Source organism: Pongo pygmaeus, chromosome 9 (assembly GCF_028885625.2).
Source record: "Pongo pygmaeus isolate AG05252 chromosome 9, NHGRI_mPonPyg2-v2.0_pri, whole genome shotgun sequence".
NCBI classification, from domain to species: Eukaryota; Metazoa; Chordata; class Mammalia; order Primates; family Hominidae; genus Pongo; species Pongo pygmaeus.
In genome coordinates, this window is record NC_072382.2 from 60,388,083 (window position 1) to 60,460,171 (window position 72,089).

Consider the following 72,089-nt stretch of genomic DNA (forward strand, 5'->3'; position numbering starts at 1 on the left):
TATGGAAGATCGCTACTTCTTAGCACAATGTTACCTCTAACCCCAGCCAACCTGGCATAGTGGACACACCATGGGAAAAGGACGTGCATGCATGAAAAAAATGATCCTAACTGGTTTCATGGGTAAAACAACTGGAAAAGGATGATATAGTTGTCAGAGCCGTAATCAACTGTGTTGGATTCAGGCTGGAGCTTCAGACAACAGGGAACAGAAGGCCAAGCAGGAACTGAGAGAAGTAAACCTGTGACATGGGCCTTTGCGGTGGGATTAGATGGGCAGGAGCTTCCACCATGTCCTCGGTTGCAAGATTAATTACACCTAATGGGAGAGATGGGAGCCTGATGTTCTACCACATGGGTCCTTATTGACTTAGTGGTATGTCGAAGAATTTCATTCTCTGCAGCTTGGCTGGTTGAGTTGGACAGTGCTGGTAATGTTTATCATATACTCTCCTCTACATGTCTTTATATACCGTCTTCCTATTCTCATGTATATACACAAATGAAAACACACAATTTTGAGAGGTTGACATAAGTTGAATTTTTCTGTTCATCACTTCATTTTGTGTAATTATAGGCGCCATTTATGTTTCACTTATTTTATGTCAGTTTCTACACTAAATACTTTGTATACACTATCAATATGTCTGTTAAGAGTCTTTATGTAGTCTTTATGTAGTATATAGGAAGTACCAGAAAAGTCAACTCAAATTAGCTTAGCAACAAAGCAGTACTTTGGCTCCTGTAAAGGAAGAGTCCTAAGGTAGGTTTGTTCAAGAAATCACCAATATTCAACTTCTTTCTACCTCTTTGTTCTACCATCCACAGTTCAGCTTCATCTTAAGGTTGACTCCGTGGTCACGAGATGTCTATCAATTGCACTTGGGTCTATGTTCTTCCTTCCTTAATGTCCAGAGACTCACTTCCCCGACTAACAAACAATTGGGGTTACAGATTAGACCAAGTTAAGCCAAGTGCCCATTTCTGAACAATCACAACAGCAAGGAGGTGGAACTGTGCTGATTGGCCGAGACCTACAGCAGTGACCCACTCAATAACTGACATTGGCATCCTTCCCTTCTCTGTCTTACCTGCCCATTCCTCCTCTCCATTTCTCAAGATCTAATTCTTGGGCTATCCAATCTAAAGCAGCACCTTGCCCTCCCTAGTCAGCTACGAGAACCTCCAGCCATCCTTACTGCAACTAAGAAAGTGCCATGGACATAACAGGTGCTGATAGGTGTTGATTGAATGCATGAATACCAACCCAGGAATGTGGTGACCACATGGAAAAGGGTTTTGTCCCCATAGGCACAGGGAGTATGACTATGACCCTCTTCCCCTGTCATTATTTCCTCACTGGGTCCCAGAGTAATTTAAGGAAAACAGAGACTGGTCTATCTTTCTAAACCTTAGGAAAGTGTTTGCCTTGAAGTTTTGCTGATATCATGAGAGTAAACTATAACTGGCACATGGTTATAAAACAATCCCAGAGAAAGAACATTCACAGAGATTTTATAGATGAGATCCCACAAAATAGTCCAGTAGCTTCTCTAATGCCTTTCCAATTATATCCCATTCCCAATTCCATGACTACTCCCATAAAAATTAGAAGGTAAGTGGAATGACTTCTGATATTTTCTTCTGACATTTAAGGTACTACCCTACCAATTAAGCCATTTTGATTCAAAATATTTCTAATCTTTCCAGACTACCTATTGGAGAATGTAAAACAAGTTCCTTAGGGGGTGATAAAATATTACTCATGAGAAAAACAGAGGCTATCTTAGAAGCATTCTAAAGCAATTAGCAGGAGAAACAGCATTTAAGGAAATAAAGCCATATCCCTCATTGGTAGAGTAAGAAAGAAGGGGAGTAAATAGATTTTATCCTTTGCTGTTCAGAACAATATAATTCTCTTTGAATTTTGGGTTTCCACGTGGCTGATATTAAAGATATAATATTCACAGAAATTAAAGACTAAAGAAATGTGTATGTGTGCACATTCATTTGTCTACAGAGATTCCATATTATAATCAAGGTTAAGCTCTAGGCAATACAAGTGAAAATATGGTGAAAAGACTTAAGGGAAATTAAGACTTTCCAGAACTTTACTATCTATATTTTTTATCCACTGACCTGAAAGACCTCAAACAATACTTAGTATGTACTACAAAAAATATGTGGATAGTTATTTCTACCCACACTTAATGGAAATATCACAGAAGCCCACACAAGAAACAATGATTTAGGCAAAAAGATGAAAGGAAAGGAATTCCACGTGTGTCACAATGAACAAGCTAAGTTCATGGAGTAATTTAGAATGCAACTAATTATTTTTTACTGCAACTTTCCTGGGGGTACAATTGACATACAATAAACTTCACATACTTGAAGTGTCCAATTATGCCTTTCATAATTCCCTCCCTCCTTTGCAAAGTTATGCTTCAAGATATAACAAAAAAATATGTGATGACTTTTAGTGAAATGTGCCTGATATAACTGAGTAAAGCAAGTGTTATACAAGTCAGGGTCATCAAAGAAAATATGTTTCAAGAATAAAAGAATGTTATTAAGTCCATGATTCATTCATCTTTGTACCTTCCTAAGCCCCTGACAAAGGTCTTGGCACATAACAAGGATTTATAGATGTAGCTGATTTTGTACCAATTCATTTTTAGGTGTTGACTTCCAGGTTATGAACAAGACCAGCTAGATTCATGGTCCACATGCCTGTTGGCTATTTATTGGCTGAGGCCAAACAATCTAAGAGCATCCACTCTGAGGTCCATGTTGTCTACTTAGAGTGCTCACCTACTGACTTCCAGAATCTTCCTTTCTGTTACTGAGGACTTGGGATGTGAATCCTAATTCCTGTTTTAAATCCCATATTCCCATAACATCCCAGAGGCTCTATTTTCCTGACTAAACCTAAGCTAATAGAGGAGCTTAATATTCCGGGCAATGAAGAGCTTCTGAAAGTTCTTGACTAGAAAAGTCACATCATAAAAGGAATATAAAAAGAAAACTGCATATCGGGAAGCCAGGAGCCTATCCAGCTGGTGTTGTTGATATCTACTTCATTTTCTGTGTGATCCTGCTCTGAAGATGTCCCTGGGGTGGTCTGATCATCTGAAGCAGAGGCTGGCTTTGGTGTCATGATCCTCCCCCAGCTCTAGCTGAGTTTGTCTCAGTATGCGCGTTATGTGGACATGGGGTGCATGACAAGAAGGCAGCACAGCATTCTTCGTTCACACTTGGCCTTGGTCTGTCACAAGCCCAGGAAAGAGCCAGCATGAGATTCGGAACACCTGGCTTTGGCTCTTGGCAACCATGTGAACCTGAGCAAGTCACTCTCCCCAGCTGTGCTTCCATCTACTCATCTGTTAATTGGTTCAACAACATAATTGTTCCAGAGGTGCCTTTGGCCCTAACATTCTGCAAGTTCACTGACAGCAAGCTGATTTCCTTGGCTCGAAATGTCCCTTTAGGCTGGGCCTAGGACAAGATCAGCAAGGACTAAGCCAGGCCTGGAAACTGTAAGCTCTCTCCCGGGCCTATGACAGCTGATTAATGGATGTGACCTTGTTCTGGGATGGAACTTGAAGGCAGCCAGGGAGGTGATAATCCACAGGCACTAGAGAAGCAAACAGTTGTCCACAAAATCAGGGCCCAGGAGGGGTGTGGCCACCTTGGCTGCTGACAAACAGACAAACACAGGGACATAAATCAACCTTTCCTCTTGGACCTTCCCTTGAGGGAGCTACTGCCACCTCTGACAGTGTGAAGATTAGGTTTAGAATAAGCTATAGTGTAAATTTATGGTGTCTGCAAGCTCTCTATATTTTCCTGAAGAAGATTCCTTCACCAAACAGTCTCGCCTGTCCTGAGGCCCCATGCTTAAGCCACACACAAATCTTGATTTCATCAGGAGCTCTTTGCTCCCTCAGCTGCTCCTCTTTTCCCTCTGAATACACACACCCTTCCCTGGAAATTTTATTGTTCCCCCACTGTGTTGTTTTCTCATGAGTTCCTTCCTAGGGAGCTGGGGCTTAGCCAGCCTCTTCTTATGGGAAATAGACCCTGGCACCCACAAGAAAGCCCCCTTCACTCTTCATGATGTCTCTTTTTTGTCATTAAAAAAAGAAAGACAATAAAAATCTCTCTTCCTCCTGGTGCTCTTTATAGATTTTCTCGTTAAGAGAATTAAGAGCAATCAAAGCCAAATCCATGGCTGCTTCTCTTTAAACAAATCATCTTGAAACTCTTTGCTCCTCAAGTGAAATATGATGATTGTTTGCTGCCAACACTAAACTCCCAGTGTAGGTTCCCATCGTCTTCTCTGCAGTGCAGTCAGAGGAAAGGAGAAAAGCAGGCGGTGGTGTTTGAAGCTGCACATTTCCACCCAACAGCCATATTCCTCTGATGTGTAAGGGGAAGGAGCTCCACACTTGGTTTCTGACTGGGCTCTGTACAGGGCTTATACAGTTGTTCCTTCTGGAAGCCATCCAGACCCAGAATGAGTAGAGGTAATGAACTCCCCATTCCTGGAAATATTTACAAAGAGGATGGCTGCTCCTCTGTTATCTGAGGAATTAGACTAAATGACTACTAAGTCCACTTCTATTTGGAGTATCCTGAATCCAGAGCCCATTTGTCACTAGTCTTACAATGGTGTCTGAACAGCAGGTCCATCAAGGAAAGATCTGATGGGATATAGAGCCTAAGTACAGCCATCAGGAGTGGGTAGGAAGAAGCCCTCATGGCAAAGGATAGCTGTAATCCAGGTAGACATGTCTAATCAAATTCTCTGCAGCCAGAAGAGAATTTCTCAGGGCAGTGGTGAACATTTCACAATATGACACCTAAAATGCAATAGGCACATTGTAGGCTTCCAGTACATGCCGAAAACCAGCTTATACTGACATTAATTTGATGACTGTGAGACTTTATATTGGAGCATCCAAGGATCTGAGAGTCAGGAGAACTTGGTTGCCATTCTTTTTCTCTGTGTCCTTTTGGAGAAGTTATTTTCCCATTCTAGGTTTCAGTTGCCTCATTTGTAAAAATCTAGGATTGGTCTATATCTGCAGTCCCCAAAGAAAGTTCAAGGGAAACTAAGTCCCATTAGATGCTTAATATGAAATTATATTATGGTATAATATGTTTAGAAACCCTGCATGTAACAATGCCCCTTAAAGAATGACAACGCTGATGTGCCTGTGAAAAGTTCCAAAAACTTCTGCGGTGAATACATCTATTTGTCTTCATTTAACCTTGTTTTTCTGGAATACATTTGAACACAGAAGTCTTTTATCCCAGTACATGCTTTTATCACCCAAGTAACCAATGCTCCTCAGCATGCACTCTGGGAAATAGCGATCTAGATCATCTCTAGATAGTTTTTCTAACCCCTATGGCTCCGTAGTCTTAGGACATTATTTGCTGCTCTAATTAGCCAGAGAATCACCAATGAAAAGCTTTATCAAAATGTGCATGTGCAAGACCCACGCTGCCTGCATCCCTGGATTGCATCTCTGATTATCCTCTCTATCCATGGGCTCTGCAAGCACTCTTTCCTCTGCCTAAAACACCTACCACATTTTTTAACTAGCTAACTCAACCTTCTCATCTCAGCTTCAGTGGTATTTTCTCTGGACTTCCTTCTTCATCACTCAGGTCTGGGATAGGTATCCGTTGTATGTGTCTTTTACTTTCCAAACCAAGTCTACACAGGAATCAAAGCTCTGTGAAGGCTGGGGCCATGCATCTTGTGTTCTCCATTCTATCTCTAGTGCCTAGGAAAGTGTAAGACATATAGGAGGCCCTCGATTAATATGTATTGAATGATTAGATACAAATCAAGTGACTTTCGGGACTGCTCTCTTAAAGGGAATACCCTTAACGAACTATAGATGTCTTCCCCTTCTATTACCCCACTGCCTCAATCCTTTAAGAGTGATGATCTCTTATGGGAAACTTATTTTTTCTTGTCCCAGTGAGGAAGTTACAGATAGGAAGACATCAGAGTTGTTCAAGACAGAACTGGCTGCCTCTGTAGGAAAGAGTATCTCATAATTGAGCACTTTTACCGTAAACACAAAAGAGAACATCATCAATTGAAATTTTGACTTAAATGACTTTGACATCCTCTTCTAACACAAGTAATCTATAATTTAATTCTTCTTTAATCAGCATTCTGTATAATTTACAGATCACTATAAAATAAGACCTATTTGGTTAAAAGTCTGGTTTTTAAGAACAACTATATAAGCAATAACTAGTTTGCCAGCAATCTATTACATTAACAATAGCAATCTAATGCATTAATAAAATGCAGCTTAAATGCTAGAGTCAAGAAGCAAACTATATTATACAGCTATCAATTATGATAGAGATTGTAACTTTTTATTATTATACTTTAAGTTTTAGGGTACATGTGCACAATGTGCAGGTTAGTTACATACGTATACATGTGCCATGCTGGTGTGCTGCACCCATTAACTTTTTAAAAGTTTAAGATATAATGTTCATTGAAAATATATAGACTCAAACTAGTATTATATAGATAGAATGATCACAACCTGGTTACATGCAGAAGAAGAAAGATGGGAAGGAAATAAACACAAAGACAGAGTATCTGAGTAAGGAAGATGGGATCAGAAGTAGTTTGTCTATTCTGTTTTTTAATTTGCTCCTGCAAAATTTGTCTCTTTTTAATGTGCTTGTCTTAACTGTAAATTTTTCATAGATAAAAATAAGACTGGAAACAAGAGAAGATATGTTCTTTGGCTTTGCAAACATTATCTTGATTTTTTTCCAGCTGAGGTTTTGGGACCTTGTTCAAAGATGACTGAACTACAAAAAAAGAATAATTCTGGCCTCCCTCTTATTTCCAAGCTGTTTTGAAATGTCCTTCATAACAAGATAGAATGATAACAATCACTCCCAAATTTAAATACTTCATTAAGTCATTGACAACCCCTGAAGAACCCAAGGTGGAAACTAAGCTGAGATTGAAAAGTTGACATGTTTGGCCTTTGTCTGCCCTCATTTTGGGGTTAAGCTGATTTTTTATTTATTTTTTGAGAGGATGAGGGGTAGGAGGGTGGCAGTTAGCCCAGGTCAGGAACCTTTATTCTTTGTCCTAAGATAAATCCCAAAAGCTATTACCAGGAAAAAGAAAAAAAGTTTCTGTTTGGCTTTTTGCTGTTCTGTCCATAAACAGCAGTCTGAGATCACGGGGGCTGTGGGTGCACAGGATTTAATCTCCGCCAGGTTTTCTTCCCATAAACATCCTTTCAGCTGTCCTGGCCCAAGACATCTTTCCCTTTCTGAGGCTGACACCTGGTTCTCAATGGAGTGGCCTGCTGCAGTGCTCTCAATGGACCCAGCTACCTGGTCTGACCCTTCATGCCTGGAAAATTTCAGCTCATTCATGCTTGAGATATTTGGACCCAAGACAGTCTCTCACTTGGAAGTTAAATATAATTTGATGGAACAGTGAAGGCTGGCATAGTAGAAAGACCATGGCTTTGGGGAGTCAGACAATCTAAGTTTGAATCCCAGTCCCTCTGCTTACAAACAATGTGACTTTGGTTAGACAAGTTACTTAACTTCCAGAAGCCTTCATTTCTTCTTGAGGAAATGTTATAATGATTTCTACCTGAGGGTTTTTTCATAGATTGAAGAAAGTATCAGATGCCTAACAGAGTAAACCTGAGTTCCCATTCCTTTGGTAACTAGAGTCACAGACTGAAGTGTTGAGCCACATTTTTGAAATACCACTGAGGAACTAGACTGCGTCCTGAAGAAACTAGCCAGGATGGTAAGACGTCTGGAACCCGGGCCCTATGAAGAATAAGTAAAAGAGCTGGGCACATTTGGTATAGAGAAGACCAGGGTGCTATAATAACTGCCTTCAAATCTGTGATTCACTCAAATCTGAAAAGGGGGATGACTTGTTCTGTGTTTATTTTTTCTTAGTTACTGAATAAATATTTGTTGGATGCCTTTGCTGTGCCAGATGCTGTGTTTATTACTGAGGATGAACTAGGGAACCGGAGATTTCCTACCTGCCTTGAGCTTGTGATCTAATTAGAAAGATGAACTTTGAATGAGCAATTTGAAGTGTAATTGGTAATAAAAAGGGGAGAGGCAAGGGCACTGTGTGGTTTTATAATCTGTCAGAATTAGGACCAATAGATAGGAACTATAGGGATGTTGGTTTCAACATCATAACCCAAAGAGAATCATATTATTGGACAGTTTATGTGCTTCACAAAGTTCCAATTGAGGGATGATTGAGGATTAAAATCTCAGCCTTATTTTGTTCCTGAAACCATGCATCTGCTTAGAGGTGACACCTTTTTTTTTAGATTTGCACAGAAGTACCATATAGTCTAAAAATTGTTCTGAATTGAAGTCTCCAAATGATGACCCATGAAAATATCTGGGCTCTAGATATTCTTTGTTGGTCTATTTTTTTTTATCATTGTTGTTTTTGTTTTTAGTTTAAACTAGTCAGATTTCATAAAGTTCAGGATATTTCACATTAGAACCTAGATTTCTGGGTCCTTTGGATAAATTGGGTAGTCTGATTACAGGGCCACATGTTTCTTCATGGAGAATATTAGCTAGAGATGAGTGATCCCTGCTACCCTTAAAGAACAATAGATGTCTTCCCCTTCTATTACCCTACTGCCTCAATCCTTTTACTCAAGTAATTTTTCTTCCCTGAGTCCTGGGCATTTACGTTTGCTATCCCTTCTCTTTTTGTACCCAGAGCTGGAGGGAATGGGCTCCCAATTGAGGTGATGGACTTCATCCCCGGTGCTATTCAAGCAATGGCTGTGGGCTTCCAGTCAGGGATGCAGTGAATGAGCCTCTTATACCAGGTAAGAATTTTTGACTGAGCTTGAAGTTTTGTAGGTACCTGAAACTCTTTGGATGAAAGTCTATCCTTGGTCTCAGGACACAGTCATTATGCATACAGCACCAAAGTATATGGATCAAAAGGAGCTTTCCTTTACATGTTTTTATATGGCTATGCCAAACACCTGAATCTATTCAACAAACCTTTAGTGAGTTCCTGATGTGTGCCTAACACTGCACCACACAATGTGGAAGTGATCATTCCAGTCAGAGCCTGAAGTGATCATTCCAGTCAGAGCCTGACACCAGCCAATATTCACAAACTTAGTTTATTTTAGCTTTGTTATTCAGTCTACTAAATGACTGAGTAATCAACTAACTAACTCAGTAATTGTTATGGGCTGGATTATATGACCCCCAAAATTCACATGTTTAAGTCCTAACGTCTATGACCTCAGAATGTGACTGTATTTGGAAATAGGGCCTTTAAAATGGTAATTAAGTTAAAATGGAGTCCTCGGGGTGGGCCCTAATTCAATATAACTGGTGTCCTTATAGGAAGAGGATGTTAGGACAGAGGGATGACCATGTGAGGATATAGCAAGAAGGTGGCTATCTCCAAGTCAAGGAGAGGGGTTTCAGAAGAAACCAAACCTGCCGACACCTTGATCTTGAATTTCTAGTCTCTAGAATTATGAGAAAATAGATTTCTATTACTTAAGCTACCCAGCCTAGGGTATTTTAGTACAGCATTTCTTGAAAACTAACATGCTAACAAACTATCTAAGAAAAAAAAGTTAAAATCCTATTTCCTGCCCTGGAAGAGCTGATATAATAGGAAGGGAGGCTTGACTTGTAAACATTTCCACCATTAGTCAGAATGATCTTATAGCGACAGCTGGATCGCATGGCTTCCCTGTTCTCAAACCTGTCAGTGGCTTCTCCTTATACTTAAAATAAAAACTGAGCTGTGTCCTACAAATATCCTAGTGTGACCCAGCATCTGCCTAATGGCTAACTAGGTTTGTATTCCCCATCTCTCCTCATACCACACGCCCTCTTCTCCCTTTTCTGCTCCTCTCACAAGCCTAACAAACACGCCAAGGTCTGAGAATATTCTGCTCTTTCTACCTAGTTCAAGCCATCTTCTCATCACTCCCTGCTAGGGCTGCAGGAAGGGGTGGCAGAGGAAGAAGGGGGAGGAACTTCCATTTTCTAAGCTACAGATGCATAGAAGGCAATGTGCTCGGTGCTTCGCATACATTATCTGGAATATTAACCTCACTTAACAGATGAGAAAACTGAGGTTCAGAGAAGTCACAAAGCTTAAGTAGGAAGAGTGGATTGTATTTGAACCTAAGTCTCCCTGGACTGGAATGCCCAGCCTGACCCTGCCTAGTCGTGCTGCCTGGTCACTTGCTTCAGGGGATGTGGAGGGGGCTTGTTGGCCTTTTTCTTACAATTGTGAAGTCTTTGTGTTAAACAAGCCCCTCTATAGGCTTTCTTGTCAAATGCACATGACCATTGACATCCTTCCCCTCCACTCCTCTTTGCTGAACTTAATAAATAAAGCTGCTCTTTTATTTAACCTGGCATCTTCAGAAGAGTTTCTGCCTGCAGCTAGACCAGGAAGAAAGGAGACTGAGCAGAGGAAATGAAAGAGTAAACGAGAGGAGAGAGTGGGTAGGACACAAAGCTGAGGTGACTGAAGCAGCAGGAAGTAGGCAGGGCATGAAGAGTTGGGATTCAAAGCCCTTGAATTTAGTCCCCAACTTCACTTATGGGGCAATGCTCCAAGTCACTCAGTCACCCTGAACTTCAGCTGGAGAAGGGGAACAGGAATAATGCTTATCTTCCAGGAGTGTTCTGCACAAAACTGAAAGCACAGATTAAAAAGCACTCTGCAAATTATAAGGTATCACAAAAATGAGAGGGGTTGATATTATAATTTATATTGTTATTTTGTAAAAATATTGAGGGTGAAAGGAACCTAAACTCAGTCCCTTTGACCAGAGACAATGTTCAAAGATTTTGACTTGGTTATGGAGTACTTGTGACCTGAGTGGGGCCCAGTGCATGGAGTCCATGAGTATGGAAATTAAGCTTTATCCTAACTAGGGTCAGTGTCCAAGGAGGTCCCAGCTGACAAAGCGAGCTGTACTTTCTAAGCAGCCAGTGATGACCAAAATCCAACAGGTACTGACATTGAAGTCTGAAGTGATGATTCCAGTCATAGCCTGACACCAGTCAATGAGCCAGGATGGTGATTCTGTTTCCCAAAGAGAGAGGTCAGAAAGAACTGGACAGTTGTTGGGCCATAGCCAAATGAGCCAGTGTTTGAGGTAGGCTTAAATAACTAGTACACTGAATAAAAAACGGAGGCCAAAGCCCAGTAAGATTGACAGCATACTGGGTAGATAGTTTCCTCTAGGTGAAGAACTTGTTGCCTCAGCTGCTGAAAGTTTTGCTGGCAGAAGGGTCTTCAGTTGTTGATCCTCTCATAGACTGCCCAAGGTACCTAGGATCACACCCTGTCCCCGGATCCCACATTCACTGATTGATCAGTGCAGGAGTATAAAGTCCTAGCTATCTTGACACAATTAGGACAACCCTAAAGGGCCGTCCTATCTCCATAGCTTCCAGAGGGTGGTCTGAGGCTGTCTTGGAACTGCATCACAGCTAGACTTCTCCCTCTGCCCCTCCCTTTCACAGGTGTGGACCCCAAGGCCACTTCTCAATAAACACCCTATGTCCTAGACTCTTAGAGTCTGCTTTCTTGGGAATTCAACCCACAACAAATACCTATTGGAGTTTAAATAAATGTACAGGTTGGTGGGAAAGTAGAGCCAGGGTTCCTCTCAGAAAGGAGTATACCAAGTCTATGATGGCACAACTCATTCCAAGCTCAAGAGGCTGGAATGAAATATATCAGTGAATTAAAAAAAAAAAGTCTCTGCACACAGGAGCTTACATTCTAGTGTGTATCCATGGAGCAGGGTAGAGAGGCAACATTAAAAATAGACAGCTGGGCAATATTGGGTGTGTAGTGGAATTCTCAGTAAATGTATATGAGCAAGGTTCAGAAGACAGAAACAGAAAGGAGCAAATGCACATAGATTCACCATCTCACACTGCTCAGAGTTTCATGCATAGAAGCCATGTAAGCCCAGGCCTGGAGACTATGTTTCAGAGTGCTAACTACTGAAGGCCAGGGCTTCTGGGCTCAGAGGGGTATATGTTGCAAATATTCCTTCTGAACTGCCAGGATGCAGGTGGACTAAACTTTGAATTGATGGAACTAAGCTATCTCCAGGTGCCATATTGACTCCTTCTGATCAGAGCTACTGACAAGTAGCCTTATTATCAGCCAGACACTCTGCTAAGCACACACCATAGATGATCTCATTTAATGCTCACAACAAGTCTGTGGGGTAGATATGCTTCTTGTTTCCACTATATGGATGCTATGACTTGAATGCATGTGTCTCTACAGAATTCATTTGTTGGAGCTTAACCTCCAAGGTGATGGTATTAAGAGGTGGGGCCCATTGGAGGTGATTATGAGTGAGATTGGTGCCCTTTTTTATAAGGCTCAAATGGACTAGTCAGCTCTTCTGTCCCTTCCATCCTGTGAGGACACTGCATCTGTTCTGTCCAGAGGATGCATCAATAAAGTGCCATTTCAGAATCAGAACACAAGCCCTCTTCAGACACTTGCCTTGATCTTGAACTTCCCAGCCTCTAGAACTGTGAGAAAAGAAAAAGCAATTCTGTTGTTTATAAACTACTTCCAGTATTTTGTCTCAGGCATTTTGTTACAGCAGCAGAAATTGACTAAGACAACAGATGAAAAACATGAAGTTCAGAGAAGAAAAAGAAAGACTCATACTCAAGTACAGAATTTGTCCCATGAGACCCTTCAACTTCACATATTGTATCTTCATGAGAGGTTTCTTTTTTGCCTTTATGCCTTGGAAATGGCTAATGGAGTTATTACAGGCATCAGGCCACCCTGGGTAATAGAGACATGGGCTTCCTTGGTTTTTGGACCCAATAGCTGTCATCCTGCCTGTCCAGAAAGAGATTGCATTGGTTCCTTTTACATCATAGTAGCATAAGTCAAAGCCCTTATAAGAGGCAATAAGTGTATAAAAAAGAAACCAAGTTGGGGCAAGATTAGTAGGCTTATCTATCAGAATGAAATAATTTTTAAATAAAATACTGAATCAATGGATAAATCTACTTGAGTTTAAATGAGTCAGAGAGGTTTGCTATATATGTGGACGTGTGTGAATTATTGGCCAAACTCTGGTTCTCCACAAAAAAGATAAATCAAGGACAAATTTAATATCAAAGCAGTATTTGGTTTGAGCTCTCCCCCGACAACATTCATTCATTTGACAAAATTTTTATTAAAGTACCTACTCTCTGTCAGGTGCAGCTCTAGATGATGAAATATATTAGTGAATAAAACAAAAAAAAAGTCTCTACACTCAGGAACTTACATTCTAGTGTGTATCCATGGAGCAGGGTAGGGAGGCAACATTAAAAATAGACATAATAAACAAATCAAATAAGATATTTTAGAAAATAAGAACTGTCAAGAGAACACAAAAATAGAGCTGGGAATCAGGGATATGGTGTGGGAATTTTTTGTATTAAAAGGCATGGTCAGGGAGGGCTCATTAAGATGACATTAAGCAGAGACTTGAAGGAGGGGAGGGTGTGCACCACACAGATATCCAGGGAAAAGTGTCTCAGGCAGCAGGAACAGCCAGTGTCAAGGCCTTAAGGTGGGAGCATGTTGGGAGCATTCTAGTAAGGAAGCTAGCCTGGCTGAGAGGAGGGGGCAATCAGAAGATTAAGAGAACAAGCAGAAAGGTAACAATGGCAGGATCATGTAGTCCACACTGGCCTCTGTAAGCTCTTTGGCTTTTCCTCTGCGTGCTCTAGAGCCTGTGGAGGGTAATATAATGGGGAGTGACATGATCTAATATTTTAGAGGTATTCCTCCAGCTGCTGTGTTGAGACAGACGGCAGAAGTGCATGAGTCATAGGCATTGCAGTCCATCCTGGAGATGTTCCCCAATCAGAGAGGAGGGTCCACTCCTTCACTGCAAGCTTTTGGACTCTCATGGAGTTCTGGGCTTTCCTCCAGCTTGGGGTCCCTGGGGCCAGACTGCATCTGCAGGGATGGTCTGTCCTGCTCCCTAGCTATGGAAGCCACATTGCATAGTTTGCTCTTGTTCTCTGCAGACTCAGCTGCTGGCCCTTTCTCAGACTCCAGCGGATACCTCTGCTGGATTCTTGCTGCCTTTATTACAGTAATCTACATACTAAACTGAAATAACTGGCATTTCTGTCTGTCTTCCTAACTGATCTCGGAAATAGAAGCTTCCTTATTGTTACTTTAATTTCAAGCACAAAGTGTCTTATACAACTAGGGTTTCATTATGTGCTTGATAAGTGAATTAATGAATGTATAGGGCCAATGGGCAAACATTACAGGACATTTGAGCCTATTGGGAAAAAATTCTAACAGCCAGAGCTGTCCAACAATGGAAGAGTCTTCCTTCTAAGGTAGAGAACTCCCCATCATCAGACAGTCCAAGCAGAAGCTAGGCAACAATTTGGCAGGGCTATTAAAGATGATACAGGGAGTGTTGAATGAGGTCTCTTGGAGCCGCATTCATTAATGAGGATCTGTGTAAGCTTCATTTTAAGGCTGCAGTAAAATATAACATTTTATCTGTGTGTTCAGAGGTGAGCTTCAGGGATTGGGAACATCCTGTTTGGTAGTAAGGTCTTGAGGGTAATACACTTATCCCACACCTCTTCATACTGTAGGTCAGACCATCTGAGAAAGCTGCTGGTGTCAGAGAAGTGGAGATTAAAATTTGTAAAAGGAAAAAAAAAATTTGTAAAAAGCTGATGGGAGAAAATGGCTTGGATCTCTATCCCAGCTGGCTCCCTAATTCCAGCCCCCACCAACTGAACTTCTTGACCCATTTGTGATGGATGGGCAGTCCCAGACCTTTCTGGTAAAGACTCTAATGACAGAAAACTTGAAGGGCAGATCTACACAGGCTGGTGTCCTTCTTCCTCATCTCACCTGCTTTGTGAGAAATTCATGGGCTGAGGAAGGGGTCACAATTTCCCCACCTTGAAACTAAAATAGAAATTTGTTCCATGCAATGAACAGTTAAGGGTGGGGAATGGGGAGTCAGTGTACTGTTCAAGGCACTGCAAATGCAATGAGACAGCACATCAGGCTCTAAAGTGGGGGCTGCTTGCTGGCCCCCATTGCCCTGAGGCGGCTGAGTCCTGTGGAGGATTAGCAGACAAGAGCTGTGCTTCTGTTTGATGGGGGAGAAAGACTCTTACAACTGAAGCTTTTACTTTAAGATACAATAAAAGACGCTGACATGCTGTGTAAGCATTGTTCCTGGCTGTAGTTATTCCAATTATTTTTTATGTTTTCTCCTTAAATGAGAAACATATCAGACACTAACTCAAACACAGAGATACCTATTTATGCTTCAGAACAAACAGTTTAAGGGCATTATATACAGATGTCTAAATATTTAGAAAGTGTCTGTTTATGGGAGCAAAATGAAAAGTACCTGTTTTCATCTGAAGGATTTTATGTGAAATTTGCATGTAACAAAAGACAGCCCCAGTGGCAAAGGGGTGTTAGAGATGAGAAGTGTGCGCAGGCGTGAAGTTGTGGAGGAGGGGGAGAAGGGAGCATTGTGGGGTGGGGTCTGTCTTTTGCACTGACCCAGAATTGGGGGGAACTGGCAAACTTAAGCTGGGCTGATGTTTCCCCTTTGGCTGGGGTGTAAATAAATTTCCTTGAAGACATTAGAGTGTTTTAATGACCTAAAATGGGCTTCTGAACTCACAACTTTATCTTCTTATTAGACACTCTTCTTACCCCAAAGGGACATTTAAAGAGAAATAAGATCCTGATAATTTTAGAAAAATGTAGTAAACTGGGGATTATTAGACTATCTGGGGATGCTCTGGGCCCCCAGAGCTGGGGCATCATGGGAGCTTAGACGGAGGAGTTGAGAGATCGTCTAACACTTTATCTGACATACAAGCAGGCTTCAGCTCAATTTAAGAAAGAAAACAATGTGTGACACTGTGTATGGTTTTGGGAAGTAGCGAGGTCTCTGTTGACTGAGGTGTTCTAAAATAAAAAGACCTCCTATCAGAGATGTTTTAGGGGATTAGCTAGATTGCAATTTTTCTCTGGCCCTTTTAGTCCTCATGATTCTGAGATTAAGGTGATTCACAAGAGTTCCAAAGGCACTCTTCTTCCACGACTTTGTTTCCTAGGGACATATTGCCAGCCCTGCAGCTCCTGGAGCTGGGGACTCCTCAGCAGCTGATTGAATCTGCACTGAAAAATTCAGAGCTGTTTCTTGAGTGAAGGATAAATGCTGCCTGTGCCATCTGCTCCTTGGTATCTCTCTGAAGCTCTCACTGGTTCCAGTTCTAAAGGTCTACATTCCTCATGATGGGGCCTTGCTTTTGCTTGACTTGGGGTGTGATCTTAGACTTCTCTCCCCTTTTCTAGATGGGGTGGGATCTTATATGGGGGGCTCCTAGTAGAATCATTTGCTTCAGGGGCTGTGAGAACAGAAACTGGCAGTCCAGGGGAGGGAGCAAGATTCCTAGGCTGTCTCCCTTTCTCTATCCCATATTGGAATTTAACAGTGAGGCTGGGCTGATCACCTTGGCATTAGAGGGCAATGGGGAAGTTCTGAGTTCTGCCAAAGCCTCCTCCAGTTGGTTCCCTTGACTCAACCACCTCAGTATGATGGTGTGGTGTGTGTTTCATGTGGAGCAAGGGATGCAGCTGAAATAGATGCAGGGGCTAAAGGCAGAAGCAGAGGTTCTCCTGTCAAAACAGGCAAAATGCCCATGGTGCAGCCCTTTCTACTTATGGTTGAGAGTTGAGACTCAAAGTTGGCCCTGGAGACAGAGTGTAAATGGTTGATGTATCTTTCTAGGGCTTCCATTGAGAGCAGGACTTAAGGACAAGGGTTCCAGACCTCAGCAGATGAGAACATACCTCACAGGTGGTTCACACATGTTCATTCCACAAAGAACATTCATCTTTATGCCAAAAGGGAGTGGCCAAAATAATTAAGATGAGAAACTGGTTGGGGATTAGGAGTTGGGGGTAGTGTGATGGAGATGCAGGAGCTTAGGCTGAGATGGGAATTGCTAGGATCAGCAAGACAAGAAGAAGATGAGGGAGACAGACATGAGATTTAAGACTATTTCAAATGGCTGTTTTCACTCTATTGTTCCCTTATCCTATGGAAGGGGAGCTCTGAGGCTGGGTATTCATCGTTTCATTTATTCATTCAGTGTTTTTTCAGTGGCATATTGAAAACAGGCCCCATCCATATATTGGAATAAAGTCCCTACTCTCAAAGAGCTGAATATTTAGTGGTAATTGCAGTCACCAAATTCTATTGAAGATTTTACACTCAATTGTCAAAGTCCAAGGTAGCTGGTATAGAGAGCAAGTCCCAGAGACCAGCTGAGGATCAGGAGCAGAACCTCCCTAACTGGAGAGGGGTTGGCAGGAGCAAAGCAGGTCCCTCTTGCCCCTTAGAGGAAATTGGTGGCTAGAGAAGCTACCTGAACTTGGGACCAAACAGGCTAGTCTTACACCAGAAAGCACCTAGTAAAAAGTCTTGGCTGAAAACCTGAGTTCTCTAGAGGTACCCTAGCTAATTGGAGGTGACGGGAGGGCAGCACAGAAGCTTGGTGGTTAACACAAACCACCCCCACGCCAGACCAATGGAGAGGCAACTTGGGAAAAACAGTGGAATCCTGAACTCAGTGCCTGGGAAATGACTCACAGATGAGGCTAATAAACAGAGAGAATCAACATTAAGCCCCATTGGACTGGATTCTGAAGATGCTTGAGGACTTCCTGCCTTAGTCAGATTTGGTTTGGAACTGGGGCAGGGCCAGGCCTGCAGGTGGAAGCAACATCAGCCCCAGCTGTGGGTCCTTCTGACCTCTTTTTCTCTCTACCAGAGAACTGACTATTTTTACCTGTCAACTGGTAAGTTTTTAGGGAGATTGAATTCAACTGACATTTACTTTGTGCGTGTCCTCACACCCAGACCTAGAGATAAAAGAGAGAGCCTCTGCACTAGAAGAGACAATGGCTAATGGGAGCAGGCCTTCTAACCAGCCAATTGCAGTGCAAAGTGACAAGGGCTTATAATGGATTTGGATAAAGAGCTTGGGATTCACGTAGAGGAAGAAGCCCATAAACATGCTGTAGAGCAGGCCCCTGACCATATGCTCATTGAATCAATTAACAAACTGTTATTAGTTTTTTCTTTGGTTTTTGTGTTTTGGTTCAGAGAAGGATGGATAGAGAAAAGCATCATTACAAAAGGTGAAATGTATGAATTTTATTCGGCTTTGAACATTGAGTAGATGAAGAAGACAATTCCAGACAGAGGAAACTCCACAAGAAATATCATGGAAATTTGAAAGAACACAGTGGGCTTGGGAAGAGGTGAGTTGTTTGGTATGGCTAAAAAGAGATGAGGCTAGAAATAGTAGGTGAAGGGCAAGGGATCTTGAACACAGAATTAGGCAGCTTTTGCTGTGTAGCAAACAACCACAGGATTTCAGGACACACAAAAAGCTAGCATTGATGTCTAGCACATGCATTCACAAGGGGCTGGGTTGGGGGTTTCAGGCCTGAGGTCAAGTTCAGCTCTGTCCCACACATCTTACTGTGAGCCCAGACTATCCAGTAGCAGTTTTCTGGGGTATGTTCTTCTCATGGAGGAGGTTGGAAGCTCTTAGAGGAGTTAAGTGGAAACATATAATGTTACTCAAATCCTGGGCTCAGAACTTAGACACTGTTTCTTCTACCAGTACAGAATCATGCCCCATGCCCAAGATGAATGGGGGCAAAAGAGCTCTTTTCCCATAGGAGGTGATAGAGGGAGTGAGTTAAAACAGTTGTTTAACAATTCTCTTATCTGCCTTAAATACTATGCAATACTATTTTGTTTTGATTGTGGACAAAATCTGGGATGTTGCTAGGTCTTCTTTGTAGTTGAGATGGTTCCATTTAAACAGGAGTGTCCAGAAACACTTACCACAATGCAAGGGGACATTTTATTCACACCTGAATGTAGTTAATGTTCTTCACTTTGTTTACATATTGGAGTGTCTGAAAGACAGGCACTGTGATTCATTTATCTCTATAGCTTCAACACTGATCACAGCTTACAGCACACAGCAAGTGCTTATAACATTTGTTGAATGCAATGGCCTTACATTGTCCTCAATGTATGATTAAAATTGAATGGGTAATGCACATTTCTCTATCTCCATTGACAGTTCAAGGTAAGGGTGGAGTAATGAGTGAAGAGCAGACATGACCCACTTGAGGTGGGAATGAAAATGCTAATCAGAGAAACCAGCAGCAGTCGGAAGCAGGTGGCCCAAATCCCAGCTGCTATAGTCAAGAGGCCACTTGATGTTGAGAGCCAAGAAGGACTTCGAATAATGGGACTTCTTCCAGGTAACCGTCGATTTGAAAGGTATGTATATATTTCTAATGACAATGGCTAACACATGTTGGCTGTCTCCTATATGCCTGACACAGTCTTAATATGTTGTATATATTATTTCATTTAATTGATTCTTCCTTTGGGCCACAGTTATTAATGAGAGACATCATTGAAGAGAATCATAGTCTGTTTCCATTGTACTAGAGTTGCATTTTTATGTGCCGGTTCAGTGGCAAACGAGGACAGAAGAGGCTAAAGCAATGTAAATACAATTGAGTATTGTAAGCACAGCTGATGAAGTCAGTAAAACTGAGCAATTGCGATGAATGACTGAGAATGCACTGCAAATAGTTTCAGTTCTCAAATAAAAACATGACCAGATCAGTGAACAACAAAGAATGCGGACAAAAGAATGAAGGAGCCAGAAAAACTGATTCCCTCTCTGCCACTTTTGGTTCAGAATTCCATTGATAATTCTGGTGAGTAAGCACTTAGATCTCAGGGATCCTATGCAGTATATCTGGGCCTGCAGACCCTGGAGAACAGGCATGTAGTTTTTCACTTTTGATGCCCCAGAGCCTAGCATGGTGCTTGGCAAATAGTGCAAATTCAACATTCTTTAAAGACCTGAACTCTGGCCTATCATAGGGTGAAAAGAAGCTTGAGGAAATTTACCAACCTCTTGACCAAGTTTCCATAGACAATGCCTCTTTCCGTTCCTCTCTGTTAGAGATCTCAGTGGTGGAAGCACCATCATCCCAAGGAGATTTAGGGTAAGTAACTGCTCTTCAGTTCTCTCCTTTAATATCTGAATATAAACTTTTCCCTATCCCTGTACCTGCCCCTCACATCTGGCCCAAGATCTTGGTCTGCAGGAAGCAGGCAGATATCAACAGGTCATTGAGCAAAGGCCTCTTGTGCTCTGAGTAGTGCTAAATTGTGGGGATGTGGCTTTGAAGGCTGTCATGGAAATTATGTGAGGCTGTGACTGGTGAATGGTATGAGCTTCCAATTCATTACCAGAAAGAGTATGCATTGGGGCCAGGTGCGGTGGCTCACACCTGTAATCCCAGCACTTTGGGAGGCTGAGGCAGGCGGATCACAAGATCAGGAAATGGAGACCATCCTGGCCAACACGGTGAAACCCTGTTTCTACTAAAAGTACAAAAAATTAGCTGGGGGTGGTGGTAAGTTCCTGTAGTCCCAGCTACTCGGGAGGCTGAGGCAGGAGAATCATTTGAACCCGGGAGGCGAGGTTGCAGTGAGCCGAGATTACGCCACTGCACTCCAGCCTGGGCAACACAGTGAGACTCCATCTAAAAAAAAAAAAAAAAAAAAAAAAAAAGGTGTGCATCACTCCCAAGCCATCTGGAATACAAAAGATGGTGCAAAAAAAAAAAAAAAAAAATCCCTCCATTTAAAAAAAAATTTTCCATCTTAGATCTTCTAGTTCTATCAAGTTCACCTTGAATGGGGAGGAAAGGGAAAACTTTTCCTATCTATCTAACCCAATTCCTATAATATATATAATAGAAATTGGCTATTAGACTGAGTAATTTCTAAAGAAAGGGGGCTTATTTGGCTTGCAATTCTACACACTGTACAAGCACGGCACTAGCATCTGCTTCTGGTGAGACCTCAGGAAGCTTTTAGTCATGGTGGAAGGTCAAGGGGGAGCAAGTGTGTCTAACCCGCTCTCACGTGAACTATTAAAGTGAGAACTCATTACTACAGGCAGGGCGCATTTCATGAGGGATTTGCCTCCATGACCCAAACACCTCCCACCAGACTCCACCTCCAACATTGGGGACCATATTTCAATCTGAGATATGATATCTGAACCACATCATGGGATTAGTGCCCTTATAAAAGAGGCCCAGGGTCCCTTGTTTTCCCCTTCCACCATGTGAGGCACATAGCAGGCACTATGTATGATGAACAGGCCTTTACCAGACTCCGAATTGCCTGGCACCTTGATCTTGGATTTCCCAGCATCCAGAACTGTGAGCAAAAAATTCTGTTGTTTATAAATTACCCAGCTTAAGGTATTTGATTGTAGCAGCCAAAATGGACTGTGGCCTTCTGGGTGATGGATGATGATGCAAGCATCTCTACAGCATTATGCAGGCAGAAAATAAAAGGGTGTAGAATTGTGGACAGCCTTCACAGAAGAGGTGCCCTTGAGCCAAGTTTAAAAATAAATGTCCATTTTCAACAGTCTGATGAGAATATAAATTACTAAACGGCAGGTAGAAGAAAGACCATTTACATGGGCATGGATAAATAATAGAAAATGGCGCATTTGGGGAGCTTGAAGTATTTCTGTTTGGCTAGAGTGCATGATCTCCACATGAAGGCACAACAGGAGACAAGATTTTTTTTTTTTTTTTTTTTTTGAGATGGAGTCTCACTCTGTTGCCCAGGCTGGAGTGCAGTGGCATGATCTCGGCTCACTGCAACCTCTGCCTCCTGGATTCAAGCAATTCTCCTGCCTCGGCCTCCCGAGTAGCTGGGATTACAGGCATGTGCCACCATGCCCATATCATTGTTTCTGTATTTTTAGTAGAGACAGGGTTTCACCATGTTGGCCAGGCTGGTCTCGAACTCCTGACCTCAGGTGATTCACCAGCCTCGGCCTCCGAAAGTGCTGGGATTACAGGCGTGAGCCACCGCACCCAGCCAGGAGACAAGATTTAAAATATTTAAACAGAGTCTGCCCTACATCTTGGGTAAATCATTTTCCATTTCTGACCTTTAATCAGTTCATTTATATAGCTGGACTAGAGTCCCTGCCCTCCCTAATTCCTAGGGCTTAGCTTTAGAATTTATTTTAATTTTTTTAGAGACAAAGTCTCACTATGTTGCCCAGGCTGGTCTCAAACTCCTGGCCTTCAGTGATCTTCCCGCCTTGGCCTCCCGAAGCACTGGGGTTTCTAGCATGAGCCACCTTGCCTGGCAACTTTAGAATTATAAAGGGAGACAATATCAGCCAGATGGTGGAATAGGAGGCTCTGTATTTTCTGTCTTCCTACAGATACATGGAATAAACAGCTACATATGGATCAATTTTCTGTGTGATAAATCTAGAATTATGAACTCGAACAAAATGGGCCCTTAAATATCATCTAGTCCACAGGTTTTTAAACTGTGTTGCCAGGGCTTCCTTGGAGTCTGGGGGTTCAGCTGCCCTCAGGATGGGGGCCAAATAGGCTGAGATCCCTGTCTCCAGCTTCAGTCAGAGCAGCTGTGCTTTGCTTTGAGTATTGGGCATCTGTGTATGAATTAAGAAAAAAGATGAGGTTCTGATGCTAAAAGGCAAAGTTTGAAAAATCACTGGACTGGACCAACCCTCCCACTTTGTAGATGAAGAAAATTTAGAGGCAGGAAGAGCAAGGAAATGACTTGTGTAGGGTCAAGAATGAGTCAATTAATGGGCTTTAAGAAGAGACTGGGCTTCCTATTATTGAAGACACCTTTTCATGCTCATTTTCTTCTTCAGATCAATCAAGGTGTCCCCCTCCTTCTTCTTGGAGGAGTCAGGCTCCTGCCAGCCAGATCTTCCACAACACTTAAAAGACAAAGGATCAAAGTGAAAAAACAAATGCTAATGCTCCCAACTCTGCTGACCACCTACTGGGCCCAAGAGGTTCAAAGCTTCAAACCGGGACGAAAAGCCCAGCCTCCTTCTATCACCTGGGCTCTCTGCAGCTTTTAGGACCACTCTCCAGCTCCCCCTTCCACACGGCTTTCTAGAGCTACTCAGGCCTCCTGACACACTTGGTCCAAAGAGGCTCCCAGAAGGCCTGGCCCCTTAAATAGTCCCTGTACCATGATGACTACATGTGTGCCTGGGGTTAACTGTGGTGGATAACTGTTCCATCTGTTCAAAATATGTTTACAAGGTATAGGCAGAGAAAAGGATTGGAAAGTACACACACTTCAAACTGCTGAAGAATTTTGTGAAAGTGTTCTGTGTGTTTTTAGGCAAACCACTCCAGTTTTCTGGGTCTCAGCTTTCCACTTTTAGAAATGAACAGCTGGAGGAGTTATTTCTAAGGCCCTTATCGGCTGACAAATGCCGCTCAGTCTTGTTGTTTTCTATTCTCTTAAGACACTCTTTGAAGAGAGTTTTCCCCTGAGGAAAGTGCTTCAGAGGAGAAAATACACCAGGTACGTGTTCCTAGTGGAACACATGTTTAGGACAGTTAGGAGTGTAAGACATTGTAAAAGATGGAAAGGGAATGAGGACAGAAGACTCATGCTGAGTCTGCAGCAGGGATTTGCTGCTCCTTTTGAAGAATGTAAAGGGCCACTGTGCCAGGAGTTGGGCTCTGAGCCCTGTTGGGAATCCAGGGAGGCCCATGGTGGCTTGATCTGCTGCAGGCTCAAATTCACCCCGTGCCTGGCCCCTGGGAACTCTGACACCCTTGGACTCCAGTAAAATTTGAGTAGGGATGCATTCCAAGATTAAGTAGCAAAGAGTGCAAAGTGAAAGATAGTTGAGAGGGCACCACCTGTGCCTTGTGCTTTTGTAATTCCTGCTTTGAACCTTTCCCTTTTAATGGTAATAAAAAAACGCAGGTAAGTAAGTCACTTTTATGCTGTCATTTCCAAGACCCTCCTCCAGGCAGGACTGATGTATGGTGGGTCCACATACCAAATGGATTGTTTACCCCGTTTCTGACCTGATTAGTCAGTCCTGTGCAATACTGGATTGTTAAATATTCTGAATACCACTCAAAATTCTAGGACTTTTTACTTGGGGTATTGGAGCAGAGAGACAAAAACCCTCAGGAAGACTTCTTTTCATCAAAATTCAACTAAGCACCTACTATGTGTCAGACTCTCAGACATGCCTGCAGTCCCCAAACATCAGGTCTGCTAGGTGTGGTGCTGTCCAGAAGGAGCTATGATTTCCCAGTATTTTCAGATCCAGTAAAGAACTCAATGAGAATAAAGGCTGGAGAACTAACTGCAACCAAATCCTAGTGCTCCTTAGGCTGCAATAATGCCACCTCCCTATTGTCTTCTGGAGGGCAAGAGGTATTGGGTGGGAGGGAGAATGGAGGAGAAGCCCACTTGGGCTTTATTCTAAATAATTATTTGCAATTATCTGAAAGGGAGAGGAATTGCAATAGCAGGGAATAAAATCCTCCTAACCTTTGCTTATCCAGAATTTCCGTCTTTACCTATTTTCTGAGAAGCAGGTTACCTCTTTCATGAAGCTTTTGTTTTCAGATTTTAGAAGGGACTTCACTCTCTTTTTTGCTTCTATTGCTATTTGTAAGGTCAGCTACTACAGTCTCATAGCACTTTACTATATTTATCTATTTAAAATGTTGTCTTCCCCAACCAGACCCAGATCTTCTCTAAGAAAGGACTGAGTCCATTTATCTTTTCCTTCTCGATGCCTAAGAGTGCCTGGTACATAATGCAGCTTTGTAAATACTTGTTAAATGAAAAAATGAATGACTGAACAAGTAAAAATGAATGAATAAATAAATGCATTCCTAGACTCTGGCTCTCTGTAGGCATCACTAAATTATGTTGCCTATCTGGCTCCTGGTGGCATTTGTTTTCTAGCCCCTGCTGTGGGTGATAATTAATTAAAATTAGGATCAGCTGGAGTGTTAGAAAATCCTGAAATAGCAGTGGCTTAATAAGAAAGTTTTTCTTTCTCATTGAAAGTTTGAAAGAAACAGCCACGGTTTGCATGGTGTTCCATGGTTTGTTTCTACCTTGCTGTGCATGACCTCCACTGCTAAGGTCATTTATGGCCCAAGATGATTACTCCAGCTCCAGCCATCACATCTGTATTCCATCCTGCAGAAAGGAAGAAAGATGGTAAAGAGCACATTATGACTCTTTAAGGACACTGGTTAAATTTGCACACTCCATTTCTATGTAAATCCCATTGATTGTAACAGGATTAAGTCACATGGTCACACCTTGCTCAGAGGAGGTTGGAAGACATAGTTTTTGTTGTTAATAGCCACCAAAAATGTGGGAGTTATATTACCACTGAAGAATGGTGATTGAACAACACACAATGCCTGCTATAGTAACCATTTACGTTTTTTTTCTTTGTTTTTTGGCAAGAGAGTGGACAGTTGAAATCAATAGTATAGAAAGATCAATATGGTGGCTGGAAGGAATAAGACATTAGAGAAAGAAGACACTGGAGTCAAGGAGACCAGTAGGAGGCAGTTTCGCAAAAGTCTAGATAGACGAGATGAAATAGGACAGTAGCAGATAGAATGGAAGGGTAGATGCAGATTGCTAAAGCAGTTTGGTAGTGAACTAGTCAATGCCATGTGAATATCGCTGGGGCAAGGAAAAAGAAGGAGTCTAGAATTAGGCTCCCTTTGTGATTGGTGCCCTTGGAAGTGGAGCTGTCACTGATTGATTTGGGGAATTTCAGGAAGACCTCAGCAGGTGAGGTAGAGATAAGTACTGAGAGTGCTGATTTTGATTTGGGACGCTTAAAGAGCTGAGCACTGACTGATTCAGGTAACCCCTAGAGATCTAGGTAACCCCTAGAGTTTCCCAGAGTGCGCCCCCAGAAGAAAACTCTAGGGGTTACTTGGATCAGTCAGTAAGAATGGACAGTTAGTCCAGTTGGAATGAGTATAGTGGAGCAGGAAACACAGTTGGAGGGTGAGTGTAGGGTCATCTTTCTGTCTTCTCCCCGGTACTGTGGTCATTGCCCTGTTAGAAGGGCCCCCATTGTCCTAAGGGCTACCAACCCATTCTCAGAAGAGTTTGAAGACAGAAGTGATTTCAAATTCTCACTAATTAAAATGGAGGCTATCAGTATGTGCCTGAAGTCCTGCTGCTGCTGCAGAGGAAGTAAGGAGGGGTTCTCAAATCCACAGCCAAGCCTCTAGGCAGCATCCTGACTCCAGGGGGAGGTGCTGGGAAGCTGGGGAGGGGCAGCCACGTGCCAGCTGGCTGTGCCAAGTGAGGGAGCCACATGCCTGGGGTTCTGCCATGTGTTTGTTTATTTGGTTTGGCTGATGTAAAACATACACACACAGACTCACAGCCTTAGGACCTGTTTGCAGAGCCCATGTTTAGTCCTCAACTAAAATCAGGAACAGCGCAGGAAAAAAGAAGAAAGCCAAAATAGCAGAATACAACCAGGTAGCAGAGTTTGTTCATTCATTCATCAATTTATTCATTCACTCATTTAGCAAATGAATACCAGGCACTATGCAAGGCACTGGGGCAATAACGTGAATATGTTTCCCCAAGGAGCTCCAAGACAGGGTCTGGGAACAGAGACAAGGGAAGAGGTCATTTTAGTACAAAGTGAAAGGTGCATGATACAGATTTACAGCACAGCTCTGATCTGGTCATTTCCTGCCTCAAAATCCGACGCGAGCTCCCCTCATATCTAAGCAGGCTTTCATAGGCCCAATAATCACACACTTAAACCTTCACCCATGCTCCAAGTTCAGGGGAATTCAAGCAGCTCCAGGATCATGCTGCCTCTCACATCTCCTGACCTGCTCACACTCTGCTTCTCCTGCTTGTTAGGGCCTTCTTTCTTCTGTTCTTTGTTGCTTCCCACTCAGCCTTGAAAGTCAAGTGTCATCATCTCCTGGTGACCATCCTCTGGGTCCTCACTACATGCCCTGCAGCCTTTATTGCTGGCACTGCTCAACTGCTACTTTCACCTGCCCGTCTCCCCTGTGGCCTGTGAGCAACTCCAGCAGAGATGGATCTTGTCCACATCTGTATCCTGGCAGCTAATCGATGCCTGGCACAGAAACACTCTTAATAAATGCCCGTCCAATTGAATGGACATAATTTAGTGCCACTATGGATAGCCTCAATGTGCCATAATTAAAATACACTTGGATTCTGGAGTCAAACCCTGAGCTCTGTCACCTCCACCTTATCATTTCCTTCTCTGAGCCTCAGTTTTCTTATTCTTCAGCTTAAGCTGATAATATTTCTGAGTATGTCTTATATGAAAATGCTTTCTTTGGTATTTGTTCACCTTTCTTTCTTTAATGTGATAAACATGGAGCATTTATCTATTACTTTTATGATTATCCTCCTAAGAAAAAGACAAGGCCCTGCTCTGAGGAGTGAAGACACAATCCAGCAGGCAGGAGGGATGGCTAAGTTCAAAGTCTTGAGAAGTGCCCCTCATGGACACCCCAGGGTGCCAATCTCCAGGTTAGCACCAGGTAATATGGCCTTTTAGGTCATTATAAAGATGCATTTGATAATATGAAAGAGTGAAAACATTCTATTCTTCAAGTTTGCTTTCTTGATGTGTAACATTTAAATATTTAGATGTATGGTGTTTGAGTCTGTAGTTAGCTTGGGCTGTGTTTTAGTAAGTTTTGGCTGCCACAACAAAATATCACAGATGGAGTAATTTATAAACAATAGAAATTTATTCCTCATGGTTCTGGAGGCTGTGAAGTTCAAGATCAAGGTGCTGACTAATTTGGTTTTTGGTGAGAGCTGTCCTTGCTGTGGCCACATTTTTGCAGTGTCCTCACATGGCAGGGGGCAGGAGGGGAGTCTCTTTTTATAAAGATGCTAATCCTAACATGAGGGATGCATCCTCATGACCTAATTACCTCCCAAAAGCCCTGCTTCCAAATACCATCACATTAGGGGTTAAGGCATAAACATATGACTTCTGGGGAACACAGCTTAGTCTGTAGCAGCCTGCCGTGGTATCCCTGCTCTAGGTGCCACAAATGTTAAGGATGGGCCTTGGATGATGGAAGTACAGGGGAGTTAGCTTCCCATGGTGGGGATCCCTCGGACCAGTGAGAAAAGGGAAAGGGAAAAAGAAGGAGCCAAATACATAAATACCCAGTTAAAAGAAAAAACTTTAGACCAATTAAACTTTACACAGTTTAATTGGGCAAAGAACGATTTGCGAATCGGCCAGCCCCCAGAACCAGAATAGGTTCAGAGCTACTCCACATGGTCGAATATTTATGGACAGAAAAAGGAAAGTGACCTAGCGAAACAAGAAGTGAGGTACAGAAACAGCTGGATTGGTTACAGCTGGGCCTTTGCCTTATTTGAACCTGCTTTGAACAGTCAGCTGCCTGCGGTTGGCTGAGATTCTGGTACTTGTTACAAGAGTAGGTTACAGTCTGTTTACATATAAAGTTAGTTTATGGTTCACTATGTATGGAGAAACCTTTAGGCCAAACTTATAATATGTATGGAGGCAGCTGTAAGCAAACTTAATTCAACAACTCCTTCCCTTCTCTCCCGTTCCCATCTCCATTACCTTTAGAGGTGGTTTCTCCTTGCAAATGATCTAGAGGAATTCCAAGTGCTGCAGCTTACCTACCCAGCAAGCTGCTGTGTCTCAGGGAGGATCATGGGGAGGTGGTGGCCAGCTGCTGTGCATCACATCGCATATTTTCTTGCCTCATTTCCCTTTTCAACTCATTCTCACCACCCCCTGGACCTCACCCTCAAGGCTCTGATTTTGCTTCTACTAAATGTCAGCACCTTAACCTTGGGCTTTGCTTTCTAGAGGACTGAGAGTGAAGAAACCACCTCTGTCACTTACTAGTTATGACTTTGAAGCAGGTTATTTGACCTCTTGTGCCTCAGTTTTCTCCTCTGTAAAATGGTGATAAATGATAATAACTCCCATGGAGAGTTTCTGTGAAGAGAAGACTAAATGAGTTATTAATATGTCAATTAACTGCCCCTTAACTGTTAGGTTTTATAATTCTTCTTTCTTCAAGGATACTGTATTAGTTTGCTTGGGGCTGCCATAACAAAATACTACAGACTGGGTGGCTTAAACAACAGGAATTTATTTTCGCATAATTCTGGAGACTAGAAGTCCAAGGTCAAGGTGTCGGCAGGGTTGGTTTCTTCTGAGGCCTCACTCCTTGGCTTGCAGCTGGCTGTCTTCTCGCCATGTCTTCACATGGTCTTTTCTCGGTGTGTCCTCATCCCTGGTGCCTCTTTTCCACTTCAAATTTCCTCTTCCTGTAAGGACACCAGTCAGATTGGAATAGAGCCCACCCTGATGGCCTCCTTTTAACTTAATCACCTCTTTTCAACACTCCATCTTCGAATACAGTCACATTCTAAAGTACTGGGGCTTCAACATGTGAGTTTTGGAGGGACACCATTATAGCCCAGGACAGACACTGGTTAAGTGCTACCTCTGTGTAGAGTGACCAACTCAACCTCAACCAGGTTTGCCTTGGATTTTCCTGGTTTTAGTACACAAATTCCGGCATCCCAAGGAATCCCTCAGTCCTGGGTAAGTCAGGAAGATTGGTCAGCCTAGCTCTTCCAGAAGCTTTACCCGAGTCTTTTGCAATATGTAAGGACTAGAGGAACCCAATATGTATCTGGAACTCCATCCTTCCCAGTGGACTTTGACAGCCATTAACTTGCTTAATCTTCATTTCAGCCTTGTGAAGTAGGTGGGGCAGGAAACAATATTCCAATTACATAAAGGAAGAAATAGACTCAGAAAGATTCATCTTGGCTCCCTTGGCTCTGTTTATCTTTCTCTGGATTCTTTCATTACTAGGTGCTTCCAAGACCAAGATAACCAGGCAATCATAGTAGATGCATCAATGCACCCTTGCCCAAGGGCCTAGACAAGAGGTAAGTAACCATGATTTATCAGTGAGTGAGTCCTGAAATTTCTCTAGTGTGATTTGAATTAAAGAAATTAAACAGACAATCATACCTGTACCACTTGGGTAGCGGTGATAGGTGGTCCACAGCCTGGGCCTTAGAGCAATTGCCTCTGGCTGGAAAACTGGAGGGTGGGAGGGGAGCAGGGAGAGATGCAGGCTGTGTTTGAGGATCTGCTCTGAAAGGCAGGGAGGGAAGCCATTGATTAGTGAGCTTTGTTTGATCTGCTCAAGGATCAAAGGAACAAATATCATGTGGGAAGATAAAAGTTGACCTGGAAACCCTGTGTCCCAGCCTGCTGGGATCCAGTCTGCCTTAGGCCCATGGCTCAAGCTGGAGGACTCTCATAGGAACCACAGGCAAGACTGCAAGCTCACTTCTTCCTCAACCTGACCCCTGACCCCTCCCTTACCCATGGCCTTTAAGAAGAGCTTTCATTTGTCCCTTGGGCACTCTCCAGGGTAAGGGGTGCTCAAGGTTATAAGGGGGCCCAGAGATCAAGAATTATTTCTGGCCTTTGAAGAACATGGGGAAGTCACCTGATGATATATGATGAATGCTATGATTAAGCTGGGCTTGGAAGACTGAAGGTATACCACTCACTAAGAAATCCCTAAACGTACCCTGTGGGGCACAGAGGAAGGCAGTCCAGCTTATGCCTCAAGGAATAAATTGATAGAGGAGATGGTTTCTGCTTTTCTTTTGAGAGGAAGGAAAGGAGGAGCACATGCACAAAGCTAAGGAGGTGATTAACAACATGATACAGTAAGGACCAGCCAATATTAACTGAATTTCTAATCTGTGCCAGGACCTCCATCATCTCATGGAATCCCAATGTCATTCAATGAAGCAGCCTTGGGATTCTTCGATTTCATAATGGAATGAGAGAAATGAGGCTCCCAAAGGTTGGATAACTTGCCTAAGGTCACACAGTTGACATATGGCAGAGCTGGGATGTGAACACAGATCTCCCTACTTGAAAATCTGGCTTCTCACCCGTACAGGTGTGGTTATATCCATGTTTTCAAAAGTTCCCTCTGGTTGCTGGGGGTAGACTGGAGGAGCTAGAAGTAGTGTCTGAGGAACCAGTTAGGACTGTATTGCAATAGTTTCAGGTAGCTGGTATAGTTTCCTAACCCACAAGATCAGGTGTGCAGAAATGAAGTGAATTTTCTATAAACTTGAACCCAAGTCCATTGTTGGCAGATATTTAATCTTAGTTCAGGGATTTCTCCATCTCTTGCTTCTCCCCATGGTAGCATCTAAGTTCTGCATGAGGAAGGGATTGTATAGCATCAAGTCATGGAATGAGAGTTAGAGTTGGAAGCTGGCAAGGGCTATCATCTATTCACACTTTGACATCCAAGGCCTTCCTGGTCACTTTTTCACTAAGATCATCATGTGATGATCTTTTCATTTTCTAGACAGGGAGGTCCAGACTCTACTATTTCCCCAGCCTATGCTTTGTGGGGAATGCAAAAGGGCTGAATTAGGTCCTAAGCCTAGATGTCTGAACCAACTACACCTAACCTTCCTGTTCTGTTCCCTGGTAGCTAACGGGAGAATTCTGGAGGTTGCCATCTTTCCAGGCAGAAAATGGGAAGGGGAGCACAGGTTCTCTTTGTCCTCAGATCCTTGAAATAAAGGAGAGAACTATCCCTCGCTTCCCACTCTTGGGCTCAGACCAGACATGCAGGGCACAGAGACCCCTCTCAGGGGTCCAGACAGGTGTTCACTTGATTAATCTTCTGACTATCTGCCAATTCTACCAGATCTTTAAACTTTATGCTTTCTGTAAGTATCCTTTCTAGTCTACTGTTCAGACTAGGATTTTGGCTGTTGAATCAATAATTAATTTGCTTGTTTCTCTTTGTATTTCTGTTATAGCTACCTTTCTCTGAGGCGATGGATGCTCAGGCTTTATGTTCTAGTTTTAATGGAGGAAAGACCATGGATGTGTGGAAATAATAATGGGAACAAAAGCACTGGAGTTAATATTTCAAATTGCTATTCTGTTTTACATGCAGGCTATCTGAAGGTCTGGATCATGACAGTGGCAGTAGGGGAGGCAATGAGAGAGTAGATTAGAGAGAGCTTCGAGGATCAGAATCCAAATGTTTTGGCAACTGGTAAAATCTGGAGGATAAGGAAGGGAGATGTTTTCTGTGTCTTTTTCAGGTATTGTTTAGCTTCACATGAATTTTATCACCTTGCCTAGAATCAGCCACCATCTGCCAGGGTAAGCTATGGCTGGTCCATGTCATATAGAACCGAATCAAGGGTACCAAATTATTGTGGACTTACCCGATATCTGGCCTCTTTTTGTTATTTACTTAGGCTCCTGACTTTTTCTGAAATGAATAGACACTAAAGCCTGCTGGGGAATTTCATGGAAATCAAGATGACTCAACCCAGAGTCCATTTCAAGGCTAGGATGCTAAAGGATGCCAACAAAGGAGTAGGGAAGTGAAACAGATCAGCTCACATCCAAGCCCTTGCATGATCAACCCTGCAGTAGGACTCCTGCTCAGTTGGGACTCGTGAGAGCCTGGAAGAGGAAAAGGCAGCTCTAAGCATAGCAAAGAAGCTGTTATGGAAAAGACCCAAATGTTAAAATGGTGGACATAGTAAAGTGATTGGTTCTGCTTCGGGGAATCTAGATCCCCACATGTGGACCTCCACTGGAGTCTCAGAAGAACAAGTGCTGGGGGGGCTTGCCACAGAGGCCAAGGCAGTGAATATCAGGCACATCACAGTCCCCAAGAAGGGGAGAAGACTGAGATGCAGGGTAACAACTGCAACCCATTCATGGGAGCCATGTTTTTCTTAAATCATTGACAGTGAGATGAGGATCATGTCAGCCTTCATACCTTTGATGATGATCCCAGGCTGCAACAGTGACACATAGAACTGGATTCAGTAACTAACTACAGATTCCATCAACCAGAACTAGTAAAGTGAAAGGCAGAAATTGGGAGGAGGGGCTTCTTTCTTGCTTATAAAACTTTATTTGGTTGTGTTGAGTATGTGCATGTATGTATGAAATTCCATAAAGCAGTCTTCTTAAGAACAAGCCAACATGCCACAGTGTAGGAGATCTTTGGAGCACTGGCCTAAATGGGCAGAGAGCTCAAGGGACTCTGCTTTGTACAAGGCATGATTTGTACCACCACCACTATCCCTGTTTCAGAGCACTGTTGAATTGTTCCAAGCCTGGATTTCTATGTCAGTTCCTTGTCTATAGTACTTGACTGATAAATGCTAGTTTATGAAATCTGCTTTGGTTCTATAATTTATTAGACAGCTTTTTCTTCCCATTTTATTACTTGTTTTTACCGTCATTGGTATATTATCTCTTACAGTGAAAACATTCATAGGCTGATTGAAGAGAAGATCTGAAATTATTAGGCAGCAAGCATACAAAGCCATTGCTTTATAAAGATAATATCTTAAAGGCCTAATGTCTACGGTTCAAAGTAGCCTGGAGATGTTGGCTAAATGTTCCATCATGGAGTCCTCATGGGATCTGGAAGCTCTGATTTATCTTCCTTCAGGTCCTATAAGTTGGCTTTCCACATCTGTAGGTTCCACAATCAACCCTGGATCGAAAACATTTGAAAAAATAATAATATAACAATAAATAATAATACACATAAGAAAACAATACAACAACTATTTACATAGTACTTACATTGTATTAGGTATTATAAGTAATCTAGAGATGATTTAAAGTATATGAGAGAATGTGTGGGACTTATATGCAAATACTATACCATTTTATATAAGGAACTTGGGCATGAACAAATTTCAGTATCCGTGGAGGGGCCTGGAACCAATTTCTCATGGATGCCATTACACAAAGACTAATCAGAAACTTTTGCGTGGATATGGAACCCCTGGCTATTTAGAAGTGCCTTTGAGGTTGGTATAGTATATTATTAACTTTTAACAAAAACCTCTTGAGGTAGATAGGGTATATGGTAGTATCATTTTTATTTAACATAGAACAGTGAGGTCCAAAGAGGACTATTGTTGCTTGCTGCAACATTGGTCTCATCCATTTGTTCATACATTCATCTCAAATATTATTGCTTGCCTAACCTAGCATGTTCCAGGCTCTGGGCTTGGTACTTACTATGCTGAAAGAAACAAGATCCAGTACTGAGCCCAGTTGCTCACAGTCTAGTGAAGGAGACAGACACAAAAAAGAACATTATAAACCAATTAATTTATTCAACAAATATTTATTAAGATCTTACTCGATGTCTGATACTGGGAACATAGCAACAAGTAGGTCAAAGTCCATGCTCTCAGTTTTGGGAGACGCAGATAATAAATGAGTATATAATATGTTAGGTGGTGATAAGTCCTATGAAGAAATGTCAGGAAGGAAAGGGGACAAAGTGTAGCAGGTGTGGAACTGTGGCATTTTAGATAAGCTAAAGAAGACCTCTCAGATAAGATGGCATTTGGGAGAGAATTAAATGCACTGAAGGAATAAGTCCTAGGAGTCCAGGGAGGGGGAACAGCAAGTGCAAAGATCCTGAGGCAGGAGTGGGCCTTGTGTGGTGAAGGAACAGCAGGAAAGGCAGTGGGACTGGAGGGGAACGAATGAAGGAGGACGAAGGAGCAGATGAAGGCATAGAGGGAGAAGAGGGCCGGATCATGGAGGATGGAGGTCCAGCAGGCATGGTAAAGACTTTGGATGTTTTTTAAAAAAGATAGGAAGACACGAAAAGATTTTGTGCAAAGAATTGATGTGACTAAATGATGTTTTGACAGGGTTACCCCATAACTTGCTGTGAATAGACTGTGAAGGTCAAGAGCAGAAGTAGAGCAGTAAGTTTGGAGATTATTGCAAATGGGCCAGGGGACAGGTCATGGTGCCTGGTACCGGAGCCGTAGCCAAGGAGGCAATGAGAGATGAGATTAGGGATATTTCTTTAATATATTTGCTGACATTTGGGTATTGGCTGTGAGAAAAGGAGAGGAATACACAAAAACGTGGGCGCACTGAGAAAAGACACTGCCATTGGTCAAGTTTTCTGGGAGACAGTTTCTAAGTCTTTTAAGATTTGGGTGCAGGAGGTTTATTGGGGTGCATTCTCAGAAACAACACCTTTGAAGGAGTGAATGCAGCCTGGAGAAGGAGAAGTTGTGATGTGATGCGGTCACAACAGAGGCTGCAGCTGATCCCACAGGAAGTTTGGGAACTGGGACAACCCTTTCTTATTGTCTCATTTAAGCAAAAGGTCCAGACCTTTTTAGCTCCACATCAACCAGTCATTATAGTGGCACACTGCCCCGGGGATGGGGCATAACCATGGGTGAGGTGGCTTCTTTTTGCTGGGAGCAAGTCCTGGAGAGAGATTCTCCTGTGACTTATTAGCACCCAATACTAGCACCCAGGGGGTGAGAGCCTGTGTCCTGAAGGGTGCCTGGGTGGCACAGCACACACACTGTCAACTGCAAATGCCCACTCCAGTCTAGGCAGGGAAGAGTCAGGGAGGACTTCTTAGAGGAGATGATACCTAGGCTGGTTTCAAAGCACGCCATGCTACTTTTCTCAGTTATGTGATTTTATTATGAGCAAGAAGGTGCTTAAACACTATCCTAACTCAAATGCCCTAATTATGCTCATTTGTTAAATCTTCAACGAAACTGAACTCTGATGTTAATTACCTTTTAAACTAAAGCATTTTCAGCTCCCCAAATTATAATAAATCCCTCTGATTTACAGCTATGCCATTATATTTTTTAAAAAATCTATTGATTCAGAATATATAACTATTTTTAAAATCTATTGATTGAGGGCATACAACTGAGGCAAAATTGATATTCCAATTGTTCAGATTTCTGGCAACCAAATATTCCTCAATAAACAGAACTCTAACATGCTGATATTTTTATTAGCTCTTATTGGCAGGAAATCCCTTCCAAGAGCTAACATAAATCCTGTTTGGTACAATTTGGGACATTTCCTCTAGATTCTTCTGCAGAGGAGTTGGAGAATGGCTGGCAGCCGGATCTATGCCATAGGCTATTCCTGCACTTAAAGCCTGTTTATGAGGATGATTCTCATCGTTTTGAGAGAAAAATGTTAGAGATAGAGACTGGCAACTGGAAGAATATTTTATAAAATGTATGCCCCATGAATGAGCAGGCATGTATATGTGTGTGGCTACGTATTTGCATCTGTAAGTATGTATAGTGCTATGTGTATATATGCACACACATATGTAGGCAAGTATGATGGGTATTAGGAGAATGTGTATATGAATTTTTTTTGTGTTTGTGTGAGAATCTTCATGTGTAGGGATATGTTTATAATGTATGTATGTCTGGGCAAGTGATTCAAGTGTGTGTATATATTTAGGTTTGTGCATATGTGTGCATGAGAATAAACACATGTGGGCAGGTCAACAGTTGTTCCCAGCCACGTGAAGTAATCAGATCTCATTGTTCCATGGCAAGAATATAAATGCCAAGGTCATGTTTCTTGCCTGCATCAACTTTACTCTAGTGATCTTGCTCCAAACATTTTCCTTAGGGGCCTCTCTAGTTCCTCCCTCTCTTCCCACCAGGGGTGCAGGCCCAGAGGGGCCTCAGATAGCTTCCCGGGCTTTGGAGCTGTGCTCTGATGTCTGCCCCAGGAGCCTTTGCTGTGGCAATCTTGTCATGTTGGACTCTGCTGTCACTGCCAAAGTGACAATTGATGATCAGAACAGGAGCTGCCCAGAAACCCAACTTCTGTGCGGGGCCCTTTGATCTGCTCAGGCTTGGAATGGAGCAGAGTCTGGCACAGGTGCCTTTGATGGGGCCAGGCCAATGAAGGGGCTGTAGGCGGGTCCCACCCAGTCCCCGCAGCCTTTGATGCCCACCTGCCCTGCAAGGATCAGGCTACAGAAGCAGGCTAGTTGGAGTAGGAGCCAGCCGCACTACACTCTGCTCCTCAGCTTCGGTGGAAAATCACCATCTGGGTGTTTGGCCTGGTGATGCTTGGATCTCGGGGCTGCAGAAGCCAATTCGTAGAAATATTGTTCTTGCAACCACCCATCTATCAATTCAGCTAGTATTTATGGAAAACTTACAGAGTCAGCAGAGCAAAGTTATTACATGCACAGCCTTTCGAGTCAGAATGCTTGGATTAAATTTGGCCACTTATTAGTTGTTCCAACTTGGGCGAGTTAAATAACTTGCATGTGTCCCTCTGTGTCTCCATTTTCTCATCTGCTATGAGGTTGTTATGAAGACCAAATTAGATAGTGCAAATAAGGCGCCTGATACCTATTAAGACTTCACAAATGTTATATATTATTATTGCAGGGGCCTGCATGTTTGAGTGGAGAATTCTTATCAGCTCTGAAGCCCTGTGACTTGGGTTCAAATCCCAGCTCCAGGTCCTGGCCCCATCGTTTTCCAGTTAACTTATCTCATGGGGTTATTATGAGGAGCAAATGAGCAAATATATATAAAGTGCTTAGAATAGTGTCTGGCACTGAATAAGTGCTTCATAGAAGTTAGTTTTTAATAATGATAATGACTTGATACAAGGCCAGCCTGGGCCAGAGGGTGTGAAGTTCTTTGACTATCTCTGGAATAAATCTTCAATCTTCAATTTATTTATTTATTTTTCTGAAAGATCAGATCTACTCCTATAATTTTGACTGCTATTCTCTGACTCCCAAATTCCAAATTCAATCATGTAACTTTCCTGCTTAAATTCCTCTAGTGGATTCTACTTTCCAGAGAGTATTCCAAACCACTTAACATAGCATTTGAGACTCTCTGCCATCTGTCCTTTGCTGATCTCCTCAGCATTGTAACTCATAACCCTTCCTGTTCCTACCTCGCACATCCACTGCCAAGCATACTGAGAATGCAGGCTTCATGTACCTTTATGTGCTTGTGCCTTCTACCTAGAATGCCCTTTCCTCCATTGTCTGGCTGTGAACTCCTTCTGTCCCTTCAAGACTCAGATCTCAGGTCCTTCCCATATAAAGCACAAAGCCTTTTTTTTTTTTAACTCTTCCCTGCACAGTAGAGTTAGGCATTACTTCTTTTATGGTTTTATGCTTCTGTCTTAGAGTCAGGACATGCCTTGGCTTCTGTGACATGGCAGGACACTTGCTGGTCCACTTTCCTTATAGACTATGAGCTTCCAGAGTGGGATCCTGAACCATCTGACTCAATCAACAGCATTAAGCACAGTGCTTGGCATCTGGTAAACACTCCATAATCATCTGCTGAGCAGATTAACTCAATCTATCTCTCCCACTTCTCAGGTCTGCTGACCTCCTGGACAGCTTCCCCTTGGAATCTCATGGCTCCTCAAGTTCAGCTGATACATGCCATTTCAATATCACTCTCCCTCATGCTGTTCTTTCTTAATTCAATGAATGCCACCGTCCATCCATCCAATCTCCAGATACGGAAACTGGAGGGTCATTGTTGAAGTCCTTGCTCATAGTCATTACATACCCATCCCAAGCCATTTTGATGTCTTGGGACACCAAAAGCCCCAAGACATTTTTATTTGACCCCTTAAATGTTTCTTCTGTTTTTCCTTCTTCTCCATTTGCATCCCCACTTCCACTCTGGATGACGCCTATGGAAATCTTCTCACATTCCTCCAGGACTTGAAAAGTTTCCCGTAATTTCCAGGATACCATCCAAACTCCTTGGTGGCACTTGTAGGGTCCTCCAGGATCTCACCCCAGCTTTACTCTCCACAGTTACATCTCCTCATTGCATCCAGTGCTCTTGTTATGCCTGAAAACTCATCCTTCCCGAATATGCCAACCTTTACCCACCACTAGCTCACTGGACAGTTGTTTTCTGGACTCCTTGGAATGCCATTCTCCCACTTCCTCCCCTAGAATATGCTTCCTCTCCCTAGAAACTCAGCAAAAATGCCACCTCAGGACACCTTTCCAGACTCTTCTTCTATATCCTTCTGCCTTCTCCTGCTATGGCTATGCTAAGACCATTGTTACCTCCTGGGTGCTCTCACAGCTCTTAATGATCAGCTGACCATGCTGTATTGTATCTATTTATTTTAAAGAATGTGTTTATCCCCTGTCTAGACTATGAGCCCTTTGAGAACAATTGTGTGAACCTAAGTTAATAATACTGTCTGACTCTCAGGTTCTTAATCTATCAAATGGGGATAATGTTAGCCATACCCTCTTGGCAGGGCATTGTAAGGGTGAAATGATACAATGTGTGACAAGGGTCTGGGCTCATAAAATGCACTCAGTAAACAAGCATATCTGTATGATCTTGCTGGCAGGAACAATGCCTGTCATGAGAGAGTTCCAAAGATGAGAGCCCAGAGAGCACCCAATCACCCCAGCTGACTTTTCAGCAGCTTAATGGTGCTTTCAAGTAGACTTAGTGAAATGGCTCCATCAATTTCTTCAACTCTCTACAACTGAGTGACTTTGCACTCATTATCTTGCCTCTTTGTATCTCAGCTTCCTTGTTTGAAATATGGAAATAGTAATACTATACTTACCTCACAAGGAAGTTTGTTATGAGAATTAAATAAGATGCATGTAGGTATTTGTGTTAGCTATTGTTATTATTATTAATGAGTGAACATCATGGAGCAGATGGATCTATGCTTGAATAATGTTTCATAAATAAATCATTAGCATCTTAAAGGGGCTAAAGATACAGGTATTTGAAGAGATGGAAACTGAAAGATTCAAAGCCAGTGGCAGCAATGGTTGCAAGGAGCTATAAAGGTGAGCCATGAAATCCCAGCTCAGAATGGAGAATTCCTACTCTGCTTGCAGGCTTGAAAACAGAGGGGTGAAATATGTAGCTAAAAAGTAGCTCAAACCTAGAGAAATTTAGGAAGACTTTTATAGTAATGGTAAAATGGTGCTACCCCTCTCCCTAATCCTGAAATTAGGGGTCAGACCTCACTTCCACTTCCCATTCCTAACCCCTCCCCCACCACAACACCCTGTGATGAACAAAGGGCCTCTGGGTGTTGGACTGTGCTCAAAAGCTCTGGCTGATGCTAGTCTTGCCTAGCCCTCACCTCACCCAGCCAGCATCATGGTTAAATTCTGGGCATGGACGTGTCAGTCTGCATGGATCATGTTAACAGCTATGAGGCTAAGACCCGGGGTGAGTGGGGGGAGTTACTTAGCCTTTTACAATCTCTGTTTCCTTGCCTGTAAAGTAGAGATATTATAAGGACCAATCTCATAAGGTTGCTGTCAGGATTACATTATATAATGCATAGAAAGATCACTGTTTGGTATATAATAACTGTTCAATAAATGCTAGCTCTTTTGATTAGTTGGCTGCCAGCTACCACGCACTTTCTCCTGGTACCAATGAAAAACCTGCTGGTTCGTATGTCAGGATATTTCTCCCCACTTCTTGTTAAGTGGGCTATAGTGTATATCCTGAAGGCTATATAACTTCCAATACCTCAATAGACCCTGTCTGAAATAAGAACAATGCCCAGGATCCACTTTCTGGCACCCAAGAGTTCCCAACACAGTCCTCACCTCCAGCTGTATCTTCAATGACCTTCTTTCCCACACCTGACACCTTATCCCAACTGGGCTTTTCCCAATGATCCTAGCTAGCCCTGCCCTTTCTTGTCTCTGGACTCTCCTCACCTCACTTTGCTTTTCTCAAATTCCACCTCTTCTATGAAGCCCCTGTTGATTTTTCATTTATTTATTTATTTATTTATTTATTTATTATTATTATACTTTAGGTTTTATGATACATGTGCACAATGTGCAGGTTACATATGTATACATGTGCCATGCTGGTGCGCTGCACCCACCAACTCGTCATCTAGCATTAGGTATATCTCCCAATGCTATCCCTCCCCCCGTCCCTCCACCCCACAACAGTCCCCAAAGTGTGATGTTCCCCTTCCTGTGTCCATGTGTTCTCATTGTTCAATTCCCACCTATGAGTGAGAATATGCGGTGTTTGGTTTTTTGTTCTTGTGATAGTTTACTGAGAATGATGATTTCCAATTTCATCCATGTCCCTACAAAGGACATGAACTCATCATTTTTTATGGCTGCATAGTATTCCATAGTGTATATGTGCCACATTTTCTTAATCCAGTCTATGATTGTTGGACATTTGGGTTGGTTCCAAGTCTTTGCTATTGTGAATAATGCTGCAATAAACATACGTGTGCATGTGTCTTTATAGCAGCATAATTTATAGTCCTTTGGGTATATATACCCAGTAATGGGATGGCTGGGTCAAATGGAATTTCTAGTTCTAGATCCCTGAGGAATCGCCACACTGACTTCCACAAGGGTTGAACTAGTTTACAGTCCCACTAACAGTGTAAAAGTGTTCCTATTTCTCCACATCCTCTCCAGCACCTGTTGTTTCCTGACTTTTTAATGATTGCCATTCTAACTGGTGTGAGATGGTATCTCATTGTGGTTTTGATTTGCATTTCTCTGATGGCCAGTGATGGTGAGCATTTCTTCATGTGTTTTTTGGCTGCATAAATGTCTTCTTTTGAGAAGTGTCTGTTCATGTCCTTTGCCCACTTTTTGATGGGTTTGTTTGTTTTTTTCTTGTAAATTTGTTGGAGTTCATTGTAGATTCTGGATATTAGCCCTTTGTCAGATGAGTAGGTTGCGAAAATTTTCTCCCATTTTGTAGGTTGCCTGTTCACTCTGATGGTAGTTTCTTTTGCTGTGCAGAAGCTCTTTAGTTTAATTAGATCCCATTTGTCAATTTTGGCTTTTGTTGCCATTGCTTTTGGTGTTTTAGACATGAAGTCCTTGCCCATGCCTATGTCATGAATGGTAATGCCTAGGTTTTCTTCTAGGGTTTTTATGGTTTTAGGTCTAACGTTTAAGTCTTTAATCCATCTTGAATTGATTTTTGTATAAGGTGTAAGGAAGGGATCCAGTTTCAGCTTTCTCCATATGGCTAGCTAGTTTTCCCAGCACCATTTATTAAATAGGGAATCCTTTCCCCATTTCTTGTTTCTGTCAGGTTTGTCAAAGATCAGATAGTTGTAGATATGCGGCATTATTTCTGAGGGCTCTGTTCTGTTCCATTGATCTATATCTCTGTTTTGGTACCAGTACCATGCTGTTTTGGTTACTGTAGCCTTGTAGTATAGTTTGAAGTCAGGTAGTGTGATGCCTCCAGCTTTGTTCTTTTGGCTTAGGATTGACTTGGTGATGCGGGCTCTTTTTTGGTTCCATATGAACTTTAAAGTAGTTTTTTCCAATTCTGTGAAGAAAGTCATTGGTAGCTTGATGGGGATGGCATTGAATCTATAAATTACCTTGGGCAGTATGGCCATTTTCACGATATTGATTCTTCCTACCCATGAGCATGGAATGTTCTTCCATTTGTTTGTATCCTCTTTTATTTCCTTGAGCAGTGGTTTGTAGTTCTCCTTGAAGAGGTCCTTCACATCCCTTGTAAGTTGGATTCCTAGGTATTTTATTCTCTTTGAAGCAATTGTGAATGGGAGTTCACTCATGATTTGGCTCTCTGTTTGTCTGCTATTGGTGTATAAGAATGCTTGTGATTTTTGTACATTGATTTTGTATCCTGAGACTTTGCTGAAGTTGCTTACCAGCTTAAGGAGATTTTGGGCTGAGACAATGGGGTTTTCTAGATATACAATCATGTCATCTGCAAACAGGGACAATTTGACTTCCTCTTTTCCTAATTGAATACCCTTGATTTCCTTCTCCTGCCTAATTGCCCTGACCAGAACTTCCAACACTATGTTGAATAAAAGTGGTGAGAGAGGGTATCCCTGTCTTGTGCCAGTTTTCAAAGGGAATGCTTCCAGTTTTTGCCCATTCAGTATGATATTGGCTGTGGGTTTGTCATAGATAGCTCTTATTATTTTGAGATACGTCCCATCAATACCTAATTTATTGAGAGTTTTTAGCATGAAGGGTTGTTGAATTTTGTCAAAGGCCTTTTCTGCATCTATTGAGATGATCATGTGGTTTTTGTCTTTGGTTCTGTTTATATGCTGGATTACATTTATTGATTTGCGTATATTGAACCAGCCTTGCATCCCAGGGATGAAGCCCACTTGATCATGGTGGATAACCTTTTTGATGTGCTGCTGGATTCGGTTTGCCAGTATTTTATTGAGGATTTTTGCATCAATGTTCATCAAGGATATTGGTCTAAAATTCTCTTTTTTGGTTGTGTCTCTGCCCGGCTTTGGTATCAGGATGATGCTGGCCTCATAAAATGAGTTAGGGAGGATTCCCTCTTTTTCTATTGATTGGAATAGTTTCAGAAGGAATGGTACCAGTTCTTCCTTGTACCTCTGGTAGAATTCGGCTGTGAATCCATCTGGTCCTGGACTTTTTTTGGTTGGTAAGCTATTGATTATTGCCACAATTTCAGCTCCTGTTATTGGTCTATTCAGAGATTCAACTTCTTCCTGGTTTAGTCTTGGGAGGGTGTATGTGTTGAGGAAATTATCCATTTCTTCTAGATTTTCTAGTTTATTTGCGTAGAGGTGTTTGTAGTATTCTCTGATGGTAGTTTGTATTTCTGTGGGATTGGTGGTAATATCCCCTTTATCATTTTTTATTGCATCTATTTGATTCTTCTCTCTTTTTTTCTTTATTAATCTTGCTAGCGGTCTATCAATTTTGTTGATCCTTTCAAAAAACCAGCTCCTGGATTCACTAATTTTTTGAAGGGTTTTTTGTGTCTCTATTTCCTTCAGTTCTGCTCTGATTTTAGTTATTTCTTGCCTTCTGCTAGCTTTTGAATGTGTTTGCTCTTGCTTTTCTAGTTCCTTTAATTGTGATGTTAGGGTGTCAATTTTGGATCTTTCCTGCTTTCTCTTGTGGGCATTTGGTGCTATAAATTTCCCTCTACACACTGCTTTGAATGAATCCCAGAGATTCTGGTATGTTGTGTCTTTGTTCTTGTTGGTTTCAAAGAACATCTTTATTTCTGCCTTCATTTCGTTATGTACCCAGTAGTCATTCAGGAGCAGGTTGTTCAGTTTCCATGTAGTTGAGCGGTTTTGAGTGAGATTCTTAATCCTGAGTTCTAGCTTGATTGCACTGTGATCTGAGAGATAGTTTGTTATAATTTCTGTTCTTTTACATTTACTGAGGAGAGCTTTACTTCCAAGTATGTGGTCAATTTTGGAATAGGTGTGGTGTGGTGCTGAAAAAAATGTATATTCTGTTGATTTGGGGTGGAGAGTTCTGTAGATGTCTATTAGGTCGGCTTGGTGCAGAGCTGAGTTCAATTCCTGGGTATCCTTGTTGACTTTCTGTCCATTGATCTGTCTAATGTTGACAGTGGGGTGTTAAAGTCTCCCGTTATTAATGTGTGGGAGTCTAAGTCTCTTTGTAGGTCACTCAGGACTTGCTTTATGAATCTGGGTGCTCCTGTATTGGATGCACATATATTTAGGATAGTTAGCTCTTCTTGTTGAATTGATCCCTTTACCATTATGTAATGGCCTTCTTTGTCTCTTTTCATCTTTGTTGGTTTAAAGTCCATTTTATCAGAGACTAGGATTGCAACCCCTGCCTTTTTTTGTTTTCCATTTGCTTGGTAGATCTTCCTCCATCCTTTTATTTTGAGCCTATGTGTGTCTCTGCATGTGAGATGGGTTTCCTGAATACAGCACACTGATGGGTCTTGAGTCTTTATCCAATTTGCCAGTCTCTGTCTTTTAATTGGAGCATTTAGTCCATTTACATTTAAAGTTAATATTGTTATGTGTGAATTTGATCCTGTCATTTTGATGTTAGCTGGTTATTTTGCTCGTTAGTTGATGCAGTCTCTTCCTAGTCTCGATGGTCTTTACATTTTGGCATGATTTTGCAGCGGCTGGTACCGGTTGTGCCTTTCCATGTTTAGTGCTTCCTTCAGGAGCTCTTTTAGGGCAGGCCTGGTGGTGACCAAATCTCTCAGCATTTGCTTGTCTGTAAAGTATTTTACTTCTCCTTCACTTATGAAGCTTAGTTTGACTGGATATGAAATTCTGGGTTGAAATTTCTTTTCTTTAAGAATGTTGAATATTGGCCCCCACTCTTTTCTGGCTTGTAGGGTTTCTACCGAGAGATCCACTGTTAGTCTGATGGGCTTCCCTTTGAGGGTAACCCGACCTTTCTCTCTGGCTGCCCTTAACATTTTTTCCTTCATTTCAACTCTGGTGAATCTGACAATTATGTGTCTTGGAGTTGCTCTTCTCGAGGAGTATCTTTGTGGCGTTCTCTGTATTTCCTGAATCTGAATGTTGGCCTGCCTTGCTAGATTGGGGAAGTTCTCCTGGATAATATCCTGCAGAGCGTTTTCCAACTTGGTTCCATTCTCCCCATCACTTTCAGGTACACCAATCAGATGTCGATTTGGTCTTTTCACATAGTCCCACGTTTCTTGGAGGCTTTGCTCGTTTCTTTTTATTCTTTTTTCTCTAAACTTCCCTTCTCGCTTCATTTCATTCATTTCATCTTCCAGGGCTGATACCCTTTCTTCCATTTGATCGCATCGGCTCCTGAGGCTTCTGCATTCTTCACGTAGTTCTCGAGCCTTGGTTTTCAGCTCCATCAGCTCTTTTAAGCACTTCTCTGTATTGGTTATTCTAGTTATATATTCTTCCAAATTTTTTTCAAAGTTTTCAATTTCTTTGCCTTTGGTTTGACTATTCTCCCGTAGCTCCAAGTAATTTGATCGTCTGAAGACTTCTTCTCTCAGCTCTTCAAAGTCATTCTCCCTCCAGCTTTGTTCCGTTGCTGGTGAGGAACTGCGTTCCTTTGGAGGAGGAGAGGCACTCTGCTTTTTAGAGTTTCCAGTTTTTCTGCTCTGTTTCTTCCCCATCTTTGTGGTTTTATCTACTTTTGGTCTTTGATGATGGTGATGTACAGATGGGTTTTTGGTGTGGATGTCCTTTCTGTTTGTTAGTTTTCCTTCTAACAGACAGGACCCTCAGCTGCAGGTCTGCTGGAGTACCCGGCCGGCCGTGTGAGGTGTCAGCCTGCCCCTCCTGGGGGGTGCCTCCCAGTTAGGCTGCTCAGGGGTCAGGGGTCAGGAACCCACTTGAGGAGGCAGTCTGCCCGTTCACAGATCTCCAGCTGCGTGCTGGGAGAACCACTGCTCTCCTCAAAGCTGTCAGACAGGGACATTTATGTCTGCAGAGGTTACTGCTGTCTTTTTGTTTGTCTGTGCCCTGCCCCCAGAGGTGGAGCCTACAGAGGCAGGCAGGCCACCTTGAGCTGTGGTGGGCTCCACCCAGTTCGAGCTTCCTGGCTGCTTTGTTTACCTAAGCGAGCCTGGGCAATGGCGGGCGCCCCTCCCTCAGCCTCGCTGCCGCCTTGCTGTTTGATCTCAAACTGCTGTGCTAGCAATCAGCGAGACTCCGTGGGCGTAGGACCCTCTGAGCCAGGTGCGGGCTGTAATCTCCTGGTGCACCGTTTCCTAAGCCCGTCGGAAAAGCATAGTATTCGGGTGGGAGTGGCCCGATTTTCCAGGTGCCATCTGTCACCCCTGGAAAGGGAACTCCCTGACCCCTTGCACTTCCCGAGTGAGGCAATGCCTCACCCCTGCTTTCAGCTGGGGCACAGTGCGCTCACCCACTGACCTGCGCCCACTGTCTGGCACTCCCTAGTGAGATGAACACGGTACCTCAGATGGAAATGCAGAAATCACCCGCCTTCTGCGTCGCTCACGCTGGGAGCTGTAGACCGGAGGTGTTCCTATTTGGCCATCTTGGCTCCTCCCCCCAATTTGTCTTTTTCACTTTTTTTTTTCTTTTTTTGATGGAGACTCTCTCTGTCACCCAGGCTGGAGTGCAATGGTGTGATCTTGGCTCACTGCAACCTCCACCTCCTGGTTCAAGCAATTCTCCTGCTTCAGCCTCCCAACTAGCTGGCACTACAGGCGCCCGCCACCACGCCCAGCTAATTTTTGTATTTTTAGTAGAGACGGGGTTTCACCATGTTGGCCAGGCTGATCTCGAACTCCTGACCTCAGATGATCCACCCACCTTGGCCTCCCAAAGTGATAGGATTACAGGTGTGAGCCACCATGCCCGGCTCCCCTATTGATTTTCTAATGAGAGGGAACCATTCTTTCCTTGGTCTCTTCCCACTTCACCTTTCAATGTGTATCTCATTCTTACATCTTACACTGGCCATCCACACTTACTGAATTCAAGGTTCCTCTGGGAAAATGTTTCAGCTTACTCATTGCTATATCCCTGACATGTGTCCCAGCACATAGTAGATTTTGACATATGACATTTTCCTTTTCATTATATACCCATCAAAGAGAATTTGTAAGCTGCCCACTTCCCCCAAATTTCTCTCCTTTGAGAAAGATAAAGCTGTAGGAGATAGCAACAACCACCTAGCTAATGGTGGTACCTGGAAGTCTGGTCTCTTCCCAAGCAGAGCCAGAGAGAAGGACTTAGTTATAAGGAGATAATCCCAGTAAGCAGAGATTGGGGAGGAAAAGTCAATATAAAGGTATATTATTGAGGTTGCTGCTTTGGGCATCAGGGGCTATATTCTGCTGCAGCCTTCTGAGTGGTGTCTAGACCACATCCCAGGATGACTCATCTGAGGGACAGGAAGCTGGATGATTTACCTCTCAGTCTCCATACCCACTCAGTTTAGGTTTGCTCACTTGAGGTCAATAGTTTGTCTGCGTTTCCAGGCTCTGCATAGGTAAAGACTAAGTGGCTTCTCACGGAGCTGATGAGGGCCCTAGGTCCTCATGAAAGTGAATAGATGTTCAGCCCATTGTTGAGGGGGGGCCTGGCCGGTGTGAGGTAAGTCTGAGCTTACATGGTAGTATCTGCTGAAGCTGTCGCTAAACTCAGAGGTGAGCTCAGAGGAGGTGATGTGGAGCCCTGTCTTAGGTCAAGATTCCTGGAAACAGACTCTAGGTGAAAGTGCATTGGTTTATTGGGCAGCGTTGTGAAGAATAACTCAGACGATAAGGAAGGCAGAGTTGGACAGAGGCAGAAATTAAATGGTAATGCACTTGCAACAGGGGATCTGCCAATTCCAGAAGGATCCCTGGAGCTGGGATGGTCCTTCAGAGATGTTCCAAGGCAAGACAGGGTGCCTTCACTTTGGTACCCTCACACCAACCAGTCACTGAATGTGTCTTACCCTAGGGAGGGGGCATAAACTAGATTTTCCCTTCTACAAACAGCAATTCCAAGGAAAGAGGCTCAGCAGAAGCCATCAGCATGTGACACACTCAGCAGCTGGAGAAATAAGGGCTTTAGTCATGAAGCAGGGACCCAGTTGGTGCCTACAGAATCCACTGCAGCCACACAAGGCATCTCCACTCAATACAGGAGGCTTGGTTGAATAAACTCATTGGGGATTTTTAAATAACTGTTATCATCTCTCTCTTCTTCCACCCATTCTGGATTTCCCTCACCCTTGGTAAACACTTCAGGTTGTTTGCCCTGAGTGATCTAGACTGAGTGATTTTGGAGATCTAGACTTTCATCTCAGAGGAGTCTGAGTCTTAGTAGTCTTGCTCTGGTTAGGCCTTGAATGCTGACATTATTGATTCACGATTTCCACTGGTTGTAGAAGAACCAAAAGACTCCCTTTGAACTTTCTGAGTTCTGGCCACATTCCTCTTTGCCCTCACTTTATAGCAGTAACCTAAGTGCCTCCAGCAGGTCCCATTCCTTTACCTCCTGCTCTACCTGAGGAGGAGCCCAAAGTGACCTGGTGGGAATCATAGTTTCAACTTTAGTGGAATACTTATTGTGTCCCCTGGTGAAAATGCTCTTTCCCTGGGAAACAGAACTATTAATCCAGCAGAAATTAAGGTTGTGGGGATGGGAAACACAAATTCTGCAGGTGGGTCATGAGAGTGAGAGAGGACAATTCTACTTTCACATTTGGTTCCTGGACTACTGGAGCCAATAGTGGGCTCAGTCATGGCCCTAAAAGATATCAAGTTTTCATCTCTGGAATCAGAAAATGTAATCTTATATGGAAAAAGTATCTTTGTAGACATGGATTAAGTTGAGGATTTTGAGATAGAGAGATTACCCTGGATTATCTAGTGGGTTCTAAATGTAATCAAAGCATCCTTAGAGAGGCAGCGAGAGCAGAGATGCAGACGGAAGAGAAGGCAATGAGAAGCTTGTGGCAGACGTTGGAAAGATGTGGCCACAAACCAAGAAATGCTGGCAGGAACCAGGAAGGTGAGAGAGGCAGGAAATGGATTTGCTTCTAGAGCTTCTGGAAGAGGCGTGGTCCTGCCAACACCTAGACTTTGATTCAGTGATACTGATTTCAGACTTCTGGCCTCCAGAACTGTGAGAGAATAAATTCTAAGTCACCAAGTTTATGGCAAGTTTTCACAGCAGCTGCGGGAAATTAATACAGAAACACAGTACAATGTATTGCTGTTTGATTTATGCTTATATCACATACTGGAAAACAACAACCTTGCCCCTCAGGGTTTTGCTCCAAACTGGTGCCTAGCTGAGTGTTTAATGGGCTGTTCCATTATTCTGGTAGACCTGTATTCACTGATCCATCACGAATATTTATGAGAAAATACATCTTCATAGACATTTTGGCAACAACATTTCTGAGCCTACCAGATCTGAGGCTATGAGGACTCATATGAATTTATATAAGATGCCTCTCTCCCAAGGTTCAGAATGACCTTGCTAGGCTACAGGTAGACAAAGGGCAAATGAGACCTTGGGCCAGAATCTATTTTCTACTTGGTTCATTTTCTCTGTAGAATGCTCAGATCAAGTGGGTTTCTGATTTTTTAGCTATAGAAACATGCCTGATGATAGCTGTTTCAGTTTTAGAAGTTTACACTTTGCATATGTTCTATTTTAAACTCAGATACCATGCTGAATTAAGAAGTAAAACGTCTGAACCTCAGCAAGACCCTTTGTTTTCGCTTTTCCTTTCTTCCCTACCCTCCATCCCCCACCCCCCCCAACCCCCACCATGTGGAAGGATCTTTATAGCTTAAACCTTCCTCTGCAAAGCAAAATGAGTCCATTTATTCTACCAGCCGACAGAGCCTGGGCCTGCCTTCCTCTGTAGCACAGAGCGCATGTCCTCCGTGGCAAGGAGAGAAAGAAAGGATATTGAATACTTTTATTCCCCGTCTGTTTGATAAAAAAGCTTGTTTGTTTTTGTTCATAGATTTAAAACCCAAAATGGGCCAGTACTGTAAATAAAACATGCAATCTCATTTGAAAAATTTATTACAAGGAATTTTGTTTATGATTTCATGTTCTCCAGTAATAATTAATTGGAGGTCTTCCGTGGTCCCCGCAGACCAACAATCATTCAGACTGTACAGAAAGGCGATCCAACACAGCCTCTCTCCTGTCTCTAATCCGTGGCCAAAGGAACCATCTCTGGTTTTGCTACCACTTTAGCCTACATCGAGGAAGTTAAATCCATAATATGACTTGCCTACTACGGTTTTTGGGGCATGTTCACTGTCTGTGTGTGACGGTGATGTCAGAACACCCTCTTGGGAATCCCTCAGGTCAGGAAAATCTACCTTTAAACTGTACTGAGAGTTTGGATTATGGCTCACCTGACTTCTCAAGTGCTGAGAATGGAAGGTTGTTGAAACTGTTTGATCTAACAAAGGAAACACTCTTATATACACACATCCCTACCCACACAAATACAGTTGCCCCTCAAACAGTGAAGGAGTTGGGAGTGCTGACCCCCATACAGTCAAAAATCTGTGTATAACTTTTGATTCCCCAAAACCTTAATACTAATAGTCTACTGTTGACTGGAAGCCTTACTGATAAGATAAATAGTTGATTAAGACGTATTTTGTATGTTAAACTGTGTTCTTACAATAAGGTAAGCTAGAGAAAAAGAAATGTCTTTAAGAAGATCATAAGGAAGAGAAAATCTATTTACTATTAATTAACTGGAAGTGGGTCATCATAAAAGTCTTAATCCTTGTCATCTTCATGTTGAGTAGGCTGAAGAGGAGGAGGAAGAGAAGGAACTGGTCTTGCTCTGTCAGGATGGCAGAGGTGGAAGAAAATCCACCTATCAGAGGACCTGGGCAGTTCAAACCCATGTTGTTCAAGGGTGAACTATAATGATAAAAATAGTCCCAGTCATACAAATGATAATAACTAATGTTTATTGAGTATTTTTGATGTGTTGGACACTGTACTAAGAGCTTTTCATATGAATTATCTCAGTCCTTACAACAGCTGTTTCAGTCAGTACAGGCTGAGTTAGACTGTGTTAACAAACAATTTCAACATATCAAGGGTTTACAATGACAAGACTAATTTCTCTCTTTTGTTCCCTGTTCATGGTGGATTGGTGGGGTCTCTGTTCCAGAGTTCTCAATCTGGGACTCAGGCAGCCAATACCTGGAACATGGATGGCCTTAGTGGCAGAGGAAAGGAAAGTCCTAGAGGACCTCACATCAGCAGGTAAGTGGCACAGATCACTTCTGCTCACAACTTTTTGGCCAGAAATAATCACATGACCCTTCCTGCTCACAAAGGGGCCACCCTCTCCTTAACATAGTAGGTATAACCCTACTATGTTATAAACCTTATAAAGTAGGTACTTTTAGAAACATTGCTAATAGATTTACAGATGAGGAAACTGAGGAACAGAGAGGATATGTAACTTGTCCTAGACCATGCATCTAGTAAGTGGTGGAGCCAAGATTGAGACTCAGGCAGTTTGATATTTTCCTGCCATGTGCACTCACATATGTGCATTCATATATACACACATTTCAACACATGCACTCACATGTGCACTCATATCCCAGGGTACTGTGTAAGTGGCCAGATGCTGTTGGGTCAATGCATTCTGTATACGCATCCAGGAGTGAAAATAGAGTGGTGAGTGTGAGCCAAAGTCCCTAGAGAGAATCAAAGGTCAAACAGGGAAACTATGTTTAGCTACTAAATCCAAAAGGCAGCATCAAGGCCAAGAAGGAAAAAAACAAAAAACAAAAAAACAACTAAAAACCAAGGGTCAAGAACAGGACAAACTGAAAGGGGAATATGGTTGGCAGCAAAGAGGAGCTGGTCAATGCTGGACGCTGACCACAAAGAAGCCTTTGTGTTGCTGTAGCGTGGGTGGGCTTGGCTGAAAGGTCCAAGGAGGAAGCAGCACATGACACATTCTCCCAAGGCTGCCTCTGCCAATCTACATTTTCACTGGGGTGTGCATCCTTCCCAATATGCGGGAGGTGGGAAAGAGCTCAAAGATGGAGTTGGAATCTTCTTTGGGAATCAGACTTGGCAGTATTGTTCCTCAGAGAGGTTCTCTTTGGCCTTGCCCCTTCATGTGAAACTGGCCTGACCCCTTTTCATAATGGATTTAGAAGCAGAAGCATCACTATGACATGATTTCCTTTCTTTCTGACTCTAATTCCTTGATCTCTTATTACTGATGCTAGTCCAATAATTTTTTGAGCTGTGTCTGGCAGGGTTTTTCCTGTCTAAGGATGTTTGAAAGAATTTAATGAAGGGACTATTTACAAAGGAGTAAGCAGGATTGAGGCAACTCATAAGAGATGATGAGCACCCTGAGGCTGGCTGGCAGCTGTGGGTTCCTGCCACTACCCCAGGTCTGAAGGGGTAAAGGAAAGGTGCACTTACCAGTCCTGGGCTGAGCTATGGCTGTAGGAGAGCATTTGCTGATAGGGGTGACGGCATCAGTAAAGAAACATGGCAAGGAGGGAGCTGGAAGAATTCAGGCTTCTACCTTTCCACCTCTGATCTACTGATGAAGCCTCCCACTGGCTGAACTCGACCAGAAGCCAAAGGAAAAAGTAATCTGAATAATGCAGCTATAAAGCCCATCTTTTCAGAATGTAGAGCAGTTTAGAAAAGGGTGAAGAGGAGCAAAACTACCCAGGATATACGCTGTTCTTGGTTTCTAGTCTTGACGCTTCTGAGGAAACTTCTCCCATCAACTCACACTATTACCAAAATCTCCTGGGGTTACCCACTTCTGTAACAGTAGCTGTGGTTCTTTGGCCACTACTCTAGGGATTGTTGCTTACTCATCCATTTAGTCATTTGTTCAAAAAAAATATTTGAGCACCAATTGTGAGCCAGGCCCTGTTTTAGATTCTTGGGATCCAGTGGTGAATAGAACCAAGTGCCTGCTCTCATGGTGCTTATGTTCTAGTGAGGAAAACTGACAATAAACAAATTTACAAAGAGTGATATTAGAGAATGCCAGCTAGGAAAATGGGGCAGCACAAAAAGGCAAAGGGTAATGGAAGCTGCTATGTTAGATGGGATTATCAAGAAAGTCCTCTCTGAGGAGGGGGCATGCTGAGTCACCACATACATGCACATAGGATTGCAGTAGCATGTGGTGCATACACTGTCTCTGTCATTTGGAAATTTCAATACTTTTGGAAACAAGGTATAACATTTTTTAAAAATGAAAAGACAAAGGTTAATTAACAATTCAAGGCCCAGGGCAGTGGCTCATGCCTGTAATCTGAACACTTTGGAGGCTGAGGCGGGTGGATCACAAGGTGAGGAGTTCGAGACCAGCCTGCCCAGCATGGTGAAACCCCATCTCTCCTAAAAATACAAAAATGAGCCAGGCATGGTTGTGCATGCCTGAAGTCCCAGCTACTCGGGAGGCTGAGGCAGGAGAAGTGCTTGACCCTGGGAGGTTGCAGCGAGCCAAGATCATGCCACTGGACTCCAGCCTGGGCAACAGAGCAAGACTATGTCTCAAAAAAAAATCAATTCAAAGGGGATTTTTCACAAGTTGAGAGAATGAGGCAGGCATCCTTTAAGAACTTAGAGCTCAAAGGAGAAGTAATTACCTTAGACAGATCAGGGAAGGCTTCCTGGAGGAGACAGTGCTTTGTAGTTCCTTGATGGATAAGGTCATTGACTAGACAGAAAGGAGGAGCGATAGAGTTTGGATGTTTGTCCCCTCCAAATCTCATGTTGAAACGTGATCCCCAGTGTTGGAGGTGGGACCTAGTGGGAGGTGTTTTGGTCCTGGGGACAAATCCCTCATAAATAGCTTATTGCCCTGCTTGTGGTAATGAGAGTGTTCTCACTCTATTAGTTACCTTGAGATCTGATGGTTTAAAAGGGCCTGGCCTCTCTTTTGCCTCCTCTCTGACTGTTTGACACATCTGCTCCCCTTTCTTTAGCCATGAAAAAAAGCTTCCTGAGGCCTCAATAGAAGCCTCAGATGCTGGTGCCATGGTTGTATAGCCTGTAGAACTGTGAGCCAAATAAACCTCTTCTTTATAAATTACCCAGTCTCAGGTATTTCTCTGTAGCAATGTAAAACAGGCTAACAAAAATAGGGAGGACATTGGTGGTAGTAGGAGGAGCGTGGCAGAGGGAGGCAGTTTTGTGGTTGGGAAGCCAGTGTGAGCAAAGTTGCAGAGATGACAGGGAGTTAGTGACAATGGGGGAGCATGTGGGAGAAAGTTAATGAATTTCGCAGGTTGCAGGCAAGGATTCTACAGATGCTTTGAATTACTCTCCAGCCAATTGGAAGCAAAATATTCTAGGATAGTAGCTGATTTAGTAGCAGGGCCAGGCCTAGGTTGAAATTTTCTTGCTGCCTGAAACTTTCATGCAAGTTTCTCAACTTCTTTGAACTTCAGTTTATTGATCACTAAAGTTAGAAGAAATACCTAATTGAGATGATATTGCCATGATTAGATGTGGAATATTTGGCACAGTACTTAGCACATACTAGGCACTAAATGAATATTCTTCTGCTTGGCCTAATCAATGAACATTAAAAGACAAGCTGCTTATCTGGACAAAAAAGAGCAATTAATCTTCAGGTAGGAAGCTGACTTCCATGGCAGTTATAAACACAGGCAAACACAGGCAATCTGCATTCAAAACTGGGCTTCTCCATTTTCCAGAGTAAACTGGGGTAAAATGGTAAGTAAACTCTTGGGGCTCCAGTCTTTTTTTAATTCATAAAATATGATGTTTGTAGTAGTTATTATAGCTAAATTACAGTATTTATTGTGAGGAGTCAATAAAACACTGAAGAGATAAGCAAGGTCCCCAACACAGAGTAAATGTACTTGGAGTGTCTTCATTGGATTAACTGTCACTTTTCACTCAGAATCATCTCAGCAGTGCTCTGATTCCCACCTGCACTGGGAGAGAGCTTCGATGCTGAGGCTGGGAAATGGTGGTTGGGGAGAGGATGGTAGATGTCTAGCTGTCATTCCTAAGATGTGAAAGGGAGATGTGTGAGTGTATTAGTCTGTTCTCACACTGCTGTAAAGAACTGCCTGACACTGGGTAATTTTTTAAGGAAAGAGGCTTAATTGACTCACAGTTCTGCAGGGTTGGAGAGGCCACAGGAAACTTACAATCATGGTGGAAATGGAAGCCAACATATCCTTCTTCACATGGCAGCAGGAGAGAAATGAGTGCCCAGCAAAGGGGGAAGTCCCTTTTGAAACCATCAGATCTCATGAGAACTAACTCACTATCACAAGAACAGGATGGAAGAAACCACCCCTATGATTCAATTATCTCCACTTGGTCCCTCCCACATGTGGGTGTTATGGGAACTACAATTCAAGATGAGATTTGGGTAGGGACACAGCCAAACCATATCAGTAGGAGAGAAGAGTGTATGTGTGCAAGGGTGTGTAAGCATAGCCCCATCCAGTGCCTGAGCATTCCCACTCTTACCTCAGCTCTTACCTAGCCAACAAATTGCAGAGTTGGAAGCACCCTTGGGAAACCACTTATTCACATTACAGAAAGAGGATTCAGCAGAATTCCAATGCACTGAGTTTGAGTACATAGAGGCATACAAGGTAAACACATGAATGTGCATTGGGGTGTGTGTGCATGCGTGTGTGTGTGTTCACTTTAAAATACTACATGCTCCTTCACCCCAGGGTGCTTCTGCAGCCTGGCATGAGAATCTGACAGATCAAGAAAAGGGCAGTCTTGTCCAACTCAAAAATAGTATGTTTGCTGGACACAGCCCTACCCAGTAGCAACATTGCTTGGGTGAAGATCAATCACATTCCATTTTCAGAATGTATAAGATTTAATTATTCAGGGAAGTTGCAAAAGCAAGAATAGTTCAAGCATTTCACATTAGTTTTGAAGCACAGTTAGAAATAGATTTATCTCAAAGTACATATATATTTATATCAGGATCTATGCCTCATCAGCATTTTTTAAATTAAAAAGGCATTTTATGAGGTATAATTTATGTAATAAATTATAAGTTATTTACAATAAAATATACAGGTCTTAAGTATTTAGTTTGACAAGTTTTGGCAATTGTGTATGTTAGTAACCACTACTCAAAGCAAAATATAGAACATTAGATCATCTGAGAAAGTTTCTTCATGGTTCTTTCCAGGCAATTCTTGTCTCCACTAGAGACAACCGCTGCTCTAACTTCTATCACTATAGATTCGTTTTGTTTATTCTTAGATGTCTTATCAGTGGAATAATACAATATGTATTTTTTACATTTGGCTTCTTTCACACAACACATTTCTGAGAGTCATTTATGTTGAGCATGTCAGTAGAGACTGTAAAACAATTCTCCAATGTGGTACCATGTTATACTCCCACCAACAAAGTATGAGAACTCCAGATGCTCCACACCCTCAGCAAGGCTTGGCGTAGTCAGTCTTTTAAATTTTATTTATTCTAATGAGTATATAGTGAAATCAAATTATGGTTTGCCTTGTCAATTTTATTTGTTGAATATCTTTTTCTATGTTTATTTGCCATCCATATTGATCTTTTGTGAAAGTATGTTTAAATATTTTGCCATATTTTTACTGGTTTATTTATTTTTTATTATTTGCATTGTAGGAGTTCTTTATACATCCTGGATACCTGTCCTTTGCTAGATATATGTATTAGAAATATTTTCTCCTAGTCTATGTCTTGCCTTTTCATTTTCTTCACAGTGTTTTTTAAAGAACAGACGTTTAATATTGATGAAGTCCGGGTTATATTTTCCTTCTGAAGTTCATACACTTTGTGTCTCATCTAAGAAATGTTGTTACCCCCAAGGTTTTAAATATTTTTCTCCTAAATTTTCTTCTAAAATGTTTATAATTTTCACTTTTAAGTTTAGGTCACTGATTAATTTAGAGTTAGCCTTTGTGTATGGATTGAAGTGGGAGTTGAAATTCATTTTTTTCCATAATGATATCTAGTTGTTCCAGCATCATTTGTAAACAAAGAGACAAAAAGACACTTTTCTTTCCCTCATTGAATTTACTTGGTAGTTTGGTTGAAAATTGATTGACAATATAAATATGAGTTTATTTCTGAACTATATATTTTGTTTCATTGGCCTATTTGCTGAAATAAATTATTATTTTGCCCAGGCCATACTGTCTTAACTACTGTAGGGTTACTGTAAGTCTAAAAATCAGCTAATCTAAGTCCCCCCAACTTTGTTTTTCCTTTTAAAAGCTTTTTTGGCTATTTTAGAGCCTTTGAATTTCCATATGAATGGTAGAGTCTCCTTGCTAATTCCTTTAAAAAGGCTGCTCATACTTCAAATGAGATTACATTGAATCAAAACATCAACATGAGGGCTTTAAGCACCTTAACAATATTGTATCTTTCAATCTATGAACATGGTATATATCTGTATTTATTTAGATTTTTATAATTTTATTGCCAAATATCTGTCCAAAATTATTTGTAGTTTTTAGTGTAGAGGTCTTGTATGCCTTTTGTTGAATTTATTACTATAAGTTTGATGTCTTGTCATGCTACAGTAAACCTTAAAAATTATATTCCATTTTGTTTATTTCTTATACATAGAAATAAAATTGATTTTTGTATATGAACTTTTTATCCTGTAATTCTGCTAAATTGGTTTATTAGTTCCAGTAGTTTTGTTTGTAGATTTCATCACGTTTTCTATGTATACAATTATTGCACATGCAAATAAAAACAAGTTTACTTTTTTATTTTTAAACCTTACACTTTTTATTTTACTTCTTGCCTTATTACATCAGTTAGGCTTCCAGGATAATATTAATTGAAGTAGTGAGAGCAGACATATATCATTGCTCTGATTCTGATATTTGGGCAAAAGTGGGCAATGCTTCACCAGTAAGATGCTATCCATAGGTGTTTTATAGACTCATTTTATCATTGAAGAGGTTGTCTTCTTTTTCTAATTGCCAGGAATTTTTTCATGAATGTGTGTTGAATTTTGTCAAATGTTTTTCTGTGTCTATTGAGATAACACATGGTTTTTCTTCTTTAGTCTGTTTATGTGGTGAATTATATTAATTTATTTTTGGATTTTACCCCTACTTTGAATTCCTAGGATAAATCCCACTTGATCATAGTGCAGTGTGCCTTTCACATATTACTGGATTGGATTTGTAGTATTTTATCAAAAATGTTTGTGTTTATGTTTATGAGGAACTTTTAAAAAAATTTTTCTTGTAATATCTTTGTTTGGTTTGGGTATCTATGTAATGCTGGCATAAAAGAAGCTGATAATGTTCACTTCTCTGGAAGAATTTTTGCAAAATAGTTTTTCTGCATTCCTTAAATGTTTCATAGAATTCACCAGTAAAGCCCTCTGGAGTTGATGTTTACTTTGTGAAAAGTTTTTTTGTTTTGCTTTGTTTTTTGGTTTTTGTTTTGTTTTGTGAAAGCAATTACTTTGATAGATATAGGGCAATTTATATTTTTCTATTTCATCTTGTGTCCATTTCTGTTTGTGTTATTTTGAATTTACTGGCATAAAGTTTTTCAGAACCTTCCTTTATTATCTTTTACTATCTCTAGGATTTGTAGGGATATCTCCCCTCTCATTGATGAAATTGATTGTGATTTTTTTCACCTTTTCTTTAGTAGTCTTGTTAAGGAATGATCAATTATATCAAAGAACCAGAGTTTGACTGTTGATTTTCCTACTGTTGGAACATTATCTATTTTATCAATTTATTCTATTGTTTTACTTCTTTTCTTCTATTTATTTTGGGTTTAATTTGCTCTTCTTTATCTAGATACTCAAGGAGGAAGCTTAGATCATTATTTTTACATCTTTCTTTATTCTTAATAGAGACTTTAATTTTTTTCTTTTAAAATTAACGTATAGTAAAATTGAACATGCTTTTGGTGTACATTTCTATGAGTTTTAATACATGCACAGATTTGTATAACCACCACACCATCAGACACTAAACAGTCCCATCACACCCCCCCAAATTCCTTCATGCTTCCCTTTTGTAGTCACCCTCCTACGACTTCCAACTCCTGAAAACCACTGATCTGTATTCCATCACTATACTTTTGTATTTTAGAGACTATCATGTAAATAAAATCATGCAGTCTATAACCTACTAAAACTGACTTCTTTTACTCAACATAATAATTTTAAGATTTATCTGAGTTTTTTCATGTATCAATAGTTCACTTCTTTATATTGCTGAGTGATGTACCACAATTTGCTTATCCAGTCACCTCTTGAAGGATATTTGGATGGGGATTTGGTGATTATAACTAGAGCTGCTATAAACACAAACACATAAATTTGTGTGTGAATATAATTTTACGCATGGTAAATAGCTAGGAGTGGGACTCCTGGGTCATAAGGTAAGTGCATGTTTAACTTTATAAGAAACTGCCAAACCTTGCCAGGGTGGCTATGGCGTTTTGGATTCCCACCAACAATATATGACAATTCCAATTGCACTGAATCTTCACAAACACTGCATTGACAGGATTTTTTATTTTAGCTATTCTATTAGGTTTACCAGTGGTAACTCATCACCATTTTAATTTTTGATTTTCCTGACAGTTAATGATATTGAATATTTTTCATGTCATTTGTAATCTCATCAAGTGCCTGTGTAGGTTTTTTACCCATTTTCAAATTATGTTTTTTGTTTCTTTATCATTTATTTTTCACCTTTTGTTTTCTTTATATTTTGTTTTTCATCTTTTGTTTTCTTTTCTGTTAAGTTTCGAGTATTCTTTACAAAATCTACATACAATGCCTTTGTCAGATATGTGATTTTCAAATATTTTTTCCTGGTCTGTGGTTTTACAGTATCTTTAACAGAGAAAAAGTATTTAAATTGGTGAAATTCAATTAACAATCTTTATTTTATATAATGAATGTTTGGAGTCATATCTAAAAGCTCATCACCAAAACAAAAATCACACAGATTTTCCCTGACATTTTCTTCTAAAATTGCGTAGTTTTATTTTTTACATTTAGATCTGTGATCCAACTTTAGGCAATTTTTCTGTAAGATGTGAGGTTTAAGTGTAAGTTTATTTATTTGCAAATGACTTGAAGTTGTCTCAATGCAATTTGTTGAAAAAACTATCTTTTTTCCATGGTACCTTTTACAACTTTGTCAAAAATAAATTACCATATTTATGTGGGTCTATCTCTAGACTCTCTACGCAACTTAATTATCTTTGTGTCAGTTCCTATACTACATTATCTTAATTACTGTAGCTTCACAGTAAATCTTTAAAAGAGATAGTGTGATTTCTCTAACACTTCCATTTCAAAATTGTTCTGGCAGTTCTAGGTCTTTTGCATCATGTATACATTTTAGACTTCGCTTGCTTATAGTTACAAAAAATCCTGTTGGAATTTTTATTGGAATTGCATTAAATCTATTTATCCATTTTGAGACAATTGACATCTTACTATGTTGAGTTCTCCCAATCCATGACCTTGGTGTGCCTTCCTACTTATTATGTTTTCTTCTATTTCTGTCATCAGTGTTTAGTAATTTTAAACACACAGATATTATATACATCATTCAATTTATACCTAATTTTTCTTTTTTTGAGCTATTGTAAATACTATTATCCTTATCACTTTGATTTATAATTATTCGTTGCTTATTGCCAGTGTATAAAAATTTGATTGGTTTTTGTTTGCCTTGTATATTGTGGATTGTTAACTCTTTTATTAGTTCTAGGGTACTAGAAGATCTTTTTCTTTTACTTTCTTTCTTTTTGGGGGAGATATGCTTATGCATCATCAACATGGATGATAATGTCACCTGTGAATAAGGATAGCCTTATTTCTTCCTTTCCAAACTGTATGTGTTTTATTTATTTTTATTGCCTCATTTCACTGGTTAAGTCTTCCAAAGTGATACCGAATAAGAGTGGTGACAGTGTACATCCTTCCTCTGTTCTTGATCTTTGAGGAAAAGTGTTTAGTCTTTCACTATCAAGCATGATGGTAGCTGTAGGTTCTTAGTAAATGTGCTTTATATTGTTGAGGGAGTTTTCTTCTATTCCTAGTTAGTTGAGAGATTTTATCATAACTTGATGTTGAATGTTGTCAAGTGTATAGATCATATAGGTTTTTAATTTAGAATATTAATATGGTGAATTATGTTATTTGAGTTTTGGATATTGGGCCAGTTTTGAATTCCCAGGATAAGCCCCCATTGGTCATGTTTAATAATTTATTTGAATTCAATTTGGCAATTTTATGTTGCAAATGTTTGCATTTCTGTTCATGAGAGGTTTTTGAGTTTTGAGTTTCTTTTCTTGTAATGTCTTTGGTTTTGGTGTCCAGGTAATGTGGGCCTCATAAAATGAGTTGTAAATCCACCCTCTTCTGTTTTTGAGGAAAAAAGCATGTAGAATTTGTATTATTTTTTCTTTAAATATTTGCTAGGTTTGTTATTGAAATCATACATGCCTGAAGATTTGTTTTTTCAAAGATTTTAGTATAAATTCATATTTTTTAATAGTTATATGACTACTTAAGTGATCTATTTCATCTTGGGTGAGCTTTGGTAATTTATGGTTTTCAAGAAATCAGTCCATTTTATCTAAGTTGTCAAATTTATATGGATAGAGTAGTTGTTTTTAGAATACACTTATTAGCCTTTCAATGTCTGTAGGGTCTGTTGTGATACCCTCTCTTTTACTTCTAATGTTGATAACTTGTAGTCTTTTAACGTTTTTTGTCAATGTTAGTAGAGGTGTATTAATTTTATTGCTCTTTCCAAAGAATAAGGTTTTTATTTCAAATCCTCTGTTGTTTTTCTGGTGTGAATTTTATTTATTTATGTTCTTATCTTTTATTTTGTTCTTCTGCTTGTCTTGGGGATTTTTTTTTCTTTTTTTGCTCTTTTAGTAGCTTCTTAAAGTGGAAGCTTAGACTATTGACTTAAGATCTTTCTTCTTTGCTAATATAAGCATCTAATGCACTAGAGAACCCTCTAAGCAATGCTTTAGCTGTATCTCACAAATTTTGATATGTTATATTTTCATTTTCAACTGGCTCAAAATATTTTTTATTTTTTCTCAAGACTTCCTTTTTGACCCATGGTTTCTTTTAGAAGTGTATTATTTAATTTCCAAGTGTTTAGAGACTTTCTTGTTATCTTTCCATTATTAATTTCAAGTTTAATTCAATTTTGGTCAGAAAATACACTTTGTATGATTTTAGTGCTTTTAAATTTGTGAAGGTTTGCTTTATGACACAGAATATGGTCTATCTTGGTAAGTGATCCTTGTGCACTTGTGCTGTTGGGTGGAATGTTCTCTAAATGTCAATTAGATCAAGCTAGTCAATGGTGTTATTTAGTACTTACATAGCCTTGCTGATTTTCCATCTACCTGCTCTATCAATTATTGAGAGAAAAGTATTGATGTCTCTAACTATAGTTGTGAATTTGTCTATATTTTCAGTTTAGTTCATTGTTGCTTCATATATTTTAAAGCTCTGTTGTCAGGTGTGTACACTTTGGGGATTATTATAACTTCTCAGCGAAATGACTCTTTTATCATAGCATAATATCTTTCTGTATCTCTTAAAATTTTATTTGCTTTGAAATTTATTTTATCTGATATTGTTTTAGCCACTCCAGCTTCCTTTTGACAAGTATTTGTGTGGTATATCTTTTCCTATCTTTTTACATTGATCCTTTTTATATTACTATATATGAAGAGCTCTTTCATAAAAGTAGATTTTTGAAAAATCCATTCTGACAATCCCTGACTTTTAATTGGTGTGTTTAGAAAATTTGCATTTGATATAATTATTGATATGTTTGGATTTAGGCCTAATATATTATTATTTGTTTTCTATTTGTTCCTTCTGATTTATTTTCTTTCCTTCTCCTTTTCTCCTTCTTTTGAATCATTTGAAACATTTTTTCATTATTCCAATTTAACTCATTTATTGTGTTTTTGACTACATACATTTGCCTATTTTTATTCAGTAGTTATAAGGAATTTAAATATGCATACTTACCTTTCCATAGACTACTTTGAATGTTTTCTACTTCAAATGAAATGTAGAAACTTTGACACCATATAAGTTCCTTACCCTTTTCACTTATGTTATAGTTGTTATGTGTTATATCTACATGCATTGAAAGCCCCATCAGACAATTTTATGATCTTTGTTTTCAACCATCATATATTTTAAATAATTCAAGAGGAGGACAATCTACTTACCATTACTGTTGCTCTTCCTTTGTTTGGGATGTTCCAGGTTTCCTTCTGGTATCATTATCCTCTGTCCAAAGAACTATTTATATCAATTATCTTAGGGCAAGTCAGGTGGCAACAAATTCTCTCAGTTTTCTTTCATCTAAAGATGTCGTTATTCCTCCTTTATTCCTAATGGACATTCTCACTAGATATAGAACTCTATGTTTATCGTTCCTTTCTCTCAGCAATTTATAAGTGTTGTACTACTCCCTTCTGCTATGATACAAATGTCAGAACCTTTGTTTTTAATATTACATGTCCCTAGGGATCTATTTATTTTAATTAGTTCATTCTTTTTTAGCTCTGTTTTTCAAGTTGGGTAATTTTTAATCAATCTATCTTCAAGCTCACTGACTTTTTTCTTCAAGCTTTTGATGCCATCTAGTGAGTTTTTAAATTTTGTTTAGTATATTTTTCAGTTCTGAAACTTCCAGTTCTTTATGACTTCTATTTCTTCTCTGAGAACTTTTGTCTTTCTACTTGGTTCAAGGGTACACACCCTTAATTCTTGGAATATGTTTGTAATGGCTGCTTTATAGACTTTGATTATTTCAACATCCATGTTATCTCAGCAAGCGATTGTTTGTCTATTCCCCTATGACTTCAGATTTTCCTAGTTATTCATACCCTGAACATTTTGGATTGTATCCTGCTCATTTTGAACATTATGTTATGAGACTCTAGGTCTTGAATAAGACTATGGAGAAAGTGTTTATTTTAGGTGTATCAATCAGCTTGGTTGAGTTCAGGCCACAAGTTCCAAACAGGATTTTATGAGTTTTTGTGTTAATATGAGTTCTTTTTTTAAAGACCTTGCAATGATATTTGGATCTGTCCTGTGTGTGCAGCACCACCCAGTAGCCTACCTGGATCTGGATGGTGGGCTATCCTATAGTTCAGTTCTTAAAGTCTTTGGTATTCTGTTTAGGGTCAGATGAACTGCCTCAAGGAGAATTTTGATTGATGGAGTCCACTTCCAGGATGACTGTGGAGGAAGCCTGTATGTTCTTCACTGGAAAATGGTAAACAATTTGTGAGTCTACAGTGGTATTGCCCAGGTGGCATGGTGGGACCTGGCTAATGTGGTACTGATTCCAAGTTTACTTTTTCTTAGTTGTCTAATTCAGACTCCCTCCTCAGCTTTTGCACTTTGAAAATGCAGGTATTATTTATCTAATAGGCATGTGGAGCATATTAAATGGGATACATGATGTAAAGTGCCTATTCTAGTGTCTGACACATTGGAAGATCTCAGTTACTGTTGAGAATTCATCTGACCTAGTGAAGGAGAGCTGGTATGTCAGTAGGTAGAATTTAAGAACTAGTGCTGAATTGCTCCAATGAATTTCCCCCGCTTTTCTGTGGGTATTGTTAGAATGGTAAAGGGTTCCTAGTCTTTCTACTCCCCCTCCTCGCATCAGTCTGAATCATAACCACAGCACATCTGCTGCTTCATAGAGTTGCAGTGGGAGCCACACTGTGCAAAAGGCATACCAGGCAGCTTTCAACCTCTTTGGGTAACCACAGGCTGGAGCCTTAATACACAGCTCTGGGGAGTCCTTGAAGGCATCTTTCCATTTGAGATAAAGATGATGAACTCAGCCCTATAAGTAAAGTCTTAACGGGAATCATGAGGGTCACAACACCAAAAAATATTATCAATGACCCCAAGGTATTTTATGGCTAAATAAGAGCTGAAGGGATAGGATGAGGAGGAGAAACAGGTGCATGTGTGGTCCCTGTCTTGACTAAAAAGTTGTTAACTGGACCATAGAAAAGTAACTTGATGAAGACTGAGCACTATTCTTCTAGTTTCTGGATAATGATACACACTTAGAGATTATTGGAAACAGAAGGGTCAGAAACATCCTTATTCTGGGCTTAAGTCAGACACTGTTAACCAAACGTGGCACTCTTCTCTTTTGAGCCTATTCATAGCCTCCGAACACTCCTCAACAGAACTGTCAGAGATGAAGCTGAGAAGAAAGTTGTCATCCTGGATCCAGACCAATACTTTAGCAAGAGAGAGGCAAAATTGGGATGAGAATCTAAATCTTCTAATCCCTAGTTCTTTGCTCTTTTACTTGCATCACATTGTCTTTCTGTTTCTAAAACTCATAAATAATGGTGCTAATCCCACATGTTGGTAGGCACTTTACAGCTTCCAAAGGAATTGAGGACAGTTTCCATCTATTTTTTTATCAGAGATGTGCAGGGAAGACAAGGAAGCTCTAATCCAAATGGTGAAGACACTTATGATGACTTTTGGTCCCTGGAAGACTTTCTGAAGTGTTGGAGAAGATACAAACCCTCTTCAGTGAGAGATACATTTCATGTGCTTATATAACTTTCACCACCCATATTGGACTTAATTTTTTATGCGTCAGTGCATACTTAGAAATGTAAGTGCATGTGTATGCCCATGAGCATGCATGGCTTTGTATGTGTGTCAGATCCATGACTCTTGCCCAGTGTGACATGTGCAGGTATCACGTCCACATGCATATTTTACATGGTGATCTATGTGAATACCACCAGCAGTGTATGAGAGCACATATGCTGGTGTCTACACACATATGCATGTGAGAATATGTGGATTTGACCCACAGTGCTTGTCTCCAAAGCTATGGGTATAGGAAGTATTGTGGCAGATGCCACCACGTTGCTTCTTGGCTGATTCCCCAGCCCTCATTAACACCTACAACTGCTCTACATTCTTCCTATCACTAGGCTGTCCCAGTATCTGGATGCCTGACAATTTGAAGCTGAAACTCCTGACAGTATCCTGGGGATCCACATGTCTGTCCCTGTCAGCCACGTGGAGAGCCAGGAATCCTCCCAGGGTCAGCAGGAGGGAATTCACAGAGTTCAGTCACTCCACATCTTAAGTGCCTCTTCAGCTGGGCCCTTTATTTGGCACCTTAGGCATCAGACTCCTGTGCCTATCTCAGCCCTACAGTGATCCTATACTAAGGAGAGGCTGAGCCATGGATGTCAGGCCAGCATGTGCCAAACTTGTCCTGGAGCCTGGGCCCCACTGCAGACAGAGATGTGACCCTGGTGATAGGCCTTTATTGCATTGGAGTAGCTAAGGAGGAATTTCTTCATCCAAAGGGCCTTTCCTCCCACTATGATTTCCAGTGCCTAATACATAGTTCTCAATATATATGTCATAAATTACTGAGTGACTTGCTGAAAATATATAGATAACATAAGCTGAGATAAAAGATGTGGCAACATTTAGGAATAGGGGCTGTTCTCTGATGTGCATGTTCTACTTGAGGCTGATAGAGTTGGATTTAAATATGACCTGCTGTTTCATTCAGTTTAGCCTTGATTAAGCACCTTTTATGCATCAAACACTGTGCCAGATACTCAAGAAGTGGTCCTTCCCCCGCAAAGAATGTCACAGTGTTTGGGGTTGGAGTGATGCCTAGCAAAGCACCCCCAGAGTCGGTGGCTTACACAACAGAAATGTATTTTCTCACAGTTCTTGAGGCTGGAAGGTTGACATTAAGGTGACAGTAGGATTGATTTATACAGAGGGCCCTGAGGAAAGTGTCTGCTCCAGGCCTCTCTCCTTGATTTGAAGATGGGGTCTTCTCCCTGTGACTCCACAGCATCTTCTGCGCCTGTCTGTGTTTAAATTTCCTCTTCTTATAAAAACATCTGTCAGATTGGATTAGGACCGAGCCTAATGACCTCATTTTAACTTAATTATCTCTTAAAGACAGTGTCCCCAAGTCTGGGGACTTCAACATAGGAATTTGAGAGGGGGACAAAATTCAGCCCATAATATAGCCCAGGCCTATATTATGAGAGCTACATTTCATGTTCTCATGTCTTTACTAAACATCAGTTTCTTCATGAAGACTTTTGAGCTTTCTTGGATAGAATTTGATATTCTCTCCTTGGAGCTACTGCTTGGACAACTGCTTTTCTGAATTTGTAGTAGTAGTTATGTGTTTAGACAAGTATCTTCCTTACTAGTCCAAGAACTTCCAAGGAGGCTGCAGGAGCTCAATACTCTATTCCTAATACCTGGGGTAAACTTGGCATCTAGGAGTAAAGGAGAGCTCTGTTGTATGGGTGCATAGATAGATGGACGGAACTGATAAAAGTTGAAAAAGGAAAGACAATACCCAGGGAACACTTCTGGAGGATTCCATGGCACCAGTGATGAGAATAAGGGGGCAACAGAGAGAACAGTTTGACAGGCCTTCTCAGAGAGATCCCCTGCACGAGACTCGGTCCACAAAGTTAATCCTGATGCTCAAAGAAGTCAATAAGAAAAGTGTCCCCAAACCAGAGATAACTCCTCCAATTGAGGTTGCATTATTCTAGACTTCTCTAGCTTCCACAGGGGGATTGGTCTGATGGGTCCATGACTGCTAAGGTCACCTGGCAGAATATCTCTCATCCCGTCCCAGCCCTAGCCTGCCTGTTGCCACGTTCCTTTCCTGGAACCAGTATGGGGGCAGCCCAACAGGGTTTTTACATTTTAAAAACCAGAAAAAAGGTTGAAAATAGTCACTGATGCTCCTCCCCTTGGAATGAAGCCCTAAATGTGTGAGGATTGTTACTGAGTGGTAGCCGCCTTTCCCACACCCTGTGTCCAGAACACTTCTCTGGTACAGCCAGGCTACCCAGTGGACCCAATGGCTCTACTCCCCTACATTTCTGGGGTTGCTCTCCTCACTTTGTCTCCTCCCCAGAAGGTCCCAGGACCTAGGACAGAAGTCCTGTGTGTACCCCACCACATCATGGGGCTAGTTTTCTTAGACTCTTGCCAGCCTTATCACAGAAGGCCTGGACTTCTTTCATGCCTGTTACCTTCCTTCTGGCTGAAATTCCCAGAAACACCAGGCTTGGTACCCAATGCCATTCAATGCTCTCTACTCTATCCTTCTGAAGCTGCACCCCCATCCCTCATCCTGGTGGCTTCCTGCTGGGATGCCTGGCCCCAAATAGAATTAGAGCTGCTTCTTTCTGGTTAGGACACCTCCTGTGATTGCTTACTCCCTGAAAAGGTCCTGCTCCAGTTCTTCCTGCACACCTTCCCCTTGACCTGGGGCTCTCTGGGCCTGCTGAAGCCTGGGCTCAGCAGAAGGCGTAGATTGACAGTTGTGGAGTGTGACTTCAGGTGGCCCTGAAGTGTAGTGGCACCAGGAGCACCCTGGCACTGCTCTCAGCCCTGCCTAGGGACCTCCCTAGCAAATAGAACCCGGGCTCAGACAAAAGCCATTAGAAATCACGATGACATCCATACCTTGCCATGTCCCTGGCATAAAGGGCCTCGCTAAATACCTTTGCAAAGCTTGTATTGTGCTGCATCCTGCACCGCCTTCCCGACCATCCCTGCACTATCAAATCTTTCTAGGGCCCTTTGTTGTGAAACCAAATATAGCACTACATTGTCTGGCCTTCCACCCATTCTGGCTGGATAAAGAGGCCCGGTCCCCAGACTGGGGGCACACGGCTTCGGGCGGCCTCTCAATGCTATCTCACCACCACAGCCCACGCCGGGAGCCTGCGGCTCCCCCACCCACCCTCTCTGCTCCTGGGCCGGCGGCTGCTCCATTGATATGGTGTGTATTCTTTTCCATAGGTTCCCACGAGCATGTCACTAACCATTTCCTGGGCCTTATCACTGGGAGGAAAAAAAGGAGCGCCTTTGAAAAGTGGAAACAAAACATCAAGCCCCATTGTTGTATGACTTCCCTGGCCACAATCTGGGCTCTCCATCGCTCGACACGCAGAGACTACAAACACGGCCTAATACAGATACTCCAATCGGCAATTTGAAGAGGATATTTATTGTTCTGTATCTGCAATCTCTGCTCTGCGTGTTTGTGTCTTTTAAATCATCCTTTTCATTCCTCTCTGTTGACTCAGAACAAGTCAAAAGCCTCTAACGGCCGTAGTCACTGGGAAAGGCAACTGAGTCAATTTGCAAACTTTGATGTGCCTTCTTGTTCCTTGGGAACTCACAGTGGAGAGAGCCTTGTTCACCAAGCTCACTTTGTCCTTTTTCACCCCTCTTCTCTTCCTCACATTTTTTTTTTAAACTTTTTCTCTTTCTTCCATTCTGTCTCAGTCTTTCCCTATCTGATCCATTTGTTAACTCTCACTCCTTACCTAAATGATCAAGTAGAAGAGGGCACTTCTGGTTAATTTCTCAGAATGAATGAGAGGGGAGAGAGGACTTTATTCATATTGCCATAAGGAGCCTACATTGAGAGAGGCTTCCCAGGGGCAGCACCTGAAGGAGCAAAACCTTCCCAAGCCAGTATCATTGTCTCTCTTGGGCTGGGCCTGTCAGTGAATTTCTATGTCTTTCCAGCATAGTGATCTTATCAAAGATAAGATGCACTTGATTCTGGACTATTATATATGAGAACCTTCAGAGGTGAACTAGTCGAAGCCCTTATTTTTATGGAGGAAGAGGCAGCAGACGCTCTGAGAATGAAGTGACTGGTTCAACACCATACAGTGACTTGGTGATTGCCAGGACTAGAAACCAGGTCTACCCAGCTTCCTGACCATTGCCAGGAAATGCTGTGCCCTAGCTGTGTCTCAAGATCTCTCTGAGAGTCTTTGTGATACGTTCCCATTTTAGGTGTCTATCTGAGATGGGGACTTAAAAGTCATCCATTGGTCCCACCTTAGGGACCACTAAGGAGCATTTCCTAGCATAGCACAAAGTGGCTAAGAGCACAGACTTTGCATACAGAAAACCCAGGCTAGAATCTTGGCTCTGCCATTTATTAGCTGTGTGACCCTGGGTAAGTCACTAAACCCCGCTGTGTCCCACATTCTTCACTTGCACAAGTAGAACTTGCCTCCTAGAGTCTTTGAGAATTAAGTGCTTTCAATTATGTATAGTGCCTGGCATATAGCACACACCCTATACAATTTTTTTTTTTTTTTTTTTTTTGAGACGGAGTTTCACTCTTGTTGCCCAGGCTGGAGTGCTTTGGTGCCATCTCAGCTCACCGCAACCTCCACCTCCCAGGTTCAAGTGATTCTCTTGCCTCAGCTTCCCAAATAGCTGGGATTACAGGCATGCACCACAAAGCCCGGCTAATTTTGTATTTTTAGTAGAGATGAGGTTTCTCCATGTTGCCCAGGCTGGTCTTAAACTCCCGACCTCAGGTGATCGGCCCACCTCGGCCTCCCAAAGTGCTGGGATTACAGGCGTGAGCCACTGCGCCAGGCCACGCTGCATAAATTTTAACTATTGAAGAGTTCCCAGGAGAAAAGCTTGTGTTAAAATCCATTTTTATATCAACAATACACCCATCTTGTTATCTTATAAATACGGACTTCTCAGAGCTTTTCATACAGTAGAGTTCTTGAATATGCACACTCTAGTTGATTCCAATGCTAGTGCTCCTGCTCACCCTTGCAATACGGGCACTTTCCTTCCATCCAATAAACATGTATTTATCTGTTTAACAGTGTATGTGGAACACATACTCTGTACTAGTCACTGTGCGTACTCCTTGCCCCTGTGGTCAGTTGCAAGAGATAACATTAAACAAATAACCACACTAATAAATATGCAAGTACAAACTGTGACATGAAGGAAAAGTACAGAGTGTGATTAGAAGTTACATTAGGGGACCAATTCTAAGTTGAGAGTTTAAGAAAGGCATCCCTAAGAGAGTGAAATTTAAGTTGAGGTTTAAAAGAATGACAGAAGGTGGCCAAGTCAGTAGCCAGAGAGCACCCAGGCAGAGGCAGGTGGGACCACCTGAGGACCTGACCAGGGAAGAAAGGAAGACTGGCATAAGGGGGGCACAGAGAAAAGCAGGAAGGTCAAGAGGTCCACCGAGGGTACACTGATCACTCAAGGTTGCAACTGATTTTGGAATTTCCCCCTTTAAAGTCAGTATAAATACTTTAATAGTTTCTGAGTAGACCTTGGCTGGTGAGTTAGAGAATGGATAGAGCGAGGCAATTAGGAGTGCAAGAAAGAAGCTCTAGATGTAGTCCAGGTTAGAGAGAAGAGGAGCTTGGACTAGCATGATGGATGTGGAAATAGAGACAAAAACTCCAGGGATATTTTGAGTAGAATCTATAAAACTTGGTAATGATTAGACTATGGTGGGGAAGAGAGAAGGATGAGTTAAGGATGCTTCTGAGATGAGCATCTGGACTCATGGAGCTTCCACCTACTGAAAAGGGGAAACCTAGAGAGAGATCTGGGGATCAAGGGCTCTAGCTGTATTTGAGATGCCAAGTAGGCAGTGGGATTCTTGAATCTGGAGCTCAGAGTAGCAGTCCAGGCTGGAGATGTACATTTGGGTATTAATTACATTTTATGCACTGTGAATGAAAGACTGAATGAACAAAGTGATCATACTAAGATTTGAACTCAGATTAGCCTGACTTAAAAGTTAATATTTTATGCACTATCCAATCACCTTCCAGTCAACTGAATTCAATTAAAATTGTGGCTTTTCCAGTATCCAGAGACTGTCAAGT